The sequence below is a fragment of the Entelurus aequoreus genome, linkage group LG19, assembly GCF_033978785.1.
Source record: "Entelurus aequoreus isolate RoL-2023_Sb linkage group LG19, RoL_Eaeq_v1.1, whole genome shotgun sequence".
In the NCBI taxonomy this organism is placed as follows: Eukaryota; Metazoa; Chordata; class Actinopteri; order Syngnathiformes; family Syngnathidae; genus Entelurus; species Entelurus aequoreus.
In genome coordinates, this window is record NC_084749.1 from 36,213,140 (window position 1) to 36,285,228 (window position 72,089).

The following is a 72,089-nucleotide window of genomic DNA, read 5'->3' on the forward strand; positions in this document are numbered from 1 at the left end:
TCTCACTATTATGTTAGATCCACTATGGACTGGACTCTCACTATTATGTCAGATCCACTATAGCCTTGACTCTCACACTATTATGTTAGATCCACTATGGACTGGACTCTCACTATTATGTTAGATCCACTATGGACTGGACTCTCACTATTATGTCAGATCCACTATGGCCTTGACTCTCACACTATTATGTTAGATCCACTATGGACTGGACTCTCACTATTATGTTAGATCCACTATGGACTGGACTCTCACTATTATGTTAGATCCACTATGGACTGGACTTTCACAATATTATGCTAGACCCACTCGACGTCCATTGCATCCGGTCTCCCCTAAAGGGGGGGGGGTCACCCACATCTGCGGTCCTCTCCAAGGTTTCTTATAGTCATTCCGATTGATATCCCACTGGGTTGTGAGTTTTTCCTTGCCCTTATGTGGGCTCTGAACCGAGGATGTCGTTGTGGCTTGTGCGGCCCTTTTGATACACTTGTGATTTAGGGCTATATAAATAAACATTGATTGATTGAAATACAAAATCAAGCATATTTAAATTCAAATCTCAAAAATATATATACAAATACACGTTTATTTATACAAATTCTTGATTTATTTGTATGTCACATTTTTATATTTATACATTTTATTTGTATGTGTTTTTAAATCTCAAAAATATATTTACAAATACGCATTTATTTATACACTATTTATTTATTTGTATATCACATTTGTATTTGTATATTTAGTAATATATGCATATGTGTTATCATATTGATGTATATAAGTTGATGTGAGACAATTCTACTTCCATTTTTATGAGATTATTAACGCACTAAATTCGACGGCCCTATTTTGAACAACAACACAAAAAGGAACTGTTTCTAAAATATACACTAGTATCAGTCCGATACTGCTCCCACGGCCCTTGGTATCGATTAGATCGATATTTGGGGTGGACGTCCCACCCACCCCTCCCCTAGTCTCTCCACTTCGCCGCCGTCGACGTTGCTTTCATGTTTTTTTTCCAAGCTTCCTCATCCTCTCGGGAGTCGGAAGAAGTGTGCGTAAAAAGCGCGCATGTTAAATCCTCGTCTCCTCCACTTGGTTCTCTCCTCTCTTCAGTGCGCCGTGGCCATGTTTGATTCTTTATTTCCTGCCAGCTCTTTTGCGCCCTGACCTTTAGTTCGCTTATATTTGTTTCGCTTGTCTGCTCCGTGCCGGTTTGTTGCAACCTGACCGAGATCAGCGCGTCATGTAACCAACTCAGGTATGTTTGTTCCTCTAAAACGCTACATTGCTTATTTGTTGTGATACATACGAACATATGCCTACATTTGTTAGGATTCTTACATTTAGGAACATGGTGGTTTGCATTTTGTCCCTCTTACTTCTTCTTAAAGCCAAACTGTTCTCTTGCATTGATTACAATGTGTTTGTGCACCTAATGAAGTGTCTAGTGCAGGTGTGCCCAAAGTGGGGCCCGCGGGCCAAATTTGGCTCGTCGTGTCATTTCATTTGGTCCGCCAAAGGGTGGCTACCAATTAGATTACACATTCATACGGACCTCTTTCAAGCCAAACACTCATTAAAGGCATGTTCGCAAGGTTACATAGTTTCATGAAGTAATGCAGGGCCGGCCCGTGGCATAGGCCGTATAGGCCAGGGGTCGGCAACCCAAAATGTTAAAAGAGCCATATTGGAGCAAAAATACAAAAACAAATCTGTCTGGAGCCGCAACAAATTAAAAGCCATATGACATACAGATAGTGTGTCATGAGATGTACATTGAATTGAGATGACTTAAAGGGAACTAAATGAGCTCAAATATAGCTACAAACGAGGCATAATGATGCAATATGTACATATAGCTAGCCTAAATAGCATGTTAGCATCGATTAGCTTGCAGTCATGCAGTGACCAAATATGTCTGATTAGCACTCCACACAAGTCAATAACATCAACAAAACTCACCTTTGTGCATTCACGCACGTTAAAAGGGTGGTGGACAAAATGAGACAGAAAAAGAAGTGGCATAAAACACGTCCTAGAAATGTCGGAGAAAATTATACATGGACACAAACTAAGGTGAGTTCAAGGACCGCCAAAATTAGTAGGACAAAACGGCGCTCGCCAAATACTCGAATCAGTGAAGCATGTTTAATATAAACAGTGTGCTTTATAACAATTAGGGAGGTTTATGTCATGTTTGTCCTCCTACAGAAACCATATTAAAACAAAAAATGTATTTTTTTCCCCCTCATATTTTTCCATTTTTCATACATTTTTGAAAAAGCTTCAGAGAGCCTCTAGGGCGGCGCTAAAGAGCCGCATGCGGCTCTAGAGCCGCGGGTTGCCGACCCCTGGTATAGGCAAATGCTAAGGGCGCCGTCTATCAGGAGGCGCCGCGCCAGTGCCACAAATGTTGGAGGGAAAAAAAAAGAAAAGAAAAAAAAAAAAAGTTGGTACCATTATTTCTAAATACATAAAATAATCCTACATTAATTAAAATGCAAAGTAAAGCCTATTTAATAGAAATATTATTTGTTACAACATTACGCCCCCCCTACCCCGGCACGGTGCGCCCCTCCCTTCCCGTATCATGACTCTTTTTGGACGTCACCACATAAAAAAATCAACACAAGATGTCAAAACGGCCAAAACTGTCAGGTGCCTAGGGAAGAAAAAAGAGAAAAGGGGAGAAACGAGAAAAAGACAGAGGTAGCAGGTAGGTAACGTTAGCCTACATGAAATTATTTGTCTGTTACAGAATGTGATAGTAACCTGGCTTTTTAGCATTAAGCTAATGTTACATGATTCGGCAATTGCTAATCAATAAATAGCTAGTTCTGTTTTAACGTCGGGTTAATATTGTGGAGGGGGCTAAATTGTTATGGGAAATAATAATGTAACGTTAGGTAATTACAGTACTCCCTGGTGTACAGTAATTTGTAAGTCATTCTAGTTAATGCAATATTAAAAAGCACAAATAGAGAACTCTGTAGGATCCCCTTTTTTTGTAATATAGTTGTTAAAGTCATACTGGTTTGATATCTTGTTTTGTGCAGTGCCTTATTTATATTGTATTTTTTATTTATTTTATGCAACTTGTTGACACATTTTATTTTGTGTTTATGTATGTAAAAAATATTGTATTTCATATATTAATTTTTTATTTTTTGTATTCATTTATTTATCCATATTTATTTTTATCTTGTTAACTATTCTGATTTTTAATTTGCTTTCTTTAAGTAAAAAAAAAGGTCAAAGACAAAGCTATTCGGTTTCTTGTGAGTATATACACTTCACTGCCGATGTGGGGGGGCGCCACCTAAAATCTTGCCTAGGGCGCCAGATTGGTTAGGGCCGGGCCTGAAGTAATGTAACAAATAATGTACACCTTCTATTTACCTTGGAGAGTGGACTTTTACGATATCTCCTTTCAGCTCCTTCGTCATCAGCAACTTATGGCGGGGATGCTTGTTTGCAGCCAAAACACTGGCAGTGAGATTTGGTATGGAAAAAAAACCCAACATTGTAGAAAAAGTTGTATTGGCAACAAATAAATACAAACACTAAAAAAAAAACATTTTTTGGTGGAAATATTTTCGATGCCCATATTTATATTTTTGTACTCTTTTGTTTTTGTGTTTCAAAGGTTTTTATGATCAACTTTTTTTTTTCTACATCCGCTTTTCTTTTTTACGGTTTCATTTCTTTACTTTTCAGTTTTGTTTGTTTTACTAGAATTAATCTTGCAGGTAAAATTCCGTAGAAGAAGACGGGCTGACATAGGGGTGTCTAAGTCAAGTTTAAAAAGCTTCAAATTATAAAATTATGAAGCAAAGGCAAGGCAAGGCAAGGCAACTTTATTTGTATAGCGCTTTTCATACACAAGGCAGACTCAAAGTGCTTCACAGACAACAAAGTGAAATGAAAGAAAATAAAAGCAAAATTAAAATGCAGACAATAAAAATAAAAAACAGTGCAGACGTTAAAAGTTAAAAGATTAAAAGATTTAGCTGAAAGCTAAGGTGAACATAAAAGTCTTCAGTCTAGTTTTAAAAGTAGTGAGAGTTGGGGAGAGTCTGACATCTTCAGGAAGTTTATTCCAGCTATGTGTTGCATAGTGACTGAATGATGATCTCCCTTGATTTGAGTTTACTCTTGGAACCGCTAACAGATTGGTCTCAGAAGATCTTAGTGATCTAGAGGGCGTATATAGTGGGAGCAAAAGTAGTTTACATTTTTCTTGAGTAGGCCTGTGTGTGTTGATGTTGGCAGATTATCTTCTGCTCAGAGAGAAATGGTGTATATTTTAAGATAATATAGTGAGCTACTCTACTTTTATTACGTTTTGACTACTTACCTAATTCGTGAAGCACACTGGTCAACTTCGTTACATTCAAAATTGGTTTTATATATGCAGTAGATTTCAGCACTAAGAGGTTGTTAGAATATCTTTATTTATTGTAAATTTGTAATGTATTATGCTTTAATTTGTTATTCTTAACGAGGGGAGGCATGACTCTCTTTACAAAGCAAGCAAAATGACTTTAAAGCAATTATTTCTACAAAACCCGTTTCCATATGAGTTGGGAAATTGTGTTAGATGTAAATATAAACGGAATACAATGATTTGCAAATCTTTTTCAACCCATATTCAATTGAATGCACTACAAAGACAAGATATTTGATGTTCAAACTCATAAACCTTTTTTTTTTTTGCAAATAATAATTAACTTAGAATTTCATGGCTGCAACACGTGCCAAAGTAGTTGGGAAAGGGCATGTTCACCACTGTGTTACATGGCCTTTCCTTTTAACAACACTCAATAACGTTGTGAACTGAGGAGACACATTTTTTAAGCTTCTCAGGTGGAATTTTTCCCATTCTTGCTTGATGTACAGCTTAAGTTGTTTCAACAGTCCGGGGTCTTCGTTGTGGTATTTTAGGCTTCATAATGCGCCACACATTTTCAATGGGAGACAGGTCTGGACTACAGGCAGGCCAGTCTAGTACCCGCACTCTTTTACTATGAAGCCACGTTGATGTAACACGTGGCTTGGCATTGTCTTGCTGAAATAAGCAGGGGCGTCCATGGTAACGTTGCTTGGATGGCAACATATGTTGCTCCAAAACCTGTATGTACCTTTCAGCATTAATGGTGCCTTCACAGATGTGTAAGTTACCCATTTTCTTTGGCACTAATACACCCCCATACCATCACAGATGCTGGCTTTTCAACTTTGCGCCTAGAACAATCCGGATGGTTCTTTTCCTCTTTGGTCCGGAGGACACGACGTCCACAGTTTCCAAAAACAATTTGAAATGTGGACTCGTCGGACCACAGAACACTTTTCCACTTTGTATCAGTCCATCTTAGATGAGCTCGGGCCCAGCGAAGCGGACGGCGTTTCTGGGTGTTGTTGATAAACCGTTTTCGCCTTGCATAGGAGAGTTTTAACTTGCACTTACAGATGTAGCGACCAACTGTAGTTACTGACAGTGGGTTTCTGAAGTGTTCCTGAGCCCATGTGGTGATATCCTTTACACACTGATGTCGCTTGTTGATGCAGTACAGCCTGAGGGATCGAAGGTTACGGGCTTAGCTGCTTACGTGCAGTGATTTCTCCAGATTCTCTGAACCCTTTGATGATATTACGGACCGTAGATGGTGAAATCCCTAAATTTCTTGCAATAGCTGGTTGAGAAAGGTTTTTCTTAAACTGTTCAACAATTTGCTCACGCATTTGTTGACAAAGTGGTGACGCTCGCCCCATCCTTGTTTGTGAATGACTGAGCATTTCATGGAATCTACTTTTATACCCAATCATGGCACCCACCTGTTCCCAATTTTCCTGTTCACCTGTGGGATGTTCCAAAGAAGTGTTTGATGAGCATTCCTCAACTTTATCAGTATTTATTGCCACCTTTCCCAACTTCTTTGTCACGTGTTGCTGGCATCAAATTCTAAAGTTAATGATTATTTGCAACAAAAAAAAATGTTTATCAGTTTGAACATCAAATATGTTGTCTTTGTAGCATATTCAACTGAATATGGGTTGAAAATAATTAGCAAATCATTGTATTCCGTTTATATTTACATCTAACACAATTTCCCAACTCATATGGAAACGGGGTTTGTAAATGTTAGTTATGGTACAGTTTATAGAGGTTTCATTCTATGATTGTTTTTTATTTTTTTAATAAAAATGTAACAGGGCAGTCAACCATCAGCTTTGCTCAATTGATGATGATGTACTGTAGTTGGATGTCCTCTCAGAAACACGCCTGTGATGGAAGTCCAAATGATGTTTCAGAAAGGCAGAGGTCTTCTTTACATACAACAACATCACAAAGTACTACTCCGATATTATTTTTTGAAGATGTTTTAATGTAATTTTTAAGAGAAACGTCTTCTCTAAAAGTCAAGCCTATTTTTTTTAATGCATTTTGAATAATCTCTCAGCTCTACATTATAGCAGTTGATGTTTTAAAAATATGTTGTAGGTTGTACTTTCAAATATGCATGTTAATATTGTGTGGAATATCATTTAGGATAGCTGAATGTATTTCCTTATTTTGTATTATTTGCAATTAAAGCAGGAAATGAATCACAATAGCGGTAGTTTCAGCACATTGTTTATTAATTTATACAAGTCAAAATAATACTTGACAATAGAATACAATACGACACACAATAAGACATGTGTCCACCTATTTACGTCTAAACATAGAAATAAAGATAGATCAGATGTAAGGCTGTACTTCCAAATGCTGGTAAAAACCTGTGTATTAAGTTTTCTACACAGCCTGGATATGAGGCTCTCTCTTGAGGGAACAAGAGGAAGAACCGCCGGAGGTTGCTCAACATTACAATTGTTGAAGTCTCATATTTTAACACAAATTTAGATTACCCGGTACTCATGTCACACCAAGCTTTACATGTCTGGTGTTAAATGTTTTAAATGAATAAATACAGCGATATTTTTACATTTTAAAGTCGCTCTTTTCTCTCCTCGTGGAAACGTAACAAAGTATTGCTCCATACGGAGTTTCACCAACACGGCTATATCGAGACAAACACTTAAACTCGATTTAGAGCCCCTTGGCCCTCCGGTCTTCTTCTACGGGGTTTTACCTGCTTCCGGTTAAACTTGTTGTAAGCTCCTCCCACAGGTACCAGCCCCCCATGTCAAATCACTGCCGTTAGTTTGAAATCGTAAAAAAAATAAAGAAAACCGTAAAAAAGAGAAGCGAATGTGGAAAAAAAGTTGATCGTAAAAACCTTTGAAACACACAAAAACAAAAGTGTGCAAAAATATGAATTTGGCATCGAAATTCAAGAAAATATCCACCAAAAATATTGTATTTTTTCAAAGTTTGGATTTATTTGTTGCCAAAACTTGTTTTGCTGCCAATACAATTTTTTCTACAATGTCAAAAAAAAATTTCGATACCAAATCTTACTGGCAGTGTCTTGGCTCCATATGATTGTAACTCAAATTTTTGTTTGCAACTTAAAGCATAATAATTAGCTGAGAGACAGCTCTTATCTCAAAACACTCCTAAGGGGCCCTATTATCAAACCATGGCGGCATTGCAGAGATATACAGGTTTAGAGAATAATCTTGCCTTCCTTCATGCTCCCTCCAAACGAGCCGTTTGAAATTTATTATGTTGTGTGAAATATTCTGTCCTATCTTGTCAGCGGATATCTCCATATATGGTAAAGTTTTACCCAGAGTGCTTAGTGCGAGTTCGCAGTTGTAGTCCGCACTGTAGTCAATAAGTCCCTTGTTTATTTACAAGTTAAAATGCATTTAAAAAATACATCCGTTGTCATGTCTTTCATAATGATTGTGAACGATAGGCGAAATTCCCCCAAAAATTGCAGTTCCCTTTTAATTGAGGCACTACTGAACGTTGCTATAGATTTCTGGATTTGAGCGTCCTCGGGTTGTACAGTATACCAGAACTAATAAGTACCTTGGTCATAATGAATTAAAAAGTACTATACTGCCATTGAAAAACACCGGTCCTTTTTTTCCATGGACATGATGGCGCGGCGTGTTCACATTGTTACTAGCTGAAAAGCGGAAACAGTGTGGAGACAGAGGAAGAATGAACATATGTTGGCTTAAAAAATAACAATAAAACTAAATCTCTAAACATTGTAACCTAAAACATAGCGAGCTAAGAGCTGACGTCCGTCCAGAGTGTTTTTGCTACTTCTAAATCACTAGTCCACGCCTCCGTGGCGACGGATAAACTACAGTTCTGACAAATTATCACTGCAGGACGAGGAATAGCTAAACATGCTTCACTACACACCGTAGCTAACCGCTAACAGCAAACTAGCACTCCTGAATGTAAACAAATGGGTGGAGCTATACAAATATGCACTGTAATGATACCAAGTACAAAAGCTGTAGATAGTTGATACGACAATTATTACATCGATATTTTATTTATCATCAAAAAAGATTTGGTCATTTTTTAATTGTGTATAAACTCAGAAAATACTGTATGTCCCTGGACACAAGATAACTTGAATTATGACCAATGTATGACCATACTTGCCAACCTTGAGACCTCCGAATTCGGGAGATGGGGAGAAGAGAGGTTGAGGTGTTACGGTGCGGATGTTCTCCCGAAATGTGTTTGTCATTCTTGTTTGGTGTGCGTTCACAGTGTGCCGCATATTTGTAACAGTGTTAAAGTTGTTTATACGGTCACCCTCAGTGTATGGCTGTTGACCAAGTATGCATGGCATTCATTTGTGTGTGTGTGGAGAGCTGTAGATATCATGTGACTGGGCCGGAACGAAAAGGCAGTGCCTTTAAGGCATGCCCCCAATATTGTTGTCTGGGTGGAAATCGGGAGTAATTCGGGAGGATGGTTGCCCCGGGAGATTTTCGGAAGGGGCACTGAAATTCGGGAGTCTCCCGGGAAAATCGGGAGGGTTGGCATGTATGTGTATGACCCTGTAACTATTTCGTATTGCATTAATACCAAAATTTGTAGTATCACCCAAAACTTACGTAAAGTATCCAAACAACAGAAGAATAAGTGCTTATTACATTTTAACAGAAGTGTAGATAGAACATGTTAAAACAGAAAATAACAATATATTAACAGTATATAAACAAGTAGATTAATAATCCATACTTCCATTTTCTACTGCTTGTCCCTCATAATTTTGACAGAAATGACAATATGTTACTGCATAGGTCAGCAGCCAAATTAGGAGCCTTTGTAGGTATTTTTCTTAATTGCTACTAAAAGAGAAGATGTCTAGTATGTTCAATGTTATTTAATGCCAAAATTGTTCTTTGATCGCAATAAGAAACATAGGTTTAATGTATCATAATTTTCTGTTAAAATAAAGCCAATAATGATATTTTTGTGGTCCCCTTTATTTTTGAAAAGTATCGAAATACATTTTGGTACTGGTACCAAAATATTGGTATTGGGACAACACTACAGAGTACACCATTTTTTAGTAGGAAATCCACACAAGTCTTACAACATGGGTTCTCAGGTGTATTTGAGGCCGGTCAATGCGGCGTTACAATGCATGCATACAACCACCTTCGGGACAGAGTTGTAATGGCAAGCTACATTCTTAAACAGTAGTGAAGTGAAGTGAAGTGAATTATATTTATATAGCGCTTTTTCTCCAGTGACTCAAAGCGCTTTACATAGTGAAACCCAATATCTAAGTTACATTTAAACCAATGTGGGTGGCACTGGGAGCAGGTGGGTAAAGTGTCTTGCCCAAGGACACAACGGCAGTGACTAGCATGGCGGAAGCGGGGATCGAACCTGGAACCCTCAAGTTGCTGGCACGGCCACTCTACCAACCGAGCTATACCGCCCCAGTACCATCATAATGTGGTACTGTGGACTAGACTCTCACATTATCATGTATAATTTAATAACTGTACCCACTTGGCGTCCATTGCAGCCGGTCATCCAGAAGGGGGGTCCCCACATCTGTGGCCCCGTCCCAAAATTTCTTCTTTTCTCCCATTTTGGGCTTTTTGAGTTTTTCCTTACTCTGATGTGGGTTCAGATCAGGGGATGTCGTTGTGGTTTGTGCAGCCCTTAGAGGCACTCGTAATTAAGGACAATACAAATAAACTTTGATTGCTTGATTTATTAATTGAATGTGTTTATGAGCGAGGGCGAACAGACAATTTAAATGTATTTGTTGCAGGCCATGACAATTATATGGAAAACGAGACAATTGTTGTTAGCACAAGTCCTTCTCTCCTTCGTAACGGATGCTCGTGCTTTGGATGCCAAAGCAAACCAAAGAATACGCTATATATCAATATCTCAATACTATAGTCATTTGTTTGCATGCGGTTGTCAATTCGCGGTTGTCAATTCACGCAGATGCGTTGTTTGTTGTGTGCACGTGTGTGTTTAAAGTTTAGGTGAGCGGGTCTAAAACGAGCTGGAGAAGTGCAACGTAAATTATTGAAGAGCCTTCAGGGTTGCTGGATCTGTGTTTTCTTGCCACGCGGCTGCACGTCAACTGCTGTAGTTGCACAATAAATGTGTCATGTCCGAAACCCCACTGCAGCTGGAGGACAGGAAGCTAAACTCCAGTGTCTTGTTGTGGCTTCACTCAGACAGCCTTACCTTGATCTTGAATATACAAAGTCAGCTGGGATAGGCTCCAGCTCACTCGTGACCCTGAGCAGTTATACCACAATTCTTGTAGTGTGCAGCCACATGTGTAATACCACTGAACAGTCATAGTGCAGACCAATGTTTCACAACCTTTATTGAGCCAAGGCACAGATTTTACATGAGAAAGCAACTTATTTTGTTGTATGAATGACAACAGGTTAATTATGTACCTGCTGCCATCAAGTGGCACTGATCAGTATCAGACGATTTTCGGGGAAAAGTATGTGATCGCCATTGCCGTTTAAAGTCGATCACAAACGCAGATCCCTTCTTGCTGATGCTGTATTTATTTGTAATCTCCCGGCTAAAAAGCCAGCAGCTAATTATGTATCTACATACACAGCGTGTAGCTGTTTCCCTAAGTTAATAACAATATCCTCTATTTGGTCAAATAAACAAAATTTCTTCGTGTGTTAAGTTTCATTATCGCAATCCACATGGATTTTGGCATCGTTTTGACCCATACATAGCTTTGTGTTCCATTTTGCATTGAGCATCCCCTCATACTCAAGAATATTATCAGCATTCTGTGGATGTGAGCGTTGATTTGAAGTCCAAGTGAGGGTGAGGATGAGGTCAGTAAGAGAAAGGACTTTTGGCATTGCTGAAGGCCTTTGGAGCTCACATTAAGAAGCTTCAATGCAGCAGGCTTCTGTATCACACTTAGGCTGAATACCAGATCTCCCTCTCAACCCTTCCCCCTTTGCCTTGCCCCTCACGCCTCAAAAGAGAGGGTCAAAACTTTGTGGTGGAAAACACGCCCAAAGAAATAGGACAGTACTCGCCATACATTTTGAAAGTAGATTAGATGTCTAATCATTTATCAAGTAAATTGTAGTGAAGTCCGTTAGTTGCTAGCTTGATATCATCTTTTACTTACTAGCTACAGCCGCGTTAGCGAGTATGATGAGCAATTTTAAAATATAAATTCAATACATAGCTATATTTATGTGAAGTAGCAAAGGAACTGTGACCTTGGTGACATGGTATTGGAGATCTCCAACATGATCTGATAGAAAACATCAAGCTTGATATATGGTCCCTCTCCAACATCATTCCAGTGCCAAAGTCTGGAGATCTGTCTTAGCCGAAAAAAAAAGTCGTGATTTCAGCCTGACCTGTGTTACAGCGAAGATCAACAACCGCATGATACTAAACCGGATTTGCGTTGTTATTGATCCTCATCTTAGGGACAACCAAAACATCTTCAGAAAGGGAAGTACCACTGTATCCCATATTGTTGAGAATGCAAAGAACAATCTCGCAGCAGTCGTCTTGTTTCGTTGATTTCCAAAAAGTTTTTGACTCAATAAACAGAGGCACAGTGGTCCCCCCTAACCTTAGAGGCCGTGCACAAGAACACGAGAGCCAAGGTGAAGTCACCAAACGGAGACAGCGAGGAGTTTGTCATCCAGTTGGTTGTAGTTCTGTACTGCGCACTCAGAAAAGTCATAACTGACCAATATTGCGGTCTAAATCAGCATTTGTATCACGTGTCAAATAATTATGGTTGCATATTAATAACAGGTACGAAGTCTCCAAGGCAAACGCGTATTATCAAGTATTCGGTAACAAACGTGTCTACATCATTCAATTTACAGCGCAATTAGCTTATTTTAATAAATTATTGTGACCACTAGGTGTCGCCAGAAACATTATTGCTCCACTTTAAAAGCATCAAGGCGTTTCTAACATTCCACACTACAAAAGGATCATCTAACTGTGATTTGATGCTCGTTATCGGCCAATACTCAGGGCTCCAATATTGGTATTGTATCAGAAGTGAAAAGCACCCCTAACGATATATAACACTATATTAAAATGTATGTTCAAAGAAAAACACTACAGCTCAGCATTGTAGTAAATGACAAAAAAATGGTTAGGAATCTTGTAACGTTCTTCAACTTTATTTGTAATTATGACTGTGTTGAATTGTATCTTCAGATTACCACCGGCCAATGGAAAAATGAGCTGCAGGCTTCAAACAGCCCCCAGGCTGCACTTTAGACTCCCCAGTGCTAAGATAATATACATTTTAAAAATGCAAGTAATTCAAGCAAATACGCGCAAACGTCATGGATAAAACAAATGCATCAAATATTTACTCCTCGCCTTTGGGTACAACAAGCCAGACGTTTCCCTTGGAACCTCAGTCACGAAACACACTCGCTGTAATCTGAGCCGCATGGGAATAGAAAAGAAAACACTTTAAAGATTGAATGGATTGATGGTTGAGAGTCTTGTTCCATTTTATAATACATAAAATATCCTCCCTAACTTCATTTTATTTTCCATCGTTAGGAATTCAGCCCTAAACTTGTGATCGCTGTCTTATGCAAGATTTGCTGGAAGCTTATAAACAGTGAGCACATCTTTTGATGCTAATTGGCATCCTCCTTATCAGCCTCCTCATCGTCATGGGAAACGAGTCACCAAGTGATGAAACCTACTGTATATTTCGACATGAATAAAACATGTTGATCAATATTGGTGCTGACAAGAGGATGCTCATTTGGAAATGGTTGAAGTATTATTGGCCGATAGGCGTAACGAGGGTTGTCCCGATATTTTGGTACCAATACCAAAATATATTTCAATACTTTTCAAAGTAAAGGGGATCATGAAATAATTTAATTTTTAGCTTAATTTTAACGAAATTAAAAGGTATTAAACACACTGGGCTTTTCTTGTTGCACTTACAGAACAACTTGCGATTTTATATATTATATAAAGCCTGCCATAATCTAGGACGGGTGTCGGCAACGCACGGCTTTCGAGCCACAAGCGGCTCTTTAGCGCTGCCCTAGTAGCTCCCTGGAGCTTTTTCAAAAATGTTTGAAAATGGAAAAAAAAATTTTTTTGTGTTAGTATGGTTTCTGTAGGAGGACAAACATGACACAAACCTTCCTATTTGTTAGAAATCCCACTGTTTCCAAGAGTGTGTATGGTGTGCGTCTATGTGTAGGAATTAATGAGTGTTACCAGGAGTGTTGAGCGAGAGGTGAGGAAGTCCAGGGGGGAACAAGAGGTCCGTGAGCAGGCAGGAAGTCGGGGGCGATAGAGAGGCGTACTGTACAGGATAGGTAGCTACGTTCTGGTTCGGAACGCAGGTCTGCACTGTCTTAAGAATCCCAAGGAGCTCATCAGCGACAGGTGTGCAGATTGCAGATTGATTGCAGCTGCCTGCTGCAGCCGGAGTGGCGTGCGCAGGTGCGCTCTTGAAGGCATAATCAGCAGAGCTAACAGATGAGTGCGCATTGGCATGCGCCCGGACCGTGACAAAACATGCTTCACTGATGAGTATTTGGCGCGCGCCATTTTGTCCTAATTTCGGAAGTCCTTGAACGCACCGTACTTTGTTTACATGTACAACTTTCCTTGATGCTGCCACAGAAAGACGCGTTTTTGCCACTCCTTCTTTGTCTCTATTTGTCCATCAAACGTTTTATGCTATGCGTGAATCCACAAAGGTGAACTTTGTTGATGTTATTGACTTGTGTGGAGTGCTAATCAGACATATTTGGTCACTGCATGACTGCAAGCTAATCGATGCTAACATGCTATTTATGCTAGCTGTATGTACACAATGCATCATTATGCCTCGTATCTTAGGTACCGTATTTTTCGGACTATAAGTCGCAGTGAAATTATTAACACATTACCATAAAATATCAAATAATATTATTTATCTCATTCACGTAATAAACTAGACGTATAAGATTTCATGGGACTTAGCGATTAGGAGTGACAGATTGTTTGGTAAAGGTATAGCATTTTCTATATGTTATAGTTATTTGAATGACTCTTACCATAATATGTTACGTTAACATACCAGGCACGTTCTCAGTTGGTTATTTATGCGTCATATAACGTACACTTATTCAGCCTGTTGTTCACTATTCTTTATTTATTTTAAATTGCCTTTCAAATGTCTATTCTTGGTGTTGGGTTTTATCAAATAAATTTCCCCAAAAAATGCGACTTATACTCCAGTGCGACTTATATATGTTTTTTTCTGAAAAGCCTCCGTTTTAGTAATGTTTTCCAATGTTGTAAAAATGTGTAGAATAAATATTACATTTCAATATTTCTGTCAACAAAGACTTGCATCAGCCTGCGACACATAGTCATTTTGATAGTAGGCTAATATAGCTAATATAGACACTTACATCATTTTAACACTTATATAAGGCTTTACATTTTTTGCGGCTCCAGACAGATTTTTTATTTATTTTTTGGTCGAATATGGCTCTTTCAACATTTTGGGTTGCCGACCCCTGATCTAGGATTAGGTTAGAATAGAATAAAAAGCTTTACTGACATTTTAATATATGCTTTCTGATTTATGTTTGAAATTTGTTCTTTATAGCGTTGAATAATTTTAGTGTATTTGTACACTGGCAGTAAATGGAGTGGAAGGAGATGCTTGCAGAAAAAGACTTCTTCTCTAACCAAGGTTTCATTTCATGCTACTGTCCGATAAAGGCCCCTCAGTAGTCTGCTTTGCTGCCATCTGCTTCACTGTCACACACCAAACGCCCATGCAAATGTATGCTAATGAAATGATTGCGGTTGTACATTACTCCCTCAAAGAAAAAAGATGGAACATTTCATTTGCTTTTATGAGGCTATGGTGCTGACCAGCAGAAAGGAAGTACAATAATTGCCAGAGTCACTATTCTGGGTTCAATGATGCTGCTCTGCTGTTTCAGTATGTGTTAAAGAGTTGCGGCTGAGACTTCTGCAAACCTCATAAAACCGCGTGACGCACAGCAGTGTGCATGGTTAATGTCACTTCCTCCTGCCAACCATGTCCTCTCTGAATATTTGCTTTGAACTGCTCAGAAATTAACCCAATCTCCATGTCCTGTAGTTGGAAGTTTTCGTCAGCCCAATCGCAATCACACTAAGTAACTTTTTGGATTATTTTGGACTCTTGCTATTTCGTTTCTATGGTTATTGAATATAATTGTTGAGAAGCAATCGCACTGCAGTCGTCGATTTATGTAGATGGTTTTTTTTGTCAGTTTTCGTCAGCCCAGTTGCGATCACGTTGAAATAAATGACACATCTTTCAGGGTTTCCCCTTAATGTAATTGAATGTGGCGCACCGCCACAACATTTTTATTACCGCCACACTTTGAAAATAAGAGTTAAAAAATGTTTTTAAAAATGCACATATTCCTCTGTAAATTCACCAAAATGTTCTAGTGGAGTTAATGAGTCTGTTTAGCTGATTAGAGAGCTAGCTTCTGAAGCTAGTTGGTTCATGGTGATGACTTCTGTTTTGTTTGATCAACCATTATACTGCCGTGTTACATAGACTTTTTGGAAACGATTAAGGTATGTGAATAAAAATGTAAAAAATATTTCTGTGTAAATAATTCATTTTGCAACGTACAGTATATACTGTATCTGCGGCTTGTATTTTGGTCCGGCTAATATATGGAACAATACTTTTTACCCTAAAATTTAGTGGTACAATTTACGGTAATTGTTGAGGAGCAATAGTACTTGAATTGGCTTTCTTTGGTGTTCGTCAGCCCAACCGAGAGTGCCTTTGGTGAGTTGAATGTAAGAACTCTGACTTCAACGACGGTTTGCAGGTCTGGGTGTCTTAATACTTTTGTCAGTATACCAAATCCTACTGTAGTATCTGGCGAGCCAGCGTTTTAAAGTTCCAGTAGATTGGATAGACACGTTTCCTCTCTATTGAAGCTATTATCATATATATATATGATTTATGACACCAAAGGACATCCAAAGATTGCAAATAAATAGATATGATCAAAATAGTATCAATCTCACAGAGATTCCCGAGCCATTTTGAGAGATAATGAGGAAGTCAGTCGCGTGATTTTGTGACATTGCCTTAGGAACCAAAGATCCCTTCCCCGTCAACAACAATGCTAATCAAGCAGACTTTGTGAGAGCCAACAATAATTATCTTGGGGGAAATTATGATTCAGAACCTTGTATTTTTGAGCCTGAACACAAAGAGGATGAGCAATAGGTTTTAGAAGTCGAGTGCTAAACGGATGCAGCTTTATTGTGACACTGTAGCATCAGCAGCATTGCTAAGTGCTAAACATACAAACTAACCATAATAAAACAAGCATTTACTGTACAATTTCCACTGTCACTGGGATGCCAACCGGTGGGACACTCAGATAATTCTGTTTAGATGAAGAATTAATCACAATCCTCATGAAGGGTTAAAAAGAAGTTACTGCAACTAGTGTCTTTTTGTGTCTTTTTTGCCATCTTGGGGAAGGTCAAAGTCGACCAGTCTTTCGATCCATGGCCACATTTGTCTACTACCAGGTGTGAGATGCATGAATTATAATCTAGAATTTACTTTTAGCAAGTTTAAGACAAAGTAAAAGCAGCCACCGGCTTAGTGTGTCAAGAATAGCAGCTAGCATTAGCTCACTGCTATCAATGCGCCAATAAAATAGTCTGTCTGCATTAGCGCTTATAATAACAATATCACTCATATTTAGTTAATTTTTCGGTCACGACATGTAAATGGAGTATTATTGGTAGGCCGGGGCCGATACCAAAATTTGCTTGATGATAAATTGACGAAACAAAGCAAAAATAGCTATATAAAGTATTGAGAAACAAAGTTGCAATACAATATTGAACATGTAAGCAGAGGTAGAGTTGTACATTACTTAATAATCAAGTTAGGACATTTTTAAACAGAAGTGCAGAGTAACAATATAAACACTACAGTTTAAACAGATGTATTATCAGGTCATTTGCAAAGTGTTTAGAAAGTTTACTGCCAACCATGCTTTTATGTCCTCAAGACAATTTAAAAGTTATTTTAAACGTGTCACTTTTCTTTTACAAAGGGACACAAATTTGCATATCATCAGCATAAAGATGATACGATATATTATATATTTTTTAAATGTGTTGTGAATGGGCAGGATGTACACTGAAAACAGTATTGGTCCTAGGATCGAACCCTGAGGGACACCACACGACAAGGGAGCACAGGCTGAAGCCGAATCATCAATTTGGATCTTAAAAGTTCTGTTTGTCAGACATGACCTGAACCATTTTAAACCCTCACATTGTTCTAAGCCAGTGTTTTTCAACCTTTTTTGAGCCAAGGCACATTTTTTGCGTTGAAAAAATCCGGAGGCACACCTCCAGCAGAAATCATTAAAAAACAAAACTCAGTTGACAGTAAAAAGTCGTTGTCACAATTGTTGGATATGACTTTAAACCATAACCAACCATGCATCAATATAGCTCTTGTCTCTCAAAGTAGGTGTACATTCACGACCTGTCACATCACGCCGTGACTTATTTAGATTTTTTTGCTGTATTCCTGTGTGTAGTGTTTTACTTCTTGTCTTGCGCTCCTATTTTGGTGGCTTTTTCTCTTTTTTTGGTATTTTCCTGTAGCTGTTTTATGTCTTCCTTTGAGCGATATTCCCTGCATCTACTTTGTTTTAGCAATTAAGAATAGTTCAGTTGTTTTTATCCTTCTTTGTGGGGACATTGTTGATTGTCATGTCATGTTCAGATGTACTTTGTGGACGCCGTCTTTGCTCCACAGTAAGTCTTTGCTGTCGTCCAGCATTCTGTTTTTGTTTACTGTGTAGCCATTTCAGTTTTAGTTTCGTTCTGCATAGCCTCCCCTAAGCTTCAATGCCTTTTCTTAGGGGCTTTCACCTTTTTTTTATTTTTGGTTTAAGCATTAGACACCTTCTTACCTTCACGCTGACTCCCGCTGTTTCCGACATCTACAAAGCAATTAGCTACCGGCTAGTTACTCTGCCGAGCTCTAGACAGTACAGACACTCAACAACAACACATCATTTGCAGACTATAAATACTGTTTTGCAAAAAATATTTTTAACCCAAATAGGTGAAATTAGATAATCTCCCACGGCACACTGGACTGTATCTCACAGCACACTAGTAGTTGGAAAACACTGTTCTAAGCGACTGATGAGAGTTGTGTGATCCACTGTGTCAAATGCAGCAGTTAGATCTAAAATAATTAAAAATGGCAGAATCGCCAGAATCAGTGGATATTAGAAAGTTGTTAAAAACCCTTGAAAGTGCAGATTCGGTGCTATGAAAGGCTTTAAAACCGAAATGTAAAACATCAAGAATAGCATGCAAATCAAGAGAAGACTGTAACTGTAGAAGCTGTCTTTAAAATCTTTTTAATAAAAGGAAGCTTTGGAATGGGTCTACAATTTGATAAAAAAGAGGGATCTAAGTTTGGCTTCTTTAGCAGAGGTTCCACAACAGCTTGCTTAAAATAATTTTGAGACAGTCGAAGTACATGTCAAACTACTTCCATAACGTAAAAGGCCGCCATAACCACAACACGACGTGGCGAAGTTGATAGAGTGGCTGTGCCAGCAATCGGAGTGTTGCTGGTTACTGGGGTTCAATTCCCACCTTCTACCTTCCTAGTCACGTCCGTTGTGTCCTTGGGCAAGACACTTCACCCTTTGCCTCTGATGGCTGCTGGTTAGCGCCTTGCATGGCAGCTCCCTCCATCAGTGTGTGAATGTGTGTGTGAATGGGTAAATGTGGAAATACTGTCAACGCGCTTTGAGTACCTTGAAGGTAGAAAAGCGCTATACAAGTACAACCCATTTATTTATTTATTTACCAGGGGGAGCTCCACAAACCACGTTAAACCCAGATTCCGATCTAACAAAGGTCTTAACTCATTCTCCTTCTATGCCACATCAATTTGGAATGCACTCCCAACAGGTGTAAAAGAAAGTGCATCTCTACCCTTCTTCAAAACCGCTGTAAAAAAACACCTCCAGGCAACTACAACCCTAGACTAACACCCTCCCCCCACCACATCCCACCTCTTGGATTGTAAATAATAAAATGTAAAAAATCAAATGTATATACTTGTTCTTATGCTTTCTAAGCTCACTATGTTCACTGCTCGCTGTACATATCCTACCAAGTCAGACCTACACTGTTACAATGTCCATTTCTCAGATGATATAATTGTTGATGACTGAAGTGCTGATATCAACCAAACCTAACCCTTCCGCCCCAACCCCTTCCACATCCCACCCCCGGGATTGTAAATAATGTAAATAATTCAATATATACACTCTGATGATTAACTTGTGTGATGACTGTATTATGCTGATAGTATATATTTGTACCATGAATTGATTAACGTGGACCCCGACCGACTTAAACAAGTTGAAAAACTTATTCGGGTGTTACCATTTAGTGGTCAATTGTACGGAATATGTACTGTACTGTGCAATCTACTAATAAAAGTTTCAATCAATCAATCAATCAAGTCCCTGAAGCAAGGCTGCTGTTAATTATTTCCTGGACGTGGGGCGGCAATGACATTAAGTCCGTGGAACATGCTGCAGGTTTGAGCTGTGATACAATTTTGTTGAGCGAGGACAGGGACAGCGGCTTAATCTGTTGGAAGAATGGACAGGTGACAAGAATAGAAGGGTCCAAAAATGGGAGAGAAAATTTTGCCCTAATTGTGTCAACCTTATCAATAAAATAGTCAATACATTTTCCACAGACCTGGCGAAACTTCCAAGCATGTAGACTGGGGAACATTTAAAATAGAATCAATTGTTTCGAATAAACACGTAGGTTGTTAAAATGACTTGTAATTATGTCAGAAAAATGCTTGTTGTTTTCTGCCCTCAGAATGTTCTTTCCACAAGTCTTTCATGATTGCATTAGAAAACATGATGGCATATCCTTCTTCCATTTACGCCCTGCCTGTCTGCACTGACGCCTGGCCTCTCTCGTTAGGTCATTTAACCATGGCTCACCTTTGGATTTAAAAAGAGCAATGGAATCAAGAACTTGAGAAGTTTAAAAGCGTGACATCCAATGTATACATTGTTTTAGAGGGCTTTGAAGGCTACAACGGTGACTCCAATCAGCCGCATCTTCCTAGCGTTTTTTTTAATCATCTTTAAAATAAAATAAAAAAGATGTGTGTTCTTGTCTTTCATAATGATTGTGAACAATAGACAAAATTCCAAAAAATTGTGCAGTTCCCCTTTAAAAAAGTGTCGCATTTATCTTTTAAAAAATGTACACTGTTTTAACATACATCTTGAAGTCATCGATTATATAAAAAATAAGACTTTATTCTACCTTTTTTGTGTTTCCTCTCCCTCTGGTTGAGTGCTAGATATAATGTCCAAATAAGGACATCCACCTCGATGTGCTGTCACTGCTGTGAAAAAAGGATCCAAAACTGTGTGCAAGCTTACGCAAAAATGCATGAATTTTATGATTTGATACTTTGGCATTGTTTAAAGGGATCATATTGGGATTTTTTTCTACATTTAAAACACTTCTTTGTGGTCTACATAGCATATAATGGTAGTTCTTTGGTCAACATTTTGCATCGGTGATGTTTTACTGACCTTATTTAAGCCACTCCCTGACTGGATGCTACAGGATGCACTGTTTTGTGGCAGGTCTTATTTACGTCCTTCCACTTCGACTGCGTCTTCTCCCCGTCATCCATGTTGTAGTTTTTAGTGCTTCCACAGCGAGACTACTGAAAGATATAAGTTAGAACTATACACTAGTATGTATTAGAAATGGCAACAGCAGAGTATGCATGCGCATGTACGAGCCAGTCTGCCCCACAACAAGAGGATAGAGGAAAATAAGGAACTTTTTGACTACAATGTTGGACTGCAATAGCGGATACGTGCAAAGATCTTGGCCTAAAAATAAAATCTCAGATTTTTTCACCAAAATTTATATATATATATATATATATGTATAATTTCCCCCCCCCCCCCTACTTTTTAAAGAAACCATTGAATACAAATGACAGGTATACTTCAAAACAATATTTTATTTTATTTTTATCAAAAACTAGTAGATAGAAATGGCACTGCATCTTACTCTTAGCAACATTCTTATTTGTATAATGTTGTTCTTTTTAGACCAGATATAGTTTGTACTAATTTTCAAATAATTTAATTAAGAGCTTCCCTTGGGAAGCAATACTTCTGTCTTAAAATAACAAAACACTTTTCTTTTCTTTGGAACAAACACCTCACTCACGTTAGCATTAGCCATGTTTTGCAATGTGAGCCGCTAAGTAAGTAAGGGGACGGCGCAAGCTAAGGAAGCTCCTTAGGGACAAAAAGTATTCCGCAGCAAGAGGAGAAAAAATATATAATTTTTTATCGTCCGAAACAAAAAGCTTTAATATATCGTTAAAATCGATATATCGCCCAGGCCTAATCTCTACCGTATACGGAGATATCCGCAGACGTCACACTTGGGAAAAACGTCTCAAACTGGGCAAATTCCAAACGCTTTATTTGGAGAAAGTATGAAAGAAGGCAATATTGTTTTATAAATATCTCTGAAATGCCTCCATGGTTTGATTTGATATTTTCAGACTTATGCAGATCCCAAATACACAAAAACAGGTACCAATAGGTACGAAAAGTTGGTTTTGCATAATCGGTCACCCTAACACGAGTATCCAACTCTATAACATTTATAAGTCAGAAAAGACTAATTCTATCAATGGGACCCTTTAAAGCACAGTGATCTTAAATACGGTGAATTTAAAAGTACATGGCTTCAAATTTTTTTAAAATTTTATCATGGGATCGAATAAGTGTCGAGCATCGTGTAAATTCATCGGTATCGGTATCGACTACAAAAATTCTGGTAGTGTGACAATCCTACCCACCACCCTCCTGAGTCACAAGTACCGTAGTTGGTAAAAGTGCTGAATCAGGAGCTGGCAGTCTGCAAAGCAGCACGATAGCCACTCGGCATCACAGCATGTTGGAGCGTGGATGAAAAAAACAATAAATAACGTCTTCTGTTTCTCTCTCTTTGGCAGACCGAGTTGTTTCGCACATCTATTGATCATGTGCTTGTCTTTACTGGGCCAAGAGGCTGATTCTGGCAAGTGGGTCTTTTGCATTTACTACATTGTTTTCCCCAAAGAGACTTCCAGAAGAATCAGGTAACTGAACTTGATTAATCTTTACGCAGCAAGAGAAGCAAGCTTGAGCAATGTTTGTGCGTCTTTGGCTGCCCTTGAATGTGCGTTTTGAAAGTTATCTGTTCATCTGCAGTAGCAGTGAAGAACGCTTCTATGGAAGTAGAATTGTCTCACATCAACTTATATATATCAATATGATAAATAATATATATGCATATATTAATAAATATACAAATACAAATGTGATATACAAATAAATAAATAATTTCTATAAATAAACGTGTAATTGTAAATATATTTTTGAGATTTGAAAATATATACAAATAACATTTATAAATATAAAAATGTGACATACAAATAAATCAAGAATTTGTATAAATAAACGTGTATTTGTAAATATATTTTTGAGATTTGAATATAAATATGCTTGATTTTGTATTTGTATTTGTATTGAATTTGCATATGTGGATCGCTTTTTTGCTTTTGTGTCGATGAGACATTCCTCCCACAAACCAGATGCACAAATAAATGTGACCTACACACCCCTGAACAATTAAATACAAATAAAAATACAAAATCAAGCATATTTATATTCAAATCTCAAAAATATATTTATAAATACACGTTTATTTATACAAATTCTTGATTTATTTGTATGTCGCATTTTTATATTTATAAACTTTATTTATATATATTTTCAAATCTCAAAAATAAATTTACAAATACGCGTTTATTTATACAAATTATTTATTTTTTTGTATATCACATTTGTATTTGTATATTTATTAATATACGCATATGTATTAATATCATATTGATATATATAAGTTGACAATTCTACTTCCATACGCTTCCGGTATTTGCAGCCCGCCACAAATAGATTGGTCGCTGCCTAAACACATTATGATGGGACTGTCTGTTAATGTAGCTTGTCGTTACAACTCTGTACAGTGAATGACATTGTAACTCTGCTTCAAGTAACACACTTCATACGTACCTGGTCTGCCAGAGAATAAGAAGACGCAGCAGGAGGAATCAGTGCTGCCAACTGAGCAACTTTGTCGCTATACTTAGCAAATAATCAGACCCCTTTGAATTGTGTTTTTCAAAACAGCGATTAATCTAGTGACTTTTTTTGGTCTTATTGGACACTTTTGGAGACCCTAGCCATTCCTGCTGCGCCCGAAGCATTTCAATCTTAAATTACCACATTTTTAATAACAACAAAGGAATAACAGGTCAACATGGATAAATGTTTGTTTATAAAAACAGATATGAAAATATGAATATTTTAAAGGTGTTTATTAATCACGCTAAGTACATATATAGTACAGTATTCATACTGTATATAGTACAGTACAATCTTTGGGCACCCCACGATTCGATCAATTCTTAGGGTGACAGTGAGATTCAGAATCGATTCCAGATTCAAACCTATTCTCACAATGTAATATTTGGTGTAGTAATTATTAGGGCTGTATGATTATGGCAAAAATATGATTATTTTTTATCAAAAATGAAATCAAAATTATTTATACAATTATTTATTTTTTTATTTTATTTTTTTAAATTGTTTTAATTAAGTTTTTTATGTTTTACACTTATTTTACCACCATAGTGTGTGTGCTTTTTGTGTCACAAATCAAATATATTAAAAGCATTTTATTTAAATGCAATAATCCTCACATTTATTGGTGCAATATATATCGTTGGGAAATTTTGACCAGTATTATGAGTCAAAGCATAGTAATTGTGTAGATATATCTAAGGCTGAAACGACGCGTCGACGTAGTCGACGTCATCGGTTACGTAAATACGTCAACGCCGTTTTTGTGCGTCGACGCGTCGCATATTTACGTCACACTACCGTCATGGCGAAGCGCAAAGCAGACGATCAAAGCAGACGATGCGAGCGGTGCGAGCGAGGGGGAAAAATCACGCCAAAAGTCGTCAAAAGTGTGGAAGTATTTCAATACACAGCCTAATAATGTTGTTGTATGCACACTGTGTCGAGCGGAAATGGCCTATCATAGCAGCACAACGGCTATGAACGAACATTTGAAAAGAAAACCATCAACCATCAACTAGTCAATCGTCCGCGTGAGCAGACGTTGTCATCATTACACAAAAACATGAATGTGTCATTTGTATCTGCTAGGGGTGTAACGGTACGTGTTTTGTATTGAACCGTTTCGGTACGGGGCTTTCGGTTCGGTACGGGGGTGTACCGAACGAGTTTCTAAGCTAAAGCTAACTTTAGCTGCTAAAGTCTTAACAAGCTGCTTCGCTCCTTCTGCCTGTCTCAGCACGCAGCATTGTCCCACCCACACAACCATCTGATTGGTACACACGAAGCATTATCAGCCAATCAGCAGTGTGTATTCAGAGCGCATGTAGTCAGCGCTTCAGCGTCGAGCAGATAGGTGTTTAGCAGGTGAGCATCAGGCAGCGGACTCTCCCCAAATGATAATAAACACCTCCCAGTCAACTACTAGTGACATCACTATGAGCCCGTTGACCTTCTAGAAACTTAAACTGCAGCTCAGCTCACTCGCAGTCCTGGCTTGAGGTTAAGGCTAATTACCTCTCAGTTCCAGCCACATCGACCCCTTCTGAGCGCCTATTTTCAGCTGCTGGGAATATTGTAAACAAGAAAAGAACCAGAGCATGTAGACATGCTAACCTTTCTTCATTACAACTGTTAGTCACTCACTGGAATGAGTAGAATTGGTTATTGTGTACTGTGTTGGACTGGATGTTTATTTTGCACATTTTAAAAGCAATACTTAATGTTTACAGTGCTCCAGAATATTTAGATTGGCACTTTTTTGTATTGGATGTTTATCTTTATTTTTGCACATTTTAGCAAATAAGCAATACTTTCACTTTTGTTGAAATGTTTACACTGTTGTTACAGAATATGTCGTTTTACACTTTTTTGTATTGGATGTTTATCTTTATTTTTGCACATTTTAAAGCAAAATAAGCAATACTTTTACTTTTGAAATGCTTATACTATTGCAGAATATTAAGATTTGCACTGGATGTTGACTTTTATATTTGCACATTAAAAAGCAAATAAGCTACTTTTAATTTTGTTAAAGGTTAAAAGTTTTAAATGTTTACATTGTTACAGAATATTTAGTCATGTTGTTGTCAATGTTGACTGAGTAGCCATACTTCTTTTTTTTTGTAAATAAAAGCCATGCCTTTTGAAAAAACTGGCCTACATTTATTTTTTCATCTTCATTTTGAATAAAAAAATAATCGGTAAAAGGAAAAAAAATCTATAGATTAATCGAAAAAAATCTATAGATTAACCGATTAATCGAAAAAAATTATCTATAGATTAATCGATAGAAAAATAATCGTTAGCTGCAGCCTTAGATATATCAATAAGTGCTTTAAGTACATTATGCTTGCATAAGGTACTTTTTGAAACCTTTATTTTGTTAGTGCAGTCAGACTGGATGATGCTGTTATTGTGAAGGGGCGAAGTGTGCCGCTGTTCTGAGCTTGGCGTGTGGCGACTACATTAGGCTGTTAAAAAAAAAAGATTCAGCCTGTCAGTTGTGACTGCTGTCCTGTTTGTACGTTGATCTTACATCGATGATGTCGTTCACAACAACACGAGCAGTGTATGGATTATTTTTACTAGCTTTAGCTTCATAGTTTAGTCGCTGTTTCCTGTGGCCAGCCATCCCAACATTGTTTAGTTCAAAACTTTTTACGTGTTTCATTAATAGTTTTTTCCAATTATAATATTTTTATGATCAAGATCGTGATCCAAAATCGAAACTGAAATTTTGATTAATTGTACAGAACAGGTTACAAAACCTCCTTTCGGTTGCCGACGTATACGCGCAGCGAGTAAGCATAGACATAGCCTAAAAACTTCTTTTTTAAAATAGATTTTTTTTTAAAAATTAATAATTAAAGAATTACAAATAATAAAAACATTTGATTTTTGAATATTATGACTCAATCTAGAATTGTAATAAAAAAGAATCGATATGGATGTGAATTTATTTTTTCGAGCACCTGTAATGTATAGTATATTCCCTCCTGTCACCGTTGAACATCGAGCAAAATGGCGGGATTGGGGATGGAGGAGATTAAATCAACAGTCGCTGAGCCAAACAGCGCCCAAAACACAGGACAGTACTCTGATTGGTCCGCCGTCATCCAATAGTGTGCTCTGTACCATCTCGTGTGGGCAAATTAGCTTAAATAGTGTGTTCGTCCCTACCTAATGATAACAAAAAATTTGGGATTCATATTGTTTTCAAACCGATACAGTTAACTTCCTGCTTCTCAAGGCCGATACGTTAACTGACTTATATTTATTAATCTTTGAATTTAGATATAACTGTTGTTTGTGCACATCTTTCTTCACGACTGGCTAAGTTTGCGCTTCTCAAGCAGCACAGGCGTCTTCGTAGGCTTTCAAAACACTGTCATAGCGTCGCTAGCCATTTCAGGTGGCTGACAAGGTTTGATGTGTTGAAGCTTGATCCCCCCCTCTTCACTGATTTTTGCTGAACATTTGGTGCAAATAGCACGCGAAATGTCTTCTTCCGAAACTTGAAAAAAAGTCCCACACGATCGACACCACGTTTGTTTACAGTGAGCTCAGTGGACGTTTATGGCACGAGCAGGAGAAAAGGAGCATTTGATTATCTCACCTTAACCCACCTCCATCACAGTACGGGTAATCCTGCCTCACTGGAGCATTTTTAATTTGATCAGATTCATCATGTACTGTATATAAAAATACTACCTATGTCGTATACTGTGAAGTGTTTGTGATTCCAAAAGATGCGGCAGCTTGCAGGTAAAATTAATCTTTACTTCGGTACCGGTACCAAAATCATTTTGATAATTTTCTGTACTTTTCAGTACTTTTGTAAATAAAGGGGACCACAAAAAATTGCATTATTGGCTTTATTTTAACAAAAAATCTTAGGGTACATTAAACATATGTTTACAGTATTATTGCAAGTGTGTCCTTAAATAAAATAGTGAACATACAAGACAACTTTTAGTAGTAAGTAAACAAACAAAGGCTCCTAATTTAGCTGCTGACGTATGCAGTAACATATTGTGTCATTTATCATTGTATTATTTTGTCAACATTATGAGTGACAAACTGTAAAAATAGATTATTAATCTACTTGTTCATTTACTGTTAATATCTGGTTATTTTCTCTTTTAACATGTTCTATCTACACTTCTGTTAAAATGTAATAATCACTTATTCTTCTGTTGTTTGATACTTTACATTAGTTTTGGATGATACCACGAATTTGGGTATCAATCTGATACCAAGTCGTTATAGGATCATACATTGGTCATATTCAAAGTCCTCAAGTGTCTAGGGATGTATTTCCTGAGTTTATGAACATAATATAAAAAAATTTAAAACGAAAGAAGATGTTGTGATGCCAAAAAATATTGGCGTAATCATAGTAGTATCAACTAGATACGCTACTGTACTTGGTATCATTACAGCGGATGTTAGGTATAGATCCACCAATGGTTTTTAAGCCAAAATGCGTCCGTTCTCCCTTTTCTGTCAACACACTGTCTGTTTGTAAGTACAGTGCGGAACCTGCTCCTCTGCTCGTAAACCAGCAATGACACGACGTGACGACGACGGGGGCACGGGGGGTGGTGGACTGGTACTTTTCAGAGGCGGTATAGTACCGAAAATGATTCATTAGTAATGCGGTACTATACTAATACCGGTATACCGTACAACCCTAATAGGTAGTGTGAAACAAACAAGGAAACCAACAAATATAATAAACAACGGACCAGCAACTAAGACAGGGAGACACCAGAATTAGAAGGAGAGTGATTAGGGGCAGAAACAGGTGAGAACGTTAATAAACAAACATAAAACAGGTGTGGCTTATCAGCCACCTAGCAACCAGAAAAGGTAAACAAGGGAGAAGAAGAGCATTGAGAACATAACAGAACACTAAACAAAGGGGAATAATGCTTGAACACAAGCACAGAATATAACCTGGTGTGACAAAACATAACAACCTATGTCCAATTTTAAAATAAGTGAAGTGCGATTCCAAACTTCATATACAAATATGTCTATACAACTACCACTAACAGCTATTGTCAACTCACATTACCGAAAATGTAATTAGCCATCTTCCCACCCTCATATTGATCCCATAATTTCATTTTCCTCTGCTGTTGGATTAAGTTTCCTGGCACAGCGTCACCTCATTATGTCCATTTGACTTCTGCATGCTTGATAAGATCTGTCACTGAACTGCTGAAAGCCGCCGATTAAATTCACTTTAAATACAATACTGCCACTCGGATCCTTTGTTCATAATGTATTCACATGGTATAGATAGTAATTAATACATCAAAAGGATCAATGTAATGCAATCTTTTAGTCAGGCTATTGACATTCTGTCTTTATTTGTCATATATTGTACAAAGCTGTCGGTGAAAAAATAAGTCATTATCATTGTTTCATCCATCCAATATACCATTACCCTACCCCCTTATCCTTTGTTTATTATATATTCCCTTAGTTATTAAGCATCTCTAAGGGTATTAAATATGCAGTAATACCTCGGTTTCCGTTACTAATCTGAGATTACATTTGATTCCAAAAACCAATGTTGTAAAAAACCCTTCAGATTGGTCAATGACTGAAGGCCAAGAACCCACAGGAAATAGTACATCAGATAGAGACAGAGGAGGGATTTTCTCATTACTCTGATATCTTAAAAAATATATATTTACAGAAAAACTGCAGTACGCTCAAGAGGACATAAAACAATAACAATAACTGAACCAGTACCAATTCCCGGAAGGTGGAAATCGATACCGGTACTCAACAGTACCAATTTCTGGTTCTTTTGTGTGTGTTCATGTGGTAATAAATGTTAATTGCTTAACCCTGTAGGGCATAGGTGTCAAACTCAAGGCCGGGGGGCCAGCTCTGACAAGCCACATCATTTTATAATTTATATTATACTTTATAATCCGCACCCAAAAAATATATATTTTTATATGTTAGCTGCACCAGACTATAAACCGCAGATATATATGTTGTAAAATGAGTATTTTACACTGAAATATTTTGTAAATGTTTATTTACATACCTTCAACAAGTGCAAAATGGTGCAGACGGCTTATTTGGTGTTCCTAACAATAATTCAGTGAGCATGCTCTATTTAGGTTTGAATGTTTGTCGTAATAACAAAAGAGAAGATGTGATTATGAAGGTAAGGACAAGAGATGACAAATGTACATACATTATGTGAAATTACCTGAAAAAACTCGCCTAGCTTTTCATAATGCCATGAATGTTAAAAATAGGTTTGTTTGGGGAAAACACTGTCTCGCATAAATAAATAAAGTGTACACTGCTTCTGCAATGACCAGGAGCAAACCATAAGAAGAAAAGCTGTCTGTTTGCTTGATTAGTCTACTTTTCAAGCAAATATGCATGTTGCATAGTTAGTTAATATTTATGAAATGCGCTGCAAAGTGCTAATGATGTCTGTTTAAATGGGTTTTTTAGAAGGTCCTCATTTAACATGAGTGCATGTTTTAGATATGTATGAGTAATGTGTCACAGTCTTATGAGCTTGGGGACAATATGGAGGATTGAGGGCTGCTCTAATCAGGACCCAGCGGTGACTGATCCAATTGTCCTTTAGCAGTCAACATCAAAACAAGTGATCAAATATATAGGTCACAGAGTAGGTTAAAATGCGTGGAAAGCAGCGGCGGCCAAAGTGAAAATGCATCCGTTGATTTAGAAAAACGCAATTGGCGCTCTGGCTCCTGAGATTGTACAACAAATGTTTGAAGGAAAACTTGCTATCTGCCAGAAACATGAAGGATTGTTGTAGTGGTGCAGATTCAATCCCTGTGGAAGCTGTCTTTTTTTTCCTGAGTTTGTCATTTCATAACCAGTTTATTCATAAGAGGGAGATGTCTCAAAACCTACTGTGTATTGTATTGTATTTTCCCAGTTATGCTTGCACCGCTATACTTGAACGGAATTTCACTTGAGGATTATACAAGCGTCCTAAAAACCACAGCACTTAAAGTTCATTATCTGGCATTAAATTAAATAGGTTGAACAGTAAATGGGGGAGAACATTTCCTAGGTATGTTTTGACCAAGAGTAAGATCGTTCGATAACAATCAATTTATTTATGATGAGTGCTATTGACAGTTTAACAATATCAACACAATACTTACATTCTCTTTTATTACCTACAATTGTTTGATCCAAACAAAGCCAATAGTACACAATAACTAAACAAAAAACTATACCATCACTTAAATATTTTGGTTGTTGCCACTCAAGTCCTCCTGTGTCCAATTAATTATTCCCTGAGTTTGTAAAGGTTAACAAAAACGACAAAACAAATATTTAAAAAAATATATATATATCGACCTAATCATTCCAGTATCGATCATATACTGATACTACCCTTAGCCTCGACACCACCAATTTATGGGACAAACTGACCTCACCTTACTTGTCGTGTACTGACTGTGACAATGCTGACACCAACAGTTGTTATATTATCTTCTCTCTAGACTCTTATTACTCTACTTGTTAATTTCCTGTTAATATCTGCTTAAAGGCCTACTGAAACCCACTAATACCGACCACGCAGTCTGATAGTTTATATATCAATGATGAAATCTTAACATTGCAACACATGCCAATACGGCCGGGTTAACTTATAAATTGCAATTTTAAATTTCCCGCCACACTTCCGGTTGAAAACGTCTAGATATGATGACGTATGCGCGTGACGGAATCAGTTGATACGCAAGTATTGGTACCCCATTGGATACAATACAAAAAAGCTCTGTTTTCATTTCAAAATTTCACAGTATTCTGGACATCTGTGTTGGTGAATCTTTTGCAATTTGTTTAATGAACAATGGAGACTACAAAGAAGAAAGTTGTAGGTGGGATCGGTGTATTAGCGGCGGACTACAGCAACACAACCAGGAAGACAGAGATGGATAGCAGACGCACTAGCCGCCGAACTCACCTTAACTTCCTCCATCTCGCCGACCGCATCTGTGATCGGGTGAAGTCCTTCGTCGCACCGTCGATCGCTGGAACGCAGGTGAGCACGGGTGTTGATGAGCAGATGAAGGCTGGCTGGCGTAGGTGGATAGCTAATGTTTTTAGCATAGATCTGTGAGGTCCGGTTGCTAAGTTAGCTTCAATGGCGTCATTAGCAACAGCATTGTTAACTTTCGCCAGGCTGGAAAGCATTAACCGTGTATTTACATGTTCCTGGTTTAATAGTATTGTTGATCTTCTGTCTATCCTTCCAGTCAGGGATTTATTTATTTTGTTTCTATATGCAGTTAAGCATGATGCTATCACGTTAGCTCCGTAGCTAAAGTGTTTCGTCGATGTATTGTCATGGAGATAAAAGTCACTGTGAATGTCCATTTCGCGTTCTGGACTCTCATTTTCAAGAGGATATAGTATCCGAGGTGGTTTAAAATACAAATCCATGATCCACAATAGAAAAAGGAGAGAGTGTGGAATCCAATGAGCCAGCTGGTACCTAAGTTACGGTCAGAGCGAAAAAAGATATGTCTTGCACTGCATTGTAGTCCTTCACTCTAACATTCCTCATCCACGAATCTTTCATCCTCGCTCAAATTAATGGGGTAATCGTCGCTTTCTCGGTCCGAATCGCTCTAGCTGCATTGAAAACAATAGGAAAGTGTGAGGAGCCTTTCAATTGACTACGTCACGCTACTTCCGGTAGGGGCAAGGCTTTTTTTTATCAGATACCAAAAGTTGCGATCTTTATCGTCGTCGTTCTCTACTAAATCCTTTCAGCAAAAATATGACAATATCGCGAAATGATCAAGTATGACACATAGAATGGACCTGCTATCCCCGTTTAAATAAAAAAAAATCATTTCAGTAGGCCTTTAAGTCTGGGAAATACTCTTTCGTCACGTAGCTTGCGTAAGAGACGACATCCTGCTCCTCCCCTGCATATCCTCCTGCAGGCCCTGACGTGCACTTCCCAAAAATCCTAGCTTCGCCTCAGCGGCGACGTGGATCGCAAAGTTGTAATTGTTCAGCTTTTATCGGGGAGGGTCTCTGGTCCCTGAACACGGTATAGCAGACATGTTTGAAACGCACAAATTATTGCGTGAAATAAAGCAACAGTGATTAAAAATTTGCATGCAAACTGATTTTGTATACTTAACATCTCGATGCGCTCTAAAATAATTACTAAATGTGTCATTTTTCAGCTTGTTGTGTTGTTTCATCAAGAAGAAGTCACCAAGTATGATGCTCTTTTTAACTTTTATTGCCAATCTTGCCATTCTTTCTTGCACACACACTTATTTTTCTCTCACACACAACACTTCCTCATTCTCCGTCAATCATCTTTCAGGCATGGTGTGTTCACAAACTCTGAACAACAATAACACATTAACATAAACATAACACCAACAGGTTGTTACAGTAGTTACTGAACAGTTGTTTGTTTTCAATTACATAGCTCTCTCTTGTGCCCTGTCCCAAACTGCCAAATACCGTTGTAAATTGGCCCGTCCTTCACCGCGACTCATTTAGGGGTTGCACAGCCCATCTTTGTGAACGTGTTCTCTTCCGGTTTCGAAGCAATTAAAAGTGAACGTTCTTTCAAAAGGATTAGTTGCAGCTCCAACATTAAAGTGGAGGTCGCTTCAGATGCCATTGTTCACTCCAAGTTTACAACTACTACTACACACAAGAAGATAGTCAACAAGGGTTGTAGTTGTTCACACAGAAAAACACTGCTCCTTAGGGTTTTGGAAGAGAATTACAAGTCACTCGCCAGCCCCCGCGTTAGAGCTATGAACGAACTAAGACGCCGTCAGAGGGACGCAAGCTACTTGACGTGAGAGTGTATTCCAGCCTTTACTTTCTGCAGTAATGTGGTTCCATCTACACTTCTTAAAGGCCTACTGAAATTAAATGTTCTTATTTAAACGGGGATAGCAGATCCATTCTATGTGTCATACTTGATCATTTTGCGATATTGCCATATTTTTGCTGAAAGGATTTAGTAGAGAACATCGACGATAAAGTTCGCAACTTTTGGTCGCTGATAAAAAAAGCCTTGCCTGTACCGGAAGTAGCGTGACATAGCAGGTTGAAGGGCTCCTCACATTTCCCCATTGTTTACACCAGCAGCGAGAGCGTTTCGGACCGAGAAAGCGACGATTACCCCATTAATTTGAGCGAGGATGAAAGATCGTGGATGAGGAGAGTGAGAGGACTAGAGTGCAGTGCAGGACGTATCTTTTTTCGCTCTGACCGTAACTTAGGTACAAGGGCTCATTGGATTCCACACTTTCTCCTTTTTCTATTGTGGATCACGGATTTGTATTTTAAACCACCTCGGATACTATATCCTCTTGAAAATGAGAGTCGAGAACGCGAAATGGACATTCACAGTGACTTTTATCTCTACGACAATACATCGGCGAAGCACTTTAGCTACGGAGCTAACGTGATAGCATCGTGCTTAAATGCAGATAGAAACAAAAGAAATAAGCCCCTGACTGGAAGGATAGACAGAATATCAACAATACTACCAAACTCTGGACCTGTAACCACACGGTTAATGCTGTACCGCCTGGCAAAGCCTAGCAATGCTGTTGCTAACGACGCCATTGAAGCTAACTTAGCTACGGGACCTCGACAGAGCTATGCTAAAAACATTAGCTATCCACCTACGCCAGCCCTCATCTGCTCATCAACACCCGTGCTCACCTGCGTTCCAGCGGTCGACGGCGCGACGAAGGACTTCACCCGATCATCGATGCGGTCGGCGGCTAGCGTCGGATAGCGCGTCTGCTATCCAATTCAAAGTCCTCCTGGTTGTGTTGCTGCAGTCAGCCGCTAATACACCGATCCCACCTACAGCTTTCTTCTTTGCAGTCTCCATTGTTCATTAAACAAATTGCAAAAGATTCACCAACACAGATGTCCAGAATACTGTGGAATTTTGCGATGAAAACAGAGCTGTTTGTATTGGGATACAATGTGTCCCAATACTTCCGCTTCAACCATTGACGTCACGCGCAAACGTCATCATACATAGACGTTTTCAACCGGAAGTTTCCCGGGAAATTTAAAATTGCACTTTATAAGTTAACCCGGCCGTATTGGCATGTGTTGCAATGTTAAGATTTCATCATTGATCAGACTGCGTGGTCGGTAGTAGTGGGTTTCAGTAGGCCTTTAAACTTTACTCGGCACTTACTTTTTTTGGTGTTGTTTAAAGCTAGCTTAGGTATTAGCATTCGTGCTTTTGTCTTGTTCTCGGTGTGTAACATGTTTAGTTTCGTTCTCCAGTGATAATGATACAAGATAATGAAACTTAACGTACAAAGAATTATAGTATTTGCAGTAATTAAGGCGATTATTATTATAGTAGGGGAGCGGCTCAACACTGTCTATGGAGACACATAATTAGCTGCCAGTCCCTTGTCAGCCGGGGGACTAAAAATAAATAGTGTCAGCCAGAAAGGATTTACGTTTGTGATCATAACTAAAAGGCATTAATTGGATTAACAGGACTCTTTTAGAGCACAGCTTAAAACTCACCTCTTTACCACAGATGACTTGTGATTTATGTGTTCATTGTGAGTCTTAAATGTTTATTTTAGATTCCTTTGTGTGTCTCAGTCTCTGTTTCTGTTTTTTTGTTGTTTCTGTACTCAGGCTGCGCCCCGGGCTGATGTAACAGTCGGTTGGGGGGCGCATAATAAATGAAAATAACATAACATAACATTAATTGGCAAAGGCGATCACATACTTTTTGAGAAAAATCGGGCAAAACTGATTGGTGGCCCATCGATCAGTCCATCTTTATTATTTACATAGATAAGAGATTGCCTGAACACTGGCTTGTAATGAAGAGAATCATTAACTAACATGACGTAGTATGCTTAGTTTTATGAACTATTTTCCATCCGCTTACTTCTTGAAGTTCTCGTCATTCTGATACAAGATCACCTTGCTTTTATTCGTCCAAAAAACACATTAGGCTTTAGATGCGTTGGCATTTCAAAGCAGGATAGTTTCTCAAATGAACTACTTTATTGGTTTATAGTATGAATACAACCTGCCTGAACTCTTCTCATGGTATATACCACAATATTTTACTTCAAACTAGAATATTGAGCAGTGTGTTTATCTTGTGTGCGCATATGTACAATTATATAATAACATTACTGTGAGAACTTTCATTTTCATTCTTTATCATGCATTATTTGTTTTCTTGTTCCGCATCTCTCCGTTTTTTTGTTCTGTTTGGTTTCTGAGATGCTTGGCAGGTTTTAATGCATGAGTGCTGTCTCTTACAACCCCGCCTTCCGCCCGGATGCGGCTGAGATAGGCTCCAGCACCCCCCGCGACCCCAAAAAGGGACAAGCGGTTGGGGCGGCATGGCGTAGTGGGTAGAGCAACCGTGCCAGAAACCTGAGGGTTGCAGGTTCGCTCCCCGCCTCTTACCATCCAAAAATCGCTGCCGTTGTGTCCTTGGGCAGGACACGTCACCCTTTGCCCCCGGTGCCACTCACACCGGTGAATTGAAGGATGAATGATAGGTGGTGGTCGGAGGGGCCGTTGGCGCAAATTGCAGCCACGCTTCCGTCAGTCTACCCCTGGGCAGCTGTGGCTATGAAAGTAGCTTACCACCACCAGGTGTGAATGAATGATGGGTTCAACATGTAAAGCGACTTTGGGTACTTAGAAAAGCACTATATAAATCCCAGGTATTATTATTATTATTAAAATGAATGGATAGATGCTGTCTCTTACTGCTACCTGGTGGAGGTTTAACTGCTTATATCAATCAATCAATCAATTAATGTTTATTTATATAGCCCTAAATCACAAGTGTCTCAAAGGGCTGCACAAGCCACAACGATATCAGGGGTGTCCAAACTTTTTCCACCGTTTAGATATTCAATTAAATTGATTTGAGGGCCACATTTCCAGAAAGCTGAGGACCGGGGGTCTAGATTTCTACCTTACCTATTAGTCTAATTTTGTATAAAGATTGTATTCACCGGACATCACGTCCGGCTCGTTAACCATGCGAGGCTCGAGGCGGTGGGCCAGCGAGCGTCTGTTGTCATTGCATTCTGGGCGGCATTTTGCCTTTCTCGAAGAAAAATGCCCTATGCTTGCGTTGTTTTACTCTGTTGGAACCGTTCAAATCTCGAAAAGGCTAAAAAAAAAGGTCAGAGTTCTTCAAGAGAGTAGGGCAAAAGATGTCAAGATTTTACAAAAGACAACAAAAAAAGTGGCACGCGCTCCAGTCGAAGAACGCACGAGTTTGCAGCACAAACAGAACGTTGACATCTATAGTTATATTTTGATAAAGACGGGATAAAACGCGCATTCCCTCTAAACAGCATTTATAACAACAAAGCAAACATGGCTCTAGGAACTAAGTTAAATCTTGAAATGTAAGCAAAAACGATGCATGATTTACAGTACCCGGGAGAGTTTTGATACCAATTTCCTTGACCCAACCACACACAAAGAAGTTGTAGACCTCCATGCTTTTCCGAGTTGTCATCTGTTATGTTGTGTAGAATGACCAGAGCACAAGATAGTTCGACATGTCTGGGAACGCGTCTAACGGATAATGCTTGAGATCACTCGACAAATCTTATTTTGGTAACGTGTAGGGATCAATTCTATTGCATCGTTTGCTTTTTTTTTTTTTTGCTGGTATCTCAGCCCCTTGCGCACTCAGATAAGTTGCACTCAGTTTGCGGCGAAGTAGTCATTTTGGTTTGGTGGCCCACTACTTTGTTCACTTCCTTTCAAAAGTCACGTGTCTGAATACAACCTATTCCGAAGGACCAGCGTCCTCTACAGTAAATATTTGATTTTGGTATAGTTGTCAGGGTTACAGGAGCACTCTGCTGTTTTAAGGACCTTCTGCACAAATGTAAGACTTACAAGTTTTTTTAACCGAACACCAATTGAATAGCCCAAATGATGAAAAAGAGAGGCCCTAAAATGAAACTTTGAGGAACAACACGAGTGTAAGTTGAACAAATGACTACTGCTTGCATCTGAAGTAAACAAGCTACAGTAACACCTTAGTTACATAAATAACATTACAAAAACAATTTGCAACTGCCAAAAAAGAAAGGACATAAAGGTGTGCTTTAAGGAAGGCCTCGGTTAAATTGTAAATCACAAGTTTGGACTAAGGCTGGGCGATATGGCCTTTTATTAATATCTCTATATTTTTAGGCCATGTCACGATACATGATATATATCTCGATATTTTGCCTTAGCCTTGAATGAACACTTGATGCATATAATCACAGCAGTATGATGATTCTATGTGTCTACATTAAAACATTTTTGTTCATACTGCATTAATATATGCTCATTTTAAACTTTCATGCAGAGAGGGAAACCCCAACTAAGTCAATTTACCAAAAAATGTATTTATTAAACAGTTTAAAACAAGCTATGAGTGCACTTTTGTGCATAATGTCACTAAGATGACATATCAAAACAACACTAAATTAAAGTGCACTTTTTGTACAGAACGCCACTACAATAGTTAAAAACAATTAATGTGCACTTTTGTGCATGATGTCACACAATATATTTCAATAACTGTCAAATAAAAATAAGCTGCATAATAGGAAATCAAATAGTGTATGTCCTTCGCTATGTGGTAGGTTCCTGCGGACGTTATCTCCTTCTGTTGTTGACTATTTTTGGTTGCTTGGGCATTTTGTTGGTGTGGCACCGAACGGAGATGTTGACATGCGGCGTTTCAAGCACTCTTTATTCTCTACCGGGTGACTTTTCAAATGATGCTACAAATTAGCAGTGGTGCTACTTTTTGTAGCAACGCTTTTGCCGCATACTTGTTCAACATCTTCCCGCTTGAAGCCAAACCACCGCCAGACAATGGATTCCTGATGTTTTTCTTGGGAATTAATTTTTCCTTCATTTGTTACCAGATTCGCACCTTCTTTCTCTTGTATTACCACTCGCACCGCTCCGCTAGCACCACAGCTAACGTTACCATGCCGCTACCTGTCTGCTCGGCGAGGGCGTGTGAGAAGGAGAGACAAGAAAGACTGAGAAGAGCCTGAAGTGTAATGCCCGCAGCTAAAAGCAACTGCGTGAGAACGTATACTCGAATATCACGATATAGTCATTTTCTATATCGCACAGAGACAAACCCGTGATATATCGAGTATATTCGATATATCGCCCAGCCCTAGTTTGGACCCCAGTGTTTTATGTTTGTTAAGGTTAAAATGTCAATGCAAGGATCTGCCAATGCCTTTACAGTGAGAACAAATGAAGAACAAACGACAAATCACTGTCTGTAACTGAAATATAATAAATATTCTAAAGAAAATTGGATTTAAATACAAAAAAGTTAAACAAAAGCTGTCATTAACAACTAAACAGAAAAAACAATATTCCGATACGGTAAGGAAAAGCAATCATGGTCTATGGATGACTGGATGAAAGTCCTATTCAGTGATGAATCGAAAATCTGCATTTGGCAAGGTGATGATGCTGGAACTTTTGGCTGTTCCAGTTCTTTGAGTACGTACCTCAGAGACGGCAAGCTGTTATAAAAGATAGAGGTGGCGCAACATAGCAGTAGTGCTGTGTTGTAGTGTTTTTCTTTTTCTTTTTCATGACACCATCATTTTTTCATTCTGCTTGATCTAAAAATGTAACTTTTCTAGACTGCCACAATTTATTTTCTTGATTTCTTAGTGTTTTTTAAAGACAAAAGTTGCCATTTAAAATGACTATGGTTTTGTGTCATGTCTGTCATCTGCATTTTTTCTACAAAATCAAACAACTGAATGAATATCCTCCAAGCCCAGTAGTTCCATTATCTTTGCTGGGGTTGTATGGGCTGCTAGTAGGGGTGTAATGGTACGTGTATTTGTATTGAACCGTTTCGGTATGGGGGTTCCGGTTCGGTTCGGAGGTGTAGCGAACGAGTTTCCACACGGACATATTAAGTAGCGTAACGCAATGCACACTGAGGCACAACACACGGCATGCTAGCAGCTAAGGGGCTACGATAGACTGACCATACGTCCTCTTTTCACCGGACATGTCCTCTTTTGCGGAGCTGTCAGGGCGGAGTTTCTTAAATTCCTCAAATGTTCGGCATTTTGAGTTAGGGTTGCGTGTTATTTCAATGTACGTTCAGAGTTAAGAAGGGGTTAAAAACAAAACAAATTGTGCACGCAGCAGCATTTGTGAGGGAGGGGCAGAGACAGAGAAAGCGAGAGAGTTATGATAAACGTGCATGCGTCGCCAGGGTCTGCTTTTTATCCATAGATTTATCAGATTTAATTTTTTATTATCTATAGCAGGGGTGTCAAAAGTTTGCCCCGGAGGCCATTTGCAGCCCACAGCTAATGTTTTAAAGGCCCACGGCACATTCTAAAAATACTATTAAAATAAACAAAAACATAACAATAGTGAAATAAAAAAGCTTAAAGGTTAAATGTAATTTAGAAAAAGTTGCAATGTTGACTAATCAATCAATCAATGTTTATTTATATAGCCCTAAATCACAAGTGTCTCAAAGGGCTGTACAAGCCACAACGACATCCTCGGTACAGAGCCCACATACTCACCCCAGTGGGACGTCGGTGAATGACTATGAGAAACCTTGGAGAGGACCGCATATGTGGGTAACCCCCCCCCCTCTAGGGGAGACCGAAAGCAATGGATGTCGAGTGGGTCTCACATAACATTGTGAAAGTCCAGTCCACAGTGGATCCAACACATCAGCGGGAGTCCAGTCCACAGCGGGGCCAACAGGAAACCATCCCGAGCGGAGACGGGTCAGCAGCGCAGAGATGTCCCCAACCGATGCACAGGCTAGTGGTCCACCCGGGGTCCCGACTCTGGACAGCCAGCACTTCATCCATGGCCACCGGACCTATGCAACTCCCCCTCGCAAGGGACAGGGGAGAAGAGGAGAGAAGAAAAGAAACGGCAGATCAACTGGTCTAAAAAAGGGGGGTCTATTTAAAGGCTAGATTATACAAATGAGTTTTAAGATGGGACTTAAATGCTTCTACTGAGGTAGCATCTCTAACTGTTACCGGGAGGGCATTCCAGAGTACTGGAGCCCGAATAGAAAACGCTCTATAGCCCGCAGACTTTTTTTTGGCTCCGGGAATCACTAATAAGCCGGAGTTCTTTGAACGCAGATTTCTTGTCGGGACATATGGTACAATACAATCGGCGAGATAGGCTGGAGCTAAACCGTGTAGTATTTTATACGTAAGTAGTAAAACCTTAAAGTCGCATCTTAAGTGCACAGGAAGCCAGTGCAGGTGAGCCAGTATAGGCGTAATATGATCAAACTTTCTTGTTTTTGTCAAAAGCCTTGCAGCCGCATTTTGTACCAACTGTAATCTTTTAATGCTAGACATAGGGAGACCCGAAAATAATACGTTACAGTAATCGAGACGAGACGTAACGAACGCATGAATAATGATCTCAGCGTCGCTAGTGGACAAGATGGAACGCATTTTAGCGATATTACGGAGATGAAATAAGGCCGTTTTAGTAACACTCTTAATGTGTGACTCAAACGAGAGAGTTGGGTCGAAGATAATACCCAGATTCTTTACCGAGTCGCCTTGTTTAATTGTTTGGTTGTCAAATGTTAAGGTGGTATTATTAAATAGATGTCGGTGTCTAGCAGGACCGATAATCAGCATTTCCGTTTTCTTAGCGTTGAGTTGCAAAAAATTAGCGGACATCCATTGTTTAATTTCATTAAGACACGCCTCCAGCTGACTACAATCCGGCGTGTTGGTCAGCTTTAGGGGCATGTAGAGTTGGGTGTCATCAGCATAACAGTGAAAGCTAACACCGTACTTGCGTATGATGTCACCTAGCGGCAGCATGTAAATACTAAAGAGTGCAGGGCCAAGAACCGAACCCTGGGGAACTCCGCACGTTACCTTAACATAGTCCGAGGTCACATTGTTATGGGAGACACACTGCATCCTGTCAGTAAGATAAGAGTTAAACCAAGACAAGGCTAAGTCTGTCATCCCAATACGTGTTTTGATACGCTCTAATAAAATATTATGATCGACGGTATCGAAAGCGGCGCTAAGATCAAGAAGCAGCAACATAGATGAAGCATCAGAATCCATCGTTAGCAATAGATCATTAGTCATTTTTGCGAGGGCTGTCTCCGTAGAGTGATTTGCCCTGAAACCGGATTGAAAAGGTTCACAGAGATTTTTAGTCACTAAGTGTTCATTTAGCTGCTGTGCAACAATTTTTTCGAGAATTTTGGAAATAAACGGAAGGTGGGAGACCGGTCGGTAGTTTACCATGAGGTCAGGATCGAGGTTAGGTCTTTTGAGCAGAGGATGAATAACCGCTTTTTTGATAAATAAAACAAAGCTGTTTTTTTTTGTTTCAAACTGTCATTGCTCAAAACATAATATTGAATCAAAATCAATGTTATTATGAATTATTGACCTATCCAAGGTTCCGATTACTTCACATCAAATATTTCACTAAGAAAAATATTTTTGGTGGAAGATTTTGCAAATTTTGTAAATAAATAACCCAAAAATGTATATTTTGTTGTTTTCTTACTGTACCGAAAATGAACGAACCGTGACCTCTTAACTGAGGTACGTACCGAACCGAAAATTTTGTGTACCGTTACACCCCTAGCTGCTAGTCAAAAATGGCCCCGGGCTGCACTTTGGACACAGCTGGTTTAAGTGTATACGAAGTACGATATCTATTACTGAAAACATGTCATTTATTTTTGTTTTCTTCCAGGTGTTAAGCCGCTTTGCTAAAAGTGAGTATAACATCATTAACCAAGGCTCTTTTCATATAAACTTTTATATACAGTTAGGGATGGGAATTGATACGATTTTTTTCGGTTCCGATTACACTTTTGATTCTGCTTAACGATTCGGCTCTTTATCGATTCTCTTATCGATTCTTATTTGGAAAAAAATATAACAAATAGATCGATTAGCATCATTTATGTTTAGTTTAGAGCGAACATGACCTTACAAAGCCAGCAGTGAGGTCTTAAGAGGCACATAGCATAGAAAAAAAACTTTTGAAAATAAATTTTAAAAAAATATTCTGTAGAATTTAACAAAATAAAACATGTGTAAATTACACAAGAATGGAACATTTTGTAACAATCTTAAAACTTAAAAATCTTTGTCATCTACCTAGGAAATATACAATGCAAAGGTTTGTTTAGATTTACAAGGTGAAACTGATATAATGACAGAGGCTTATAACATGCAACACAAGATATTTCGAACCTTCTTTTGATACAATGTTGATGTTTTAAGATTATAAATGATAAATGGGTTATACTTGTATAGCGCTTTTTTACCTTCAAGGTACTCAAAGCGCTTTGACAATATTTCCACATTCACCCATTCACACACACATTCACACACTGATGGCGGGAGCTGCCATGCAAGGCGCTAACCAGCAGCCATCAGGAGAAAGGGTGAAGTGTCTTGCCCAAGGACACAACGGACGTGACTAGGATGGTAGAAGGTGGGGATTGAACCCCAGTAACCAGCAACCCTCCAATTGCTGACACGGCCACTCTACCAACTTCACCACGCCGTCCCCACATTATGATTAGTTTATTTCAAAGGGGACAATGCAATTTCATAAAACACATGACTACACATTAGGGGTGGGGGAAAAAATCGATTCGAATTCAAATCGCGATTCTGACGTTGTGCGATTCAGAATCGATTCTCATTTTTTAAAAATCGTTTTTTTAAATTTGTATTATTATTATTATTATTATTATTATTTTTTTTTTTTATTATTATTATTTTGTATTAATCAATCCAACAAAACAATACACAGCAATACCATAACAATGCAATCCCTCATTGACATTATCATTAGACATTAAAGGCCTACTGAAATGAATTTTTTTTATTTAAACGGGGATAGCAGATCTATTCTATGTGTCATACTTGATCATTTCGCGATATTGCCATATTTTTGCTGAAAGGATTTAGTATAGAACAACGACGATAAAGATCGCAACTTTTGGTATCTGATAAAAAAAAGGCTTGCCCCTACCGGAAGTAGCGTGACGTAGTCAGTTGAACATATACGCAAAGTTCCCTATTGTTTACAATGATGGCCGCATGAAGTGAGAGAGATTCGGACCGAGAAAGCGACAATTTCCCCATTAATTTGAGCGAGGATGAAAGATTTGTGGATGAGTAAAGTGCAAGTGAAGGACTAGTGGGGAGTTGAAGCTATTCAGATAGGGAAGATGCTGTGAGAGCCGGGGGTGACCTGATATTCAGCTGGGAATGACTACAACAGTAAATAAACACAAGACATATATATACTCTATTAGCCACAACACAACCAGGCTTATATTTAATATGCCACAAATTAATCCTGCATAAAAACACCTGCATGTTTGTTATGCTAGCTCCTAGCTCCTCTGCTAGCTCCTAGCTCCATAGAACGCGCCAATACAATTCAAACACCTGATCAACACACACAATCACTCAGCCCAAAAGACCGTTCACCTAACCCAAGGTTCATAAAGCTTATATATTTTTAAAAAGTTACGTACGTGATGCGCACATACGGTCAAGCTATCAAATGTTTAGCAGCCAAGGCTGCATACTCACGGTACCTGATATTCAGCTGGGAATGACTACAACAGTAAATAAACACAAGACATATATATACTCTATTAGCCACAACACAACCAGGCTTATATTTAATATGCCACAAATTAATCCTGCATAAAAACACCTACGTGTTTGTTATGCTAGCTCCTAGCTCCTCTGCTAGCTCCTAGCTCCATAGAACACGCCAATACAATTCAAACACCTGATCAACACACACAATCACTCAGCCCAAAAGACAGTTCACCTAACCCAAGGTTCATAAAGCTTATATATTTTTAAAAAGTTACGTACGTGACGCGCACATACGGTCAAGCTATCAAATGTTTAGCAGCCAAGGCTGCATACTCACGGTACCTGGTATTCAGCTGGGAATGACTAAAACAGTAAATAAACACAAGACATATATTTACTCTATTAGCCACAACACAACCAGGCTTATATTTAATATGACACAAATTAATCCCGCATAAAAACACCTACGTCTTTGTTATGCTAACTCCTAGCTTCTATGCTAGCTCCTAGCTCCATAGAACACGCCAATACAATTCAAACACCTGATTAACACACACAATCACTCAGCCCAAAAGACCGTTCACCTAACCCAAGGTTCATAAAGCTTATATATTTTAAAAAAGTTACGTACATACGCAAAAAAAAAGTTGCGCACATACGGTCAAGCGATCAAATGTTTAGAAGCCAAAGCTGCATACTCACAGTAGCACGTCTGCGTCTTTGTCATCCAAATCAAAGTAATCCTGGTAAGAGTCTGTGTTGTCCCAGTTCTCTACAGGCGTCTGTGTATCGAAGTCAAAAGTCCTCCTGGTTAGAGTCTCTGTTATCCGAGTTCTTCCATCTTGACTGCATCTTTCGGGAATGTAAACAAAGACGCGCCAGCTGTGTACTGTTGTTGCTGACTTCGTTCGAAAAATACGTCCGTTTCGCACCGACAACTTTCTTCTTTGCTTGCTCAGCTTCTTTCTCCATAATGCAATGAACATAATTGCAACAGATTCACGAACACAGATGTCCAGAATACTGTGGAATTATGAAATGAAAACAGAGCTTTTTCGTATTGGCTTCAATGGGGAAGGCATACCCGTGTTCCCCGGGCTACGTCACGCGCATACGTCATCCTCAGAGGCGTTTCGAACCGGAAGTTTAGCGGCAAATTTAAAATGTCACTTTATAAGTTAACCCGGCCGTATTGGCATGTGTTATAATGTTAAGATTTCATCATTGATATATAAACTATCAGACTGCGTGGTCGCTAGTAGTGGGTTTCAGTAGGCCTTTAAAATAAAAAAGAACAATAGTGTCAGAGTGGCTTACACTTGCATCGCATCTCATAAACTTGACAACACACTGTGTCCAATATTTTCACAAAGATAAAATAAGTCATATTTTTGGTTCATTTAATAGTTAAAACAAATGTACATCATTGCAAACAGTTGATAAAACATTGTCCTTTACAATTATAAAAGCTTTTTACAAAAATCTACTACTCTGCTTGCATGTCAGCAGACTGGGGTAGATCCTGCTGAAATCCTATGTATTGAATGAATAGACAATCCTTTTGAATCTTGGCAAAAATCTTACCCACACGATTATCAAATGTAATAGGAAAATTAATTCATACTGACCAAACTGGCTTCATGGAAGGTCGACAATCTTCAGACAATACAAGGAAATTGTTGAATGTTATTTACTATGCTAGAAGTCTCCCTTATCCCACAGCAGTATGTAGTGTTGATGCGGAGAAGGCATTCCACCGCATAAACTGGTCATTTATGTTTTGCACATTACGTAAATTTGGATTTGGAGATAATTTTATACAATGGATTAAGATGCTTTATACAAGGCCCATGGCATCAGTCAAAACCAATAATCATATTTCAGAACCTTTTTGGTTAAAAAGAGGAGTAAAACAGGGATGTCCTGCATCTGGATTATTATTTAATTTGGTTATTGAACCCTTAGCTGCAAAAATAAGAAGTGAAAATAATATTCATGGTATAAATATTGGCTCTCAGTATAATAAGCTATCGATGTATTGTGACGACATAATTTTTTTACCTGTCACATGTTAACTCCTGTCTTCTTTATATCAATAATGTCATCACTGAATATGGCTGTTTATCAGGGTATAAAGTTAATTGGGACAAATGTGACATATTACCACTTAATTAACACTGCAAGAAATTACAAGTTCAGAACTCCAAAATTAAATTGTATTGCATTATTATGGTATTGTTGTGTATTGTTTTAAAAAAAATAAAAATAAATCGTTTTTGAATCGTTTTGAATTGAAAAAAATCGATTTTGAATTGAATCGTGACCCCTAGAATCGATTTTGAATCGAATCGTGGGACACCCAAAGATTCCCAGCCCTACTACACATGGTTAAACAAGCCCGAATTAGCCAGGCTAGTTTTAATCTGTAGTACCCTGGCCATGATGTAAAAAAGGCAGTAATATTAAAATTTCAAAGAAAAAGAAAAGAAAAAGAAAAAAAGCACACAATACATATACGATATAATAAAAAATAAAATACAACATCACAACATATCATTTATCATAGCATCAAAACAGGCTCATCTTTTAGTACTGGCAGCTGTAGGCGTTGATAAGCCACATTTTTATTGCTTAGAGCTTATGAAAACCTTAAATTTAAAATCTCAGAAAATGTGTTGGGGGTTTTTAAACTGTAAGCCATGATCATCATGGTTGTATTAAATTATTAAATAGAGGCTTGACCAATGTCACTTTGCATGCAATGAGTTAATATCACATATTAGTTTCACATTTGAAGTTGAATTGCTGACATGAATGGTCTTTTACGCGATATTCTAATTTGATGAGTTTCACCTGTATAATATAATCAACGAGCGAAAATGTGTTTGGAGGAAATCATGCTACTTTTCTCTGACTAAAAATTCACCTACAGAAAGGGTAATAATGTGGCAAATTGTTGTGAGCTTTTAACCACAAACTTAGTCACTGTTCAGTGACATTCCTCGCACCCGGCCAAGTGGTACTCTTCCTTGCCGCGGTGAAAACTAACGGTAGACGCTGACTGGAGCCATTACTACCCGCCTCCAAACCAGTCAGAATATGTCTCCTCATGCTTATCTGAATGAGAAGGTATTTGTTTCAATTTAACAGGTAATAGCGCTAAAATTATCAGTAGTGTTAGTACCTGTTGTATTTACGTCAGATGACTGCTGCCTGGGATGAGATCGGCGCGGTTCAAAAACACAACATTCATTTCATTACATAAGGGGCGGTATAGCTCGGTTGGTAGAGCGGCCGTGCCAGCAACTTGAGGGTTGCAGGTTCGATCCCCGCTTCCGCCATCCTAGTCACTGCCGTTGTGTCCTTGGGCAAGACACTTTACCCACCTGCTCCCAGTGCCACCCACACTGGTTTGAATGTAACTTAGATATTGGGTTTCACTATGTAAAGCGCTTTGAGTCACTTGAGAAAAAGCGCTATATAAATGTAATTCACTTCACTTCACTTCACTACATGCCGTATGTTGATATGTTTCAGTATATTTCGTGTATGTCCTCCTCTGATGAAATAGCAACCTTGGAATTATTAAAAGTAGCGCTGTTGCAATCTTTTTTGGGAAAATGGCGGCAAACTTCGGTGCGCTTTTTCCGCCCGGGCACCGCTTTGTTGCTGACGTCACTAAGCACGTTGCGTAATGACGTCATCCCCAACCGGAAGAACCGTTAAGAGAACAGCTAGACAAACTGGAAAGCGATTCCAGGGAATTGATACACTGGAAACCGGTTGTTTCGATTCCCATCCCTATATACAGTGCATCTGGAAAATATTCACAGCAGTTTACTTTTTCCACATTTTGTTAAGTTACAGCCTTATTCCAAAATGTAACACATTTATTTTTGTCCTCAAAATCTACACACATTAGGTTTTTTGTGCAAATGTATTAAAAATAAAAAACTAAGAAATCACATGTAAATAAGTATTCACAGCCTTTGCTATAAAGCTCAAAAGTGTTTCAACTGATCATCCTTGAGATGTTCCTACAGTCCACCTGTGGTAAATTCAGTTGGTAGGACATTATTTGGAAAGGCACACACCTGTCTATATACAATGTCCCACACTTGGCAGTGCACAAACCAAGAATGAAGTTTAAGGAATTGTCTGTAGACCTCCGAAACAGGATTGTCTCGAGGCACGAATCTGGGGAAGGGTACAAAAATATATTCCCAATGAGCACAGTCGCCTCCAAGAAGTTTGGAACCACCAGGACTCTTCGTAGAGCTGGCCTGTCGTCTAAAATGAGCGATTGGGGGAGAAGGACCCCAGTCAAGGAGGTGAACAAGAATTCCATGGTCACTCTGTCAGAGCTACAGCTTTCCTCTGTGCAGACAGGAGAATCTTCCAGAAGGACAATTATCTCTGCATCAATCCACCAATCCGGTCTGTATGGTAGATTGGCCAGACGGAAACCATTCCTTCGTAAAAGTTTGCCAAAATGCACTTGAAAGACTCTCAGACCATGAGAAACAAAATTATCTGCTCTGATTAGACAAATATTGAACTCTATGGTGTGAATGCCAAGCATCATGTTTGGAGGAAACCAGGCACCGCTCATCACCAGGCCAGTACCATCCATACAGTGAAGCGTGGTGGTGGCAGCATCATGCTGAGGGGATGTTTTTCAGCGACAAAGATTGAGGGAAAGATGAATGCAGCAATGTACAGAGACATCCTGGATGAAAACCTGTTCAAGAGCACTCTTCACGGTTCATCTTTCAGCAGGACTACAACCTTAGGAACACAGCCAGAATATCAAAGGAATGGCTTCAGGACAACTTTGTAAATTTCCTTGAGTGGCCCAGTCAGAGCCCAGACTTGAATCCCATTAAAAGTCTCTTGAGAGATCTGAGAATGACACAGACACTTCCTGTCAAAATAATTGTATCTAAGTTATTACAAAACTTTGTGTTTCCATGAGTTCCCGGCGAGCAGACAAAAGCTGGCTGATCTATTGTAATCCACAGGAAGATCTTGTCTTGACCCGAGATCTACAAAGCGCAGAGGAAGCAGGACCAGACGCAAGCTCCAGGCATCTTTTCTTTGAACTGTTTTGTGACCAAGGGCGACGGCTATTTACGACCCCTCTCCCCTTAGAAACAGCTGTTGCCATGTAATCAGGGAAAGTCCAAATAAAAGAGGAGGCGTGCAATCCTTTTGTCAGAGCGTGGGATGACACTGTACAAGGGTATAGGTCTACCCGCTCTCCTCATTGAGCTAAATTGAATCCTGTCTCTGTTTAATTCCTTGCTCATTGTCTGTTTAAGTGATGTCATTGGTGTTTGAACCTGACACTTCCCACACAACCTGATGGAGCTTGAGAGGTACTGCAAAGAGAAATGGGCGAAACTGCCCAAAGATAAGTGTGCCAAGCTTGTGTCATCGTTTTCAAAAAGATTTGAGGTTGTAATTGCATCAACAAAGTATCAAGTAAAGGCTGTGAATACTTATGTACATGTGATTTATTTGTTTTTTTATCCATCCATTTTCTACCACTTGTCCCTCTCGGGGTAACGAGGGTGCTGGAGCCTATCCCAACTGCATTCAGGCGGAAAGCGGGGAACACCCTGGACAAGTCGCCACCTCATCACAGGGCCAACACAGATAGACAGACAACATTCACACTCACGTTCAATAAATTAGCAACATTTCTAAAAAAAAATAAAATACAATTGTTTCATATTGTCATTTCGGGGTATTGTGTGTAGAATTTTAAGGACAAAAATGTATTACATTTTGGAATAAGGCTGTAACATAAAATGTGGAAAAAGTAAATCGCTGTGAATATTTTACGGATGCACTGATATTATGGGAAGATTATGATATGAAATGGATTACATGTTTTCAGACGTGTGTGATGTGACTCCCTACATTGAATATTGTCCTTTCTTGTACCGGTTTCAGAGTTTGATGGAGAGCTGGTCGGATGACAGCTGGAACTGTTGTTATAACTGGAGGAATACTGGCCACAGTGATACTTCTGTGTATCATAGCTGTGCTCTGTTACTGTCGACTCCAGGTACAGTATGTTTCTTTAGCTTTGGGGGCAAGTGTGGATCCAGTCTTCTTTTTCTCTAATCAAATCCAACACTGCTGGCAGGGGAACGAAAGAAATACACTCATGTGCCATGACACAATCTAATGAGAAGCAGTGTAAGAGTTGCATCAATAAAATATAATTTGGTGTCGGAAATATTTTTGACCCCCTTATGTGGTCAAATATAGAAGACATAACTCAGTACAATGCAGTGCACTTCCACAACACTGCAATCTACAACCACAATAATACTCTTATTGTTACGGGTGGTCCTCAGGTTAAGGAACAAGTTTATTTCCATTTTGGCAGCCATCTTTTTTTATCTTAGTATTTTGTAAGAAAATGCTTACTTGTTTTAGTCACAATTTAATCATTTCTATATTAGAGCTGCAGCTAAACTATTTTGATAGTCGACTAATCGGATTCTAAAGCTTACACCTAAACTCTGATTCAGCCATCGACTTTTAAATTCAGCCTGATATTTTTAGGTATGTGCTAACTAACGATGACTACTTCATTCGTAAATATTTATTCATACGTACCTACTCAATAGGCTGTTAAAAAATAACTATTGAACTTTTCTCCATTTTAAAGCAAGGACAGGCAAAGTGCTATTGAAAAAAGTATCTGTATGTACAGAAAGGACAGTTACAATATTAGAAATAAAAACAACAAAGCTATCGAAATTCTTCCAAAAAAAAGAGCATTTGTGATCATGTGTTTAGAAAGTTTAGCTGGTGGGCTTTGGCTAAAATAATAGTTAAAGCTATTTTTCACACAACTTTTTATCTCTGTTGTTAGCTAGCTTGCTAACAAGCCAACTATATTATAGAGTATCCTTCTTTTTCTCATTGTGTCCACCAAACGTTTTTTGCCGTGCGTGAATGCACAAAGGTGAGCTTTGTTGATTGTATTGATTTGCTGGAGTGCTTATCAGGCCTATTTGGTCAATCCGTGACTGCAAGCTAACATGCTATTTAGGCTAGCTGTATGTACATATTGCATCATTATGCCTCGTTTGTAGGTATTGTTGAGCTCATTTAATTTCCTTTACATTATCTGTATGTAATATTGACTGCATGTCTCATAGTTGTTTGTGTGCCATGTTGTTCCAGACCACAGCAAACGTTACCCAGCTTGCAAAGATTGTAATAAATCCATTAGAAGAAGACAATCTGCCGTTTCCTTAAACTTGGACACATACATCTATAGCTTTGGCCATTCTAAGCCCGTCATTTCCAGAAGTTATCTCATCCTGTGAGAAGCCTCCATTTTACTAATTATTTCCAATGTTGCAAAAATGTGTAGAATAAAAGTTAAAATACAACATTTCTGTCAACAAAGATTTGCGTCGGCCTGCGACACATAGTCATTTTGATAGTAGGCTAATATAGATAATATAGACACTTACATCATGCGTCAGTCTTATATCCATTTTTTAGTTGACGAAAATTAAAGTTTTTAGTCTGAAAAAAATTATTTTTACTCATAAAAGTAGGTCAATAAGTATTGGGAATTGGTATAAAGGTTGACACGTTGTATCAAATGATGATTGATTAAAAAACAAAAAACAGTTAACTTTACCTCTTTTGCCAAATAACATTTTTGTCCAGTCCACTCTCATCAAGACTCTTGAACGCATCATAACTATCCCCTCAATTCCCCCCAAAATAGATTAACTCGCTGAACGCATCATAACTATCCCCTCAATTCCCCCCAAAATGGATTAACTCGCTGGAATAAAAAGACAATATAACATACATCCATAAACGTGGATGCATATGAAAAAGTGCAATATATTTATCTGTACAGTAATTATTTATTTATATATGCACCTTATTGCTTTTTTATCCTGCACTACCATGAGCTAATGCAACAAAATGTTGTTCTTATCTGTACTGTAAAGTTCAAATTTGAATGACAATAAAAAAGTAAGTCTAAGTCTAAGTCTGTCACACCTCTTCATCAAGGACCCATGTTTATTAGGTGGTCATCGTCAAGTTATGGTCGTGAATACAGAATAATTTTGTCATTGCTGACAAAAACAACAGTGGTTCCTACGCCGCATTGTCAGTCAAAACGTATACCTAAATTAACGCGTACTGTACGGTATCACAATGTACACATTAAGGACAGTCCTAAAAACACTAAAATGCAAGAATTAAGTTAAACAGCAATACAACAAATAGAAAACAATTATTCATTTTATAAACTCGGCTAACACATCAGGAAACTCACTCGTTGCTTTATCATCTCCAACAGCAGCTTGGCAGTGTTACTTAAGGTTATGAGATATCATTTCCTGTGAAAAGTTAACAAATGAGTGACATTATCCTCCCTCTGTACTGTAGTGGAGGAAGGGCGTGTTTCCACCCTCATGCAGAGCACAGGGACGACTGTATTCTTCTGCTGAGCGCTGCAACTAGTTCTCGGTCGAAACTCGTGTGTACGGACCAACTTAAGATCTAAATGACATTTATAGGAGGACATTCTTAACCATAAACACCCTAAAAAAGTGATTAGCAACTTTGTCTGGTCTTATTGGAATAGGGATGTAACGATAAACGGAATTAATGATTGTCCCTACATGATCTATCCCGGAAGACACGATCGGTCCACGCATGTGTGAACACCATGTCATTTCAGTCAACTTGTTAGCATGGTTTTCTTTTTTGTCATCTTTATTTGTATACCATTGTCATGTAAAATATTACATACAAAACAAGACAAACATTACTTAAGAATACAGTATTTATTTTGAAACCTTACAGATCCATACAGAAATCTGAACGATGTGCTCAGCAGTTTTAAATGGTCAAGAAATTATTATTTTTATTTACTACCGTATTTTTCGGACTATAAGGTGCACTTAAAATCCTTTAATTTCTCAAAACTCGACAGTGCGCCTTATAACCCGGTGCACCGAATGAACAGAATACTTTTGGTAGTGCTTACCGACCTAGAAGCTATTTTATTTGGCACATGGTGAAATGATAAGTGTGACCAGTAGATGGCAGTCACACATAAAAGATACATGTAGACTGCAACATGATGGCAGTCACACATAAGATATACGTGTAGACTGCAACATGATGGCAGTCACACATAAGAGATATGTGTAGACTGCAACATAATGGCAGTCACACATAAGAGATACGTGTAGACTGCAACATGATGGCAGTCACACATAAGAGATACGTGTAGACTGCAACATGACTCATGTAAACAACATGTAGACTGCAACATGATGGCAGTAACACATAAGATATACGTGTAGACTGCAATATGACTCAAGTAAACAATGTGTAGACTGCAACATGATGGCAGTCACACATAAGAGATTTGTGTAGACTGCAACAGGATGTCAGTCACACATAAGAGATATGTGTAGACTGCAACATGATGGCAGTCACACATAAGAGATACGTGTAGACTGCAAATGATGGCAGTCACACATAAGAGATACATGTAGACTGCAACATGATGGCAGTCACACATAAGAGATACATGTAGACTGCAACATGATGGCAGTCACACATAAGAGATATGTGTAGACTGCAACATAATGGCAGTCACACATAAGAGATTTGTGTAGACTGCAACATGATGGCAGTCACACATAAGAGATACATGTAGACTGCAACAGGATGTCAGTCACACATAAGAGATATGTGTAGACTGCAACATGATGGCAGTCACACATAAGAGATACATGTAGACTGCAACATGATGGCAGTCACACATAAGAGATATGTGTAGACTGCAACATAATGGCAGTCACACATAATAGATACGTGTAGACTGCAACATAATGGCAGTCACACATAATAGATACGTGTAGACTGCAACATAATGGCAGTCACACATAATAGATACGTGTAGACTGCAACATAATGGCAGTCACACATAAGAGATATGTGTAGACTGCAACATGATGGCAGTCACACCACAGAGCCCTCCACAACACTCTTATTAGTGAAGTATAAGAAACACAAAACATGCAAAGTAGTGGGTGTTGTAACTGTGGGTCTATTTGTTTTAGTTATTTTTTTAAATTTAAAGATTTCAGTTTGTATGCGTACTTTTTGAGCACATTCAAGTTAAACAATACTGCAAAAAAAACAACCATAATAGTTTTGGTCACAATGCTGTTATCAACAATTAATCAGATTAAAATAATGCTATTTGGTAACAGTGGAAGGGAAAGTCAAACGCAAATACAAATAGACGGAATAGAAATTGAAACAGTAAATTAAACCAAATTTCTGGGTATAATGATTGATGATAAAATGAATTGGAAATCTCATGTAAAAAATATACAACATAAAGTAGCAAGAAACATGTCAATAATGAATAAAGCAAAACATGTTCTAGACCAAAAAGCACTTCATATTGTCTCCTGCTCGCTAGTGTTGCCATATCTGAGTTGTTGTGCAGAAATATGGGTAAATAACTACAAAGGTACACTTCATTCATTAACGGTGTTACAAAAAAGATCAGTTAGAATAATACATAATATAGAGAACATACAAACCCTTTATTCATTGAATTGAAAATACTGAAATTCCACGACATAGTGAATTTGCAAACAGCTAAAATTATGCACAAAGCAAACTACAATCTGCTACCTAAGAATATACAATAATTCTTCTCAACAAAAGAGGAGAAATATAATCTTAGAGAAAAATTTTATTTAAAACATTTGTATGCACGTACAACACTTAAGACCTTCAGTATATCAGTATGTGGAATTAAATTATGGAATTGATTAAGCAAAGAAATCAAACAATGTACTAATTGAATCCACTTCAAGAAACTCTTCAAACTTAAAGTGTTTACAAAGTACAAAGAAGTAGAACCATGATAGACATTCTGAATTTATTTAATCCATTCATTCATTTTCTAGATAATCATACTTATCTCACCATATGAAATATAACTTACTTCACTAATTATTATGTATTTATTTATTTATTTTTATAGTTATTACTTATGGTGTATATTGTGAATACATTGAGAACAGGAAGTGAACAAAAGTTTTAGCAACTGCTATGTAAAGGAAGTAGGGGTAGGATTAAATAAGCTCTGCTTCTTCCTACTCCTTTTCGAACATGTTGAATGGAGAAACTGGAAATTGTGATGTATCACATGTTGTATGTTTGCATGTTCCAAATAAACACAAACTCAACTCAACTCAACTCAAAATCACACTTTTAAATATTGATTTGTCGCAGTAAATTACTTGCTTGCAAAATTTCAATAACTGAACAAAAAGAACAATATTTTCACACATTACATTTTTTTGTCAGAATGTTATACACAATATATTCTTTTTATTTTTTGCTTAAATGCAAGTTACGTGATTAATCTACGTTTATACAAGATGAATGCCACCTTTTTTATGTGATTAATAGCATTCTGAAAAAACGTTATCCTTGACAGCCCTAATTTCTAAATAACTCTATTTTGCTTTTTATGTTTTTCGCTCACTTTTTGTCCCTCCCATAGAGTGAATAAACATTCTATGCACATTCCTAATGACCAAATTGTCAGGTTCAAACTCTGATGACATCTATTAAACAAGACAAGAGGCAAAGAATTAAACAGAGACAGAATTAAATTTGGACTCAATATCGAGGAGAGTCGTCTGTACACTGTACCCTTGTGCAGTATCTCAACATGCTCTGCCAAGATTGCACGCTTCCTTCTTTTATTTGGACCCTCCCCGACCACATGGCCACCGCTGTTTCCAAAGGACAAAGGTCGCAAAAAGTCCACAGAAAAGGTCGTAAACAATTCACAGAAAAGATCAGTTCAAAAAGAGTTTGTAAAATACTTCAAAAAGAGGTCCATAAAATAGTTCAAAAAGAGTTTGTCTAGAAATTGGGCAGATCCTGCCATCTCTCCGCTTTGAAGTCCTTGGGTTAGAACAATATCTTTCTGTTGATTACCATACATGAGAGAAAACAGAAACACCTTCATCTTGCTTTCCCCCTACACAGTGGAGTTTTACGAGCCTTACTCTTGGTAGCTTTCAAAGACAGCTTTTGTCTTCTCACCAAAACCTCAATGTAGCACAAAGTTTTTGTGATAATTTAGAAACAAATATTCTAACACAAATTGTATCTTTTTATGATCTTCTTCTTCTTCTGTTATAATGTAATAATAATGTTGTTATGTTGCTTATTTGTTTACAGTACTACTGCTGTAAGAAGAATGGGTCTGACAGTAGCTCCAACTCCCTGCAGCACTTTGAATGCAACGCATGCGGCGTCTCCGGCCTGGACGGCCCCATCGACACCCCGCTGTCGCTTTCCCCGCCAGATCCGCCGGCCACCTCCAAAGCCGGGAAAGCGGCGGCGGGGCGTAGCCGCTACTGCCCCACCTGCTCCCCCTACGACTCCCCCTTTTTCCTCCGCACCAGCGATGAGATGCGGAATGGTGGCGAGCGCATTACCTACATGCCCACGCACTACGAGAACCAGGCTCTGGTCATGCCGCTGCCAACCGGCCGAGGCTCCCTGCTGAGAGAGCCCCGGCGGAGCAGAACACCTGATTTCTACTCTAACACTGGAGCCATCAGCACACAGGTGTGACACTGCAGCTGCCGAGCAGAAGCAGTTTTAGCATTGAATTACTATGCGCGAGTTGGAATTCTCAAATCTGGTTGATGTTTTTTGTCAAATTGTACACGTAAAATACACAATATATCGACTGTTATTTACAGACTGAGGGCTATTTTACCTAAATCCTGGTTTACATACTGTCTGCCAAATACTGTACATGTTGAAGGAGGCGTTAAAGAATGAAGGGATGCAATTATACGCGCCCTGTGATTGGCTGGCAACCAGTCCAGGGTGTATGCAGTCGTGTCTTGGATTTTGTCATCCCACCTATTCTGGGTGTTTTCAATGCATGCGTTTGTTTTCCCACCTTTTCTGTCACTATGATCTGTGTCTATGCAATATGTTTGACTGCTGATTTTAGTCTTCTTGCAGCAGATATGATCTCATAAGCGTATGGGCAAAACACCAATATACAAGCATACCACCCTGGAAAAAGAATGGTTCAATAAACCGATAAAAGCGCCAATTTATGATATTTATACCTACTGCAAAAAAAAAAAGAGTTGACAAAATGTAAGGGAATCAAATAGTAAAAACTAGTGAAATTATCTGTCCATGCAGCTAGTTATTTTACTTGGCAGGACATCCTAAATTAAGATTTGTATATCTAGATATTAGCAGGACGTTTAAAGTAAAACAGCACTTTTTATTTTTACTTTGCCTATCTATCACAATCATTATGAAAGACTTGACGACGAATGGGTATTTTAAAATGCATTCTAATCTGTGAATACACGTACATTATAGTACGCTTACAGTGGAGCCAACGGGAGCTCCACTATTCCGCCCGTAAAATCCAATAACCATCAGCATACTTGCCAACCTTGAGACCTTCGAATCCGGGAGATTGGGGGCGGGGGGGTTGAGGTGTGTGGGGGGCGGGGTTTGGTGGTAGCGGGGGTGTATATTGTAGCCCGGAAGAGTTAGGGATGCAAGGGATTGTGTTTATGTTGTGTTACGGTGCGGATGTTGTCCCGAAATGTGTTTGTCATTCTTGTTTGGTGTGGGTTCACAGTGTGGCGCATATTTGTAACAGTGTTAAAGTTGTTTATACGTCCACCCTCAGTGTGACCTGTATGGCTGTTGATCAAGTATGTCTTGCAGTCACTTTCGTGTGTATGCAGAAGCCGCATACAACATGTGATTGGGCCGGCAGGTTGTAGAGGGCGCTAAAGGCAGTGCCATCACGGCACGCCCTTAATATTGTCGTCCGGTTGAAAATCGGGAGAAATTCGGAAGAATGGTTGCCCTGGGAGATTTTTGGGAGTGGCACTGAAATTCGGGAGTCTCCAGGAAAAATCGGGAGGGTTGGCAAGTATGACCATCAGAAAAGTTCCAACAATACTCCATTTACATTTAGTGATTTGAATATTAACAGTGATATTGTTATTTTAAGCGCTAACGCTGACTAACTATTTATGGCAACGCAGTAATCACAAGCTTGTGTACAATTTCGACATGATTGACTGGCGAGATGTTTCCTTGCTTCCTGTAAGTTTATTCTAGATCACGCTTGGATTCACCGCCCCCCTTTTCTTTGTGAGGATTATGGGTCATTCTTCATCTAAATGGGAATATGTGAACATCCCGGCAGTCGGCATCCTAATGACTGCAGACCTCGTACAGTAAGTGATGTTTTATTATGTTTGTTGGCTCTCATAAAGTCTGCAGTCAGTAATAATCAGTGATGCTGTTAAAAATAAGCGAGAGTTGTGATGCGTTTTTGAAATTAATGCATATGCTTCATATGATCAAAATATGTAAATATTAAGGCTCCATTGTAAACAGACTTTTGATCGCATTTACTTAATATTTAGAATGCATTAAAAAAAAATACATTCATCGTCATGTCTTTCATAATGATTGTGAAAGATAGGCAAAATTCCCAAAAAAGTGCAGTTCCCTTTTAAGCTAGAAATACGTATTTTATTTTGAAAACAAGCATTATTCAATCTGCCATTAAATTAAGCATCCTGGGGATGTTGCAGAATCTTTAAAGAAGATTGTCTTTGTATGGAAAACCAAAATATCTTATTTGAATAGTTATTTTCTCAATTTTAACATTTTTAAACTTCAATAGACAAAATATTCCGTATTTTCCGGGCTATAGAGCACACCGGTATTTAAAGGTGCATAATGTAATAATGTGGCCAGAAATGGTACTGCAGTCACGGTCAAAATTCCGTAGTCCCCTCCCTCTCTCCATGACTGAGGTTGCCAGATACACAGCCGAATCCCAATCCAAGGAACTTCAAATGGCAATCGACGAGTCCTAGGCTGTAGGTTTCTCTTGTTTATGCTTCTTGCAAGATGGTTTACTAAGTAATTATGCCATCTTTTACTGATGTCGATCAGCCAAATGTATTTGTAAAGTTACGCAGCAAAATTTTTGTCGGGAGTCGGGACAGATTGTTGGCATTAACCTGCTAAAATGTCTAGTTTGACTGCACGGACCACCATCGAAATAATTATACATAATAATATATATTATATATCGCATTGGCCTACTTTGATGGCAAGCCAAGGCCAACAGTAAAATTACTGCCACATTTCGTTCTGCATAACTCCATATTGCATCCAACCTGACGCACTGCATTCCCTTCCATGTACGCACATCACCATCTTTCAGTGCAGAGTGCAATTCTATGAGCCTACCCACGTTAAGCAGAAATCATATAGCCTACTACCATGTCAATACACAAAGTAAAAAATCATGACATGTAATGCATTATATTGTGCCAAATAACACCCCATATGTGCCTGATGCACATACAGTACCAGAAACCGCAATTAGCCGTGCTAATGTTGGAACACATTTCCTCAGCGTATCAGCATATTGAGAACGAAATAGGCACTGACACTACCCATATCCACATAGGGCAAAATATCGAAAAAAAATGCTTGCCGTGTCAGTTGGATGACACATCGACATACAGGCTAACGGGTATATATTTCATATATTTAGTTTGGAGTCAGATGAAAACATCTTCTCCGCCTTCAATCGTCTTCATCTTTCAAAGGCATCCCAGATACAAATTCTCGTTTTGTTCCTGGCTTTGTCATAAATAAGTTGAGAACCGTGACGAGGTCTTTTAGATTTACTAAGGTCTGACATGTTTAGTAACTTTACCAGTGGCAGTAGCTAGACGAAGAGGGCGATGCGTAACTGGCAAACTGGATGTGACACACTCACTGACTTTCTAATTGGTCAAACGGTAGAGGGCGGGACATCGAAATGAAAACAATAACAAGATTTCGGGGCTGTAAATCTAATTTGGAAGTGAGTATATCCCGGCTGAACTACCGTTATCAGTTATAAAGGTATTCGAAAACAACATGATTTATTAATGCTTTTTGACATATCAGGACCATTTAATGATGACTTGACATTAAATTATTACATATGGCACCTTTAAGCCGCACCCATTATTTTTAGAAGAAAATAATATTTTTACGAATATGAACCATATTTTGTAAATGTTTATTTACATACATACCTTTATTGTTTCCAAACAGTGTCTGTAACACGGCAGTAAAACAACTGCTTAACCAAAACAAAAATCAGCGTCATGGACCCACTAGCTGCGGTAGCTAGCTCTCCAATCAGCTAAACAGACTCAATAACTCCACAGGAACGTTTTGGTGAATTTACCAAACTTAAACAGTACAAAACAAATGCCATTGTAAGTTAATAATACTAACAGACACTTGTAAATGTGTTAGCATATTTGCTAATGCTAACAACGTTAGCTTGATTACATTACGATTGCCCATATAAATATGCATGAAAACACTCCTACATAGTTTAGTTAGTATGAATTGTCTTAGTTATATTGTAAAACTTGCCAGCGTTGCTTGGAGTGATAAAAGAATCCTTTCAAGTTGTAACGCTATGGACGGTTATTCTTCCGGTACATAGTCAACCTGCAGCACCTGCAGTGAGTGAACTCGTCCAAAAGATGGCACCATAGCACAAACAATAACTCACCTTTTCAGTCTCTGTCGGTGTAATAGGGAAACGATTTGGTAAATACAAAACATGGCCATTAGCGAAGAAAAATCTATAAATTAGCCGCACTGTTTTATATGCCGCAGGGTTCAAAGCATTGGAAAAAAGTAGTGGCTTATAGTCCGGAAAATACAGTAATTATTCATGCTAAAGTTAGAATTATGATGTTAAGTCAATGACTAAAAATACATGAATACCTCTTTAAACTAGGGAAATTTCTATGAATAAAATGTTAAATCTTGTGAAGTGGCGAATCATTTGCAGTGGCGATATGATGAGTGTGAAAGGGTCTTTAGTCTTTACTGACCGTAAATGGAATATTATGTGAACATGTTCTTTTTATTATGTGCTTTGATGGCGCGACTCATTCACTATTTGTACTCCTATCACGTTCATGTTGAGTCTTCCCAATAAAAATAGCTTTTTAGAGGTGAATTATCATTGTTTGTGACCAGCGGTATTGTCTGCGACATAGTGTACAGCAGCATCCATCTTCAGGACTTGTCTTACACAAATGTTGGCGATTTGGGCTCATTCACACATTTGTCATTGTTTTCTCAACAAAAAATGACATATTTGATTATCGGTGTTTAGTTTTTTCATCTATTCCTTTCTAATGCTTCAAAAAATTATTTATTTTTTGATGACGAAGAGTGAATAACTTTACAGGACACTGGGATAAAGCTGTTAATTTTATTGAGTATTTTATTATACAGTAGTACCTCAACCTAAGAGCCTAATTGGATCTGTGTCTGAGCTCCTAACTTTAAACCAGTGGTGTCAAATGTACGAACAGGTTTTATCCGGCCCGCGGGATGAGTTTGCTAAGTATAAAAATGAGCCGAAATTTTTAAATGAAAGAAACTGCTGTTCTAAATGTGTCCACTAGATGTCGCAATAGCTATTCTTTGTATCTTTGTAAATGATGCTACATACTGTATATAAAAAAAATAAATAAACCACATGATGTTAGTGCACCATTTGAGGAACATTATCAAACTACATAAATAACATCCTGTAATCTGATTTTGATATTATTTTTTTATCTTGATAGATTGAAAATGAACACCAATGAGTTGACTGATGAACATTATCACGTCATTTATTCAGAAAGTATAAATAACGACAAATAAAGATAGATTACTATTAATCGCAACATGTAAGTGGAAAAAAAACCCAACAACATTATGATTTGTACATTTTCAGAATGTGCTTGTTCTATTTTTAAACAAAGAAAACAATCTGAAATTGTCTTTATTTTTAAGTTATCCTGCCGTGATTCTACCAGTCCGGCCCACTTGGGAGTAGATTTTTCTCCATGTGGCCCCCCATCTAAAATGAGTTTGACACCCCTGCTCTAAACATTTGTATTTCAAATTAACATGTTTAATTTAAACTAATTGTTATCAATTGGTGCTTGGACCCCCCAAACAGCACAATTTAACATGTAACATGCCCTTTTAAAATCAAGATGATAATAAATATTTCTTAAAAATTACAAAAGAATGTAGTACTATCAACTACAGTACTGTAATAAAAATGTACAGCACTTACCCAGGAGAGTCAACCTCTACAGTATTTCCTTCCAGCTGCTTTTCTCTCCAACACACTATCAACCACTTCTTCATATTTTCATGGATAAATGTCTTCCGTGTGGATATTGTTTTAATCATTCTCATTCTGCTTCAATATGGTGCAGACTAGCAGTGATACGCTTGAATTGTTTCACCCAGTTGGCAACACGCTTGGTCAAGTTTTTTCATTTTAATTTAATCACCATAGTCCAGCAACCCAAAATGTTGAAAGAGCCATATTGGACCGAAAATACAAAAAACAGTGTTTTAATGAACGCAAAACATGATGTAAGTGTCTATAATAGCCTACTATCAAAATGACTTTAAAAGCCTTATATAAGTGTTATAATTAAGACAACACATGATGTAAGTGTCTATATTAGCTATGTTAGCCTACTATCAAAGGCTGATACAAATCTTCGTTGACAGAAATCTTGTATTTTAATTTTTATTCTACACATTTTTGCAACATTGGAAATTATTAGTAAAATGGAGGCTTCTCACAGGATGAGATAACTTCTGGAAATTACTGGCTCATAATGGATTTATTACAATCTTTGGGAGCTGGGTAACGTTTGCTACCATGAATTGATTTACGTGGACCCCGACTTAAACAAGTTGAAAAACTTATTCGGGTGTTACCATTTAGTGGTCAATTGTACGGCATATGTACTGTACTCTACAATCTACTAATACATACAGATAATATGTCATGAGAAATGCAAATATAAATTAAACACACATAGGACATAAGTAAAGGAAATTAAATGAGCTCAAATATATGAGGCGTAATGATGTAATATATACATACAGCTAGCCTATTTAGCATGTTAGCACCGATTAGCTTGCAGTTATGGATTGACCAAATATGCCTGATAAGCACTCCCACAAGTCAGTAACATCAACAAAGCTCACCTTTGTGCATTCACGTACAGCATAACAAGTTTGCTGGACAAAATGAGACAAAGGAGTGGCATAGAGCCGCATTCACGTACAGCATAAAAAGTTTGTTGGACAAAATGAGACAAAGAAGGAGTGGCATAAAACACCTTTTTCTGTGGCAGCATCTGAGAAAGTTGTACATGTAAACAAACTACGGTGCCTTCAAGGATCGCTAATTTAATTAGTAGGACAAAACAGTGCTCGCCAAATACTCTCATCAGTGAAGCATGTTTAATATTAACAGTGTGATTTCTAACAATTAGGAAGGTTTGTGTCATGTTTGCTCTCCTACAGAAAATATATTAAAACAAAAAAATATTTTTTTTCTTCATCTTTTTCCATTTTCACACATCTCAGAAAGAGGTCCAGGGAGCCACTATGGTGGCGCTAAAGAGCCGCATGCGGCTCTAGAGCCGCGGGTTGCTGACCCCCACCTTAGTCCTTCACTCTCTTATCTTCTATGCTTGGAAAAACAAAGTTATGTCGATTTCTAGCCATAAGCTAATGCGAGCGAGTAAGGTCTCATGCGGCTCTTTAGCGCCACCATAGTGGCTCCCTGGACCTCTTTCTGAGATGTGTGAAAATGGAAAAAAAAAAAAAGTGTTTTAATATATTTTCTGTAAGCGGGCAAACATGACACAAACCTTCCTAATTGTTAGAAATCACACTGTTAATATTAAACATGCTTCACTGATGAGAGTATTTGGCGAGCACCGCTTTGTCCTACTAATTTCAGCGATCCTTGAATGCACCGTAGTTTGTTTGCATGTACAACTTTCTCCGATGCTGCCGCAGAAATACGTGTTTTATGCCACTCCTTCTTTGTCTCATTTTGTCCAACAAACTTTTTATGCTCTAGAGCCGCGGGGTTGCTGACCCCCGTCCTAGTCCTTCACTCTCTTATCTTCCATGCTTGGAAAAACAAAGTTATGTCGATTTCTAGCCATAAGCTAATGCGAGCGAGTAAGGTGTCATGGGAGTTAATGTGACATGTGGCACACCAACTAATGGCGGGGATGCTCACAGCTCGGTTTTTGCTTGCAACTTAAAGCATAACAAATTGTCAAGAGTCAGCTCTTATCTCAAAACACTCTTAAGTTGAGGTACCACTGTACTGTGTTCATAAAAGTCAGCACTAAAGTGTTGCCACAGAGAATGCATCTTTCATTTGTTCACCTGGGTACTGTATTACTAAATACATTATTTTACTAGCGACTCAATCTGTCGACAGAATGTGAGGATATTTTGACACAACAACATGGATGTGATCACTAACCTTCGACGAAGACACATTTTGACGAATAAAAGTTTGTAATTGCTTGACATGTTGACATATTTGTGTGATTATTCTTAAACTGATCATTCAGTATGTTCATCAAGCACATCTTCATCGACTGAATACCGCCAGGTGACATCATACGCAAATACGGTGTTAGCTTTCACTGTTATGCTGATGACACCCAACTAACTACATGCCCCTAAAGTTGACCAACGTCACCTTGAGGCGTGTTTACAATCTAGGCCACCGGTGTCAAACTCAAGCCCCGCGGGCCACATCTGGCCCTCCATGTCATTTTATATGGCCTGCAAAAGCCTGGAAATAATATGTTTCAATAAAATACCTTATATGTTCTTTCTCTACTTTCTTATTTTCTTACTAAAGGTACCGTATTTTCCAAACTATAAGGCGCACCGGATTATAAGGCGCACCTTCAATGAATGGCCTATTTTAAAACTTTGTTCATATATAAGGCGCACCGCATTATAAGGCGCATAGGATAGACGCTACAGAAGAGGCTGGGGTTACGTTATGCATCCCGTAGTTGTGAGACCTGTTGTGGCTCAATATTGGTCCATATATAAGGCGCACCGGATTATAAGGCGCCCGGTCAGCTTTTGAGAAAATTGGAGGTTTTTAAGTGCGCCTTATAGTGCGGAAAATACGGTATTAGTTTTTTTCCTACTTTGACGGGGGAAAAAATAGTGTCCAATATTGCAACAAATATAATATTATCCAACTTTTTTGGTCAAAATCCAAAAAAATACTTAAAAATCTGCTTAATTTATGGTTTCCAAGCAAAGTACCTATCAAATTGTACACTATAAAAATGTCCAATAGATTTCACTGTTAAATGTAGGGAGTTTGTTTACAGCATATTACTGTAAATTGGAAAAAACAACCAATGTTTGTTTTTTTACAGTAAAATTCTGTCGACTGAGCTTTTTTTTTTTTTTTTACTGTAAAATCCACGGTTGATGATTTTATGGTATCACATTTTATTATGGTAAAAAAACTGGCTTCTGTGTTGCCAAAAATAAATTAAACAGCGGTACTGTATTTCTATTTACAGTAATATGATATAAATAATAATAATAATAATAATTAAAAAAAACATATTTTACAGTACAATATTTTACTGGCATCTAAGCTGCCAGTTTTTTTTCTGTCAAAAACAGTGGTAAAATCGACACCAAAATTATTATTATTATTTTTTTTTTTTTAAGAAAGAAATACAATCATGTGTGCTTACGGACTGTATCCCTGCAGACTGTATTGCTCTATATTGATATATAATGTATATATTGTGTTTTTTATGTTGATTTAATAAAAAAAAGCGAAAATGTTGATTATCGGCCTTGGCACTTAGTGCTGGGCGATGTGGAAAAAAATGCATACCGCCATATGGATCATTTTATATCACGATAACGATATACCACGATATAGCTATGGTGCGCTTTCAGTTCTATTAAAAATGTAACAACATACATGACCACTTACCTTTTTTCTCACTTTATTTGCAAGTGAAATAAACAAATACATTTAGTATAGCAAACAACAATAGCAAGAAAATACATTTTTCAGGGTTCACTGCCACACACAGCCACATGAACACTAAACGGGATACTGCATGCAAAGGTACACCCTTACAATCTATTGAGAGGTATGGTAGAAAAACGACCTAAGAAACATGGATAAACACAGCAATATTAACGTTAGCTGCCACACATACTATCGCAGCTCCGTGTGATCATCTGGGAAATAAGTAGTTTGCAGGCAGCGATGAATAAAGCCAGACTGACGAGGTACCCCCTCGTTTGGGTAGGAGTTCGTCCTGGGACTCCGTCTCTGCTGATTGTGGGGGTTCAATTTCATCGCCTACCCGTCCTGTCTCCATGTTTACTTACAATGATCCCCTCATGTGTGTAACCCAGGTAACCCGCTGGACACAAAGAGGGCACGGTAAAGCGGCGTCATGTCGCAAAATCGAAAGAGAAATGCGAGCCTACATGTCAACGCATCCTTTTCTTTGTAAGAAAATATTGTTTTCTCTCCCGTTTGACACCAAATACACTTACTGAATGTGCAATTATTGTTGGTGTTACTATGAATCATCTAATGGCACAAGCCCTACGGATACAATTCAGATTCGGTGACCACAGATGAAGCGCTAGCTGTCCAATGTCGGGACCCAGGGTGGACCACTCATCTGTGCATCAGTTGGGGACGTCTCTGCGCTGCTGACCTGTCTCCACTCAAGATGATCTCCTACTGGCCCCACTATGGACTGGACTTTCACTATTATGTTAGATCCCCTATGGACTGGACTCTCACACTATTAACTAGATCCACTATGGACTGGACTCTCACACTATTAACTAGATCCACTATGGACTGGACTCTCACAATATTATGCTAGATCCACTAGACGTCCATTGCACCGGTCGCCCCAGGGGGTCCCACATCTGCGGCCCCCTCCAAGGTTTCTCATTGTCATCCCACTGGGTTGAGTTTTTCCTTGCCCTGATGTGGGATCTGAGCCGAGGATGTCGTCGTGGCTTGTGCATCCCTTTGAGACACTCGTGATTTAGGGCTATATAAGTAAACATTGATTGATTGATTGATGATAAAATACAGCCTATCGCTTGAAACGATAAAAATAGAAATGGCATGATAGACATTTTTCTATCGTGCCCACAATATGTATTATTAATTAATACCACCTTAACATTTGACAACCAAACAATTACACAAGGCGACTCGGTAAAGAATCTGGGTATTATCTTCGACCCAACTCTCTCGTTTGAGTCATACATTAAGAGTGTTACTAAAACGGCCTTCTTTCATCTCCGTAATATCGCTAAAATTCGTCCCATTTTGTCCACCAGCGACGCTGAGATCATTATTCATGCGTTCGTTACTGTCACGGATGGGGTGGCAGCTTGCTGCGGGATCGTTCCTCCAATGCTACACGGACTACTCCGGACGACAGCGTGAGGTAGGAGATGATTTATTCTCATAAATTATAGACAAACCGAAAACAAGCAAAAAGGATGCGTGCCGGTTGCACGTGGAAGCTAAGGCAAAACTTAGCACAGGAAACACAGAAGCAAGAATTAGGAAAGTCAAACGTAACAGTTGCATGGAGCAAACAACGGAGCTACAATGAGTGACCGGAAAAGGCAACTTAAATAATGTCTCTGATTAGCGCTCGGGAAGCAGGTGAGCGGGTGAGCACTAATCAGAGACAGGTGCACACAAAGAGTGACCATGACAACCAAAACAAACTCCTGAAGTGCACAAAACAACCAAGGAAGTCCAAAACTAACAGAACATAACTAAACAAAACATGATCCGGACCACGGATCATGACAGTTACGTCTCGTCTCGATTACTGTAACGTGTTATTTTCGGTTCTCCCTATGTCTAGCATTAAAAGATTACAGTTGGTACAAAATGCTACGTTTAGCATTAAAAGATCACAGTTGGTACAATATGCGGCTGCATAGACTTTTGACAAAAACACAAAATTTTGATGATATTACGCCTATACTGGCTCACCTGCACTGGCTTCCTGTGCACTTAAAGGCCTACTGAAAGGATTTTTTTTATTTAAACGGGAATAGCAGATCCATTCTATGTGTCATACTTGATCATTTCGCGATATTGCCATATTTTTGCTGAAAGGATTTATTAGAGAAAATCGACGATAAAGTTTGCAACTTTTGCTCGCTGATAAAAAAAGCCTTGCCTGTACCGGAAGTAGCGTAACGTCACAGGAGCTAGTATTCCTCACAATTCCCCATTGTTTACAATGGAGCGAGAGGTTCGGAGCGACAAAGCGACGGTTACCCCATTAATTTGAGCGAGGATGAAAGATTCGTAGATGAGGAACGTTACAGTGAAGGACTTGAGAGGCAGTGATGGACGTATCTTTTTTCGCTCTGACCGTAACTTAGGTACAAGCTGGCTCATTGGATTCCACACTCTCTCCTTTTTCTATTGTGGATCACGGATTTGTATTTTAAACCACCTCGGATACTATATCCTCTTGAAAATGAGAGTCGAGCACGCGAAATGGACATTTAAAGTGACTTTTATCTCCACGACAATACATCGGTGACACACTTAGCTACTGAGCTAACGTGATAGCATCGTTCTCAAATGCAGATAGAAACAAAATAAATAAATCCCTGACTGGAAGGATAGACAGAAGATCAACAATACTATTAAACCATGTACATGTAACTACACGGTTAAAAATTCTCAGCCTGGTAAGGCTTAACAATGCTGTTGCTAACGACGCTAAGGCTAATTTAGCAACTTAGCAACCGGACCTCACAGAACTATGATAAAAACATTAGCGCTCCACCTACGCCAGCCAGCCCTCATCTGCTCATCAACAGCCGTGCTCACCTGCATTCCAGCGATCGACGGCGCGACGAAGGACTTCATCCGTGGGTTTGGCGGCAAGCATCGGCTAGGCGTCTGCTAGTCCTTGTTGTGTTGCTGTAAGTATTGTACTTAGCTGCTAATACACCGATCGATCACACCTACAACGTTCTTCTTTGCAGCCTCCATTGTTCATTAAACAAATTGCAAAAGATTCACCAACACAGATGTCCAGAATACTGTGGAATTTTGTCGAAGAAAACAAGAGGTTTTTATAACGGGTCAGATGGGGTACAACCACTTCCGTGGATTTTGTGACGTCACGCGCATAAATCATATCCAAAGGACTTTTTCAACCGGAAGTGTGGCGGGAATTTTAAAATTGCACTTTATAAGTTAACCCGGCCGTACTGGCATGTGTTTCAATGTTAAGATTTCATCATTGATATATAAACTATCAGACTGTGTGGTCGGTAGTAGTGGGTTTCAGTAGGCCTTTAAGATGCGACTTTTAGGTTTTGCTACTTACGTATTGAAGTGTATTTCTGGTCTTGTCATCCTCGTCCAGACAGAAGGATGACACGGCAGTGCGGCTAGATGAAAAGAGATGTAGGAGACACTGTACTGAACCAAAAGTTGCTTTATTACAAGCGAGCGTCATTATACAGGACTGCAGTACCCGGAGGAGTCTAGATCAAAAATGAAGGTCCCACTTTATTGCCTCATCTTCCGCGAGAACTAATCCAGTCCACACACAAATGTCCGTACTAAAGGGCTCTATGCTATTATGTGCCCAAACTGAAATACTTACTAGTTAACCTGGTGGTTTGCAATGAACATTCACCATATGCAAAACATAATATGAGTTAATTAATTCACTTCAGTATAAAATACTAAACGCTCTAGCTTAATCCTATCTTGCTGATTGTATTGTACCATATGTCCCGGCCAGAAATTTGCATTCTAAGAACTCTGGCTTATCAGTGATTCCCAGAGCCCAAAAAAAGTATGCAGGCTTTAGAGCGTTTTCTATTCGGGCTCCAGTACTCTGGAAACAGTTAGAGATGCTACCTCAGTAGAAACATTTGAGTCCCATCTTAAAACTCATTGTTACGTGCGAGGGGTTGCAGCTTGCTGCGAGGTTCGTTCCCCAGGGATGCAAACGGACCACTCCGGACAGGACGTGCAGGTAGGAACATGATTTATTCTTCGAAACGCAAGGAAGTACCAAAAACCGAAAACAAGCCGAAGCAACAACGTGCCGATCGTACTGGAAGCTAAGGCTAACACTTAGCATAGGCAAGAAGACAAGGAATACTCACGTAACTGTAGTAAAAGCAAACAAAGAAGCCAGGCCGACTGACCAACAAAGGCAGGCTTAAATAATGCCTCTGATTAGTGCTCGGGTAACAGGTGAGCGTCCCAAACACCAATCAGAGGCAGGTGAAAATAATAAGTAGCCAATGTAACTAAACAAACTCAAGGGTGCACAACAACAGGAACTAAGGGAGTCCAAAACTAACAGAAAATAACAAAAACATGATCGGATCATGACACTCATTTATACACCCTAGCCTTTAAATAGGCCTCTTTTAGACCAGTTGATCTGCCGTCTCTCTTTTCTGCTCTGCCCCCCTTTCCTGCGGATCTGTTTCCACGGAGGAAACTTAGGGTTTTTATTCACCTCTACGTACAAATATATGAATCATTTTCTCCTCTTCATCTTTGTGGTGCCCCCTAGAGAACACTGCCTTGAGCAATTGCCCATATGGCCAATAAGAACGTACAGTATGTATCAAAACAAACAAACACATGCATCTAAGCTTTGTGTTATAGATATAGTTATAAAAAAAAATTCTTTACATGACACTTTTTGTCAGTTTTTTTTAAAAATAAAAAATAATTCTGTGTGCTTTTCAAAATGTTGTTTTTGTAATATTTGACTTAATTCTTTTAATATGGCAACTTTTTTTGTAAGTCAAAATTCTTATTTTCTTCTTTCACTTTCATACTACTTGGAAATGACAGCTTTTGTTCCCCATCAGGGAATTACTGTGCTTTTTTTCTTAATATTATGATTTTTCTTCCCCAACAAACATGATTCTTGTAATATTACAACTGTTTCCCGACTTAATTTTCCAAACTTTCTTTCATGTATTTTTGGTTGTTTAGGGCAGGGGTGTCCAAACATTTTCCAGCTTACATAAAAACTGAAGGATGCGGAGGCCATTTTGACACATTTTGTACATTAAAGATAACAAAAACAATATAATGTATATCAATATATGCTAAACTATCTGAACAAAACATCTCCATCTTATCTTTGTGTTATAGCTAACAGAGTCAATAGGTGTTGTTTAATATCTCATTACTCTTTCCGACTATTTAAATAGGCCCCTTTTAGACCAGTTGATCTGCCGTCTCTCTTTTCTGCTCTTTCCCCTCTCCTGCGTGGAGAGGTTATCAGATGACCACGGATCTGTTTCCACGGTCCCCCAATGGACTGGACTTTCACATGAAGTCGGGACCCAGGGTGGACCACTCCTCATCATCAGTCAGTCCTTCGTCTGCTTCTCCCATTTATTTTGTTTCACCCTAAATGTGTGTACAAAAAGAACAAAAGTACACATCAAACAGAGCTCAATAACATTCCACTTTCACCAAAGGCAAATCAAATACCTGTATGTTTGACCTTCTGTTAGAACACTTGCCAG

General features: G+C 38.6%; 1 protein-coding gene across 3 annotated transcripts; it reads left to right on the forward strand.

Moving 5' to 3' along the window:
- Positions 1 to 1,021: 1,021 nt before the first annotated feature.
- On the forward strand, positions 1,022 to 57,834 carry LOC133634917 (protein FAM163A-like). Of its 3 annotated transcripts, XM_062027575.1 has the most exons (5): positions 1,022 to 1,267; positions 22,581 to 22,706; positions 42,583 to 42,604; positions 50,421 to 50,535; positions 56,751 to 57,834. In XM_062027575.1, the coding sequence occupies exons 4-5, from the start codon at positions 50,443 to 50,445 to the stop codon at positions 57,147 to 57,149; spliced, it is 492 nt and encodes a 163-aa protein (XP_061883559.1). In that variant the 5' UTR covers positions 1,022 to 1,267; positions 22,581 to 22,706; positions 42,583 to 42,604; positions 50,421 to 50,442; the 3' UTR covers positions 57,150 to 57,834. The 3 variants fall into 3 exon arrangements, with proteins under 3 accessions (XP_061883559.1, XP_061883557.1, XP_061883560.1); XM_062027573.1 differs by lacking the exon at positions 42,583 to 42,604; XM_062027576.1 differs by lacking the exon at positions 22,581 to 22,706.
- Positions 57,835 to 72,089: the final 14,255 nt, after the last annotated feature.

Bases quoted from the DNA above. Each gene is read 5' to 3' on its own strand.
- LOC133634917 (XM_062027575.1), top strand. From the start codon at position 50,443: ATGACAGCTGGAACTGTTGTTATAACTGGAGGAATACTGGCCACAGTG. The intron at 50,536-56,750 runs GTACAGTATGTT...ATTTGTTTACAG, and splicing joins TCTGTTACTGTCGACTCCAG to TACTACTGCTGTAAGAAGAA.